We start from the raw sequence: 67500 nt of genomic DNA, 5'->3' as shown, positions 1-67500 counted from the left end.
CCCGCCTTCCCATCCCGCCTTCCCATCCCGCCTTCCCATCCCGCCTTCCCATCCCGCCCTCACAAATGGGGGTAGTTAAGGGTTAAATCCCCGATCCTATGTTTGTTATTGACATATAAGTAACATGTGACCAAGTGTAATGTTAATATCTTTAGCTGTTTGGACGTGATGCTGGAACATACATATATACATACACACGTACATACATATGTGGTGTCCCGGTACCGTATCCTATCCGGTACCTGTGTATATAGGTCCCCTTAGCCAGTGTCCCTAGGACGTCGGGGTCCTTATTGTTTAGTTCACCCCTAGTCACCTCTCATCCAGATAGTAGTTATCCAGTAACCATTTAGGATTTATATATATAGGATTGTATAAATGTAAATAGTTAATTACCTGTCCATAGCGTAGCAGGACCTGCGGGTCACGTGATCAGGTAAACTCTATGGTTTTGTGCTTCAGGACCTTTGGAGGTCCCTATGACGTATACCTCCCATCACTCCTTGTAACGGTGAGTGACAGTTAATTGGACCAGTAAAAGCGGCCCTGGCCATACAAGGGAGCGGCGGCCATTGCTCTTTCTCTTTGCTCCTGCGCTCCTGATGAGGAGGACCTGTACAGCGATCTCCCGCAGTGAGTTAGGCCCGAGCCTTGAGGCAACGGCTGATCGATTCGAAATTGAGACTGTATCAATCCCTAAGCACTCTGCAAGATCACCGGACCTTATCCATCCCCTAAATCCGGACAGATCTGCAAAATTACCCTAAATTCAGAGACTATATCTAAAGTCAAGTTCCGACAGCTGTCAGTTGTTGCACTATATAGAGACTGTATTCTTGAGACTGTTATTGTGCATTGGATGTGCCGCAAGCCTTTCAGTAAAGTTATTCAAGTTCAAGTACCTTGTGGACCTTCAGTCATTTTATACATGCACCTATCGTTACTGGGAAGAATTGCCTCATTATACTGGCCCTCAGCCTGGCGTCACGAACTATAGGGTTAACATTAACCCCTCATCTATCACAACACCCCAACTACTATACACCCCCCAAGGCCCACCACAGTGTCTTTTAAAGTTTGCCACAAGCCACCTGGGCGACACACCAAACATGTGGAAGAACGCCTTATGTTTGGCGTAAAAGCAACACAGCTCATCCCCCTGAACACACCATCCCCCACTGTCAAACATGGTGGGGGCAGCATCATGGTTTGGGCTTTTCTTCAGCAGGGAAGATGGTTAAAATTGATGGGAAGATGGATGGAGCCAAATACAGGACCTTTCTTTATGTTTGAAGCTTGAAATATGGCAAAAGGTCAAAGTTCAAGGGGGCGGAATACTTTTCCTATGCACTGTATTATTAGGTCAACTAATATATATACAGTATATACAGTCCTGGGTATAAATAGATCATGGAGAGATCTCTATACTGTCCTGATATATTATATATATATTAGATCACCTCCTTGTTATATATACAGTCCTGGGTATAAATAGATCATGGAGAGATCTCTATACTGTCCTGATATATTATATATATATTAGATCACCTCCTTGTTATATATACAGTCCTGGGTATAAATAGATCATGGAGAGATCTCTATACTGTCCTGATATATTATATATATATTAGATCACCTCCTTGTTATATATACAGTCCTGGGTATAAATAGATCATGGAGAGATCTCTGTACTGTTCTGATATATTATATATTATTAGGTCACCTCCTTGTTATATATACAGTCCTGAGTATAAATAGATCATGGAGAGATCTCTGTACTGTCCTGATATATTATATATATTATTAGGTCACCTCCTTGTTATATATACAGTCCTGGGTATGAATAGATCATGGAGAGATCTCTGTACTGTCCTGATATATTATATATATTATTAGGTCACCTCCTTGTTATATATACAGTCCTGGGTATAAATCGATCATGGAGAGATCTCTGTACTGTCCTGATATATTACATATATATATATATATTATTAGGTCACCTCCTTGTTATATATACAGTCCTGGGTATAAATAGGTCATGGAGAGATCTCTGTACTGTCCTGATATATTATATATATTATTTGGTCACCTCCTTATTATATATACAATCCTGGGTATAAATAGATCATGGAGAGATCTCTGTACTGTCCCCTGATATATTTATACATAGTTATTAGGTCGCCCCTAATCCTTCTTTTTTCTAAACTAAATAACCCTAATTCTGATCATCTTTCTGGGTACTGTAGTCCTCCCATTCCCTGTATTACTCTGGTTCCCGTCTTTGAACCCCCTCCAGCTCCACTACATCTTTCTTGTACACTGGTGCCCAGTACTGTGCACAGTATTCTATGTGTGGTCTGACCAGTACTGTACACAGTATTCTATGTGTGGTCTGACCAGTACTGTACACAGTATTCTATGTGTGGTCTGACCAGTACTGTACACAGTATTCTATGTGTGGTCTGACCAGTACTGTACACGGTATTCTATGTGTGGTCTGACCAGTACTGTACACAGTATTCTATGTGTGGTCTGACCAGTACTGTACACAGTATTCTATGTGTGGTCTGACCAGTACTGTACACAGTATTCTATGTGTGGTCTGACCAGTACTCTACACAGTATTCTATGTGTGGTCTGACCAGTACTGTACACAGAATTCTATGTGGGGTCTGACCAGTACTGTACACAGTATTCTATGTGGGGTCTGACCAGTACTGTACACAGTATTCTATGTGTGGTCTGACCAGTACTGTACACAGTATTCTATGTGTGGTCTGACCAGTACTGTACACAGTATTCTATGTGTGGTCTGACCAGTACTGTATACAGTATTCTATGTGTGGTCTGACTAGTACTGTACACAGTATTCTATGTGTGATCTGACTAGTACTGTACACAGTATTCTATGTATGGTCTGACCAGTACTGTACACAGTATTCTATGTGTGGTCTGACTAGTACTGTACACAGTATTCTATGTGTGGTCTGACTAGTGATTTGTACAGCGGTAGAATTATTTCCTTGTCGTGGGCATCTATGCCCCTATTGATGCACCCCATGATTTTATCTGCCTTGGCGGCAGCTGCCCGTCACTGGTCACTACAGCTAAATTTACTGTTAACTAAGACTCCTAAGTTCTTTTCCATGTCAGTCGTCCCAAGTGTTCGCTCATTTAATACATAACCCCAGCCCAGATTTTTCCTCCCCATGTGCATTACCTTACATTTATCAGTATTGAACCTCATTTGCCACTTCCCAGCCCAAACCTCCAACCTATCCAGATCCATTTGTAACAGTGCACTGTCCTCTATAGTGTTTACCGCTTTACGGAGTTTAGTATCATCTGCAAAGATTGCTACTTTACTATTCAACCCCTCTACAAGGTCATTAATAAATATATTAAATAGAACAGGACCCAAGACTGACCCCTGTGGTTCCCACTAGTAACAGTCACCCAATCAGAATAAGTACCATTAATAACCACCCTATGTTTCCTATCACTGAGCCAGTTACTTACTCACTCACACACATTCTCCCCCAGCCCAATCCTCATTTTATGCACCAATCTTTTATGAGGCACCGTATCAAATGCTTTGGAAAAATCCGGATATACGACATCCAGCGATTGCCCCTGGTCCAGTCTGGAGCTCACCTCCTCATAAAAGCTGATCAGGTGACAGGACCGATCCCTCATAAATCCATGCTGATATGGGGTCATATGTTTATTTTTATTAAGATATTCCAGAATTGCATCTCTTAGAAAACCCTCAAACAATTTACATACAACGGAGGTTAAACTAACAGGCCTATAATTCCCTGGGTCACCTTTTGTTCCCTTTTTAAATATTGGTACCACATTTGCTATGCGCCAGTCCTGGGGAACAGTCCCTGTTACTATAGAGTCCCGGAATATTAAAAATAGGGGTCTGTCTATAACATTACTTAATTCCTTTAGAATATGGGGGTGAATGCCATCTGGACCTGGTGATTTGTCTGTTTTGATCTTTTGTAGGCGGCACTGTACTTCTTCCTGGGTTAGACAGGGGACCTGTACTTCTTCCTGGGTTAGACAGGTGACCTGTACTTCTTCCTGGGTTAGACAGGTGACCTGTACTGGGGAGTTTACCTTATCACACTGCATTTCATTTTCCTCGGTGAATACAGTGGAGAAGAATTAGTTTAGTATATTTGCTTTTTCCTGATCCCTGTTTATAATTTCTTCTTCATCATTTGTTTAAGGGGCCAACACTTTCATTATTGACCTTTTTGCTATTTATATAGTTAAAGAACATTTTGGGGTTAGTTTTACTCTTTGGCAATGAGTCTCTGTCTCTATTTTTGAGGCTTTTATCTGTTTTTTACATATTTAACTTTTTTCTCTATTGCTTTTTAATGCTTCCTCACTGCCGTCCTGTTTTTAGTTTTTTAAATGCTTTATTTTTGTCCTTTATTGCCCCTTTAATGTTTTTATTCATCCATATTGGTTTTCTTTTATTTCTGACCCTTTTATTCCGATAAGGTATATATTTATTACAGTGAGAATTTAAGATATCTTTAAAAGTCTCCCATTTAGTGTCAGTATTGTTGTTTTTGAGGACATGATCCCATTTTATATTGTTATTATCTCTGAGTTGATCAGACTTTGCCTTCCTAAAGTTCATTGTTTTTGTGGCCCCTCGAGAGATTCCCTAATTGAAGAACAAGTTATAATGTATTATATTATGGTCACTATTTCCTAGGTGTCCTTCTACCTGCACATTAGTTACTCTGTCAGGTCTGTTGGTTAATATTAAGTCTAGTAGGGCGCCCCCTCTGGTCAGGTCTGTTGGGTAATATTAAGTCTAGTAGGATGCCCCCTCTGGTCAGGTCTGTTGGGTAATATTAAGTCTAGTAGGGCACCCCCTCTGGTCAGGTCTGTTGGGTAATATTAAGTCTAGTAGGGCGCCCCCTCTGGTCAGGTCTATTGGATAATATTAAGTCTAGTAGGGCACCCCCTCTGGTCAGGTCTGATAATATTAAGTCTAGTAGGGCGCCCCCTCTGGTCAGGTCTGTTGGATAATATTAAGTCTAGTAGGGCGCCCCCTCTGGTCAGGTCTATTGGATAATATTAATCTAGTAGGACGCCCCCTCTGGTCAGGTCTGTTAATATTAAGTCTAGTAGGGCGCCCCCTCTGGTCAGGTCTGTTGGATAATATTAAGTCTAGTAGGGCGCCCCCTCTGGTCAGGTCTGTTGGATAATATTAAGTCTAGTAGGGCGCCCCCTCTGGTCAGGTCTGTTAATATTAAGTCTAGTAGGGCGCCCCCTCTGGTCAGGTCTGTTCATATTAAGTCTAGTAGGGCGCCCCCTCTGGTCAGGTCTGTTGGGTAATATTAAGTCTAGTAGGGCGCCCCCTCTGGTCAGGTCTGTTGGATAATATTAAGTCTAGTAGGGCGCCCCCTCTGGTCAGGTCTGTTAATATTAAGTCTAGTAGGGCGCCCCCTCTGGTCAGGTCTGTTGGATAATATTAAGTCTAGTAGGGCGCCCCCTCTGGTCAGGTCTGTTAATATTAAGTCTAGTAGGGCGCCCCCTCTGGTCAGGTCTGTTGGGTAATATTAAGTCTAGTAGGGCGCCCCCTCTGGTCAGGTCTGTTGGGTAATATTAAGTCTAGTAGGGCGCCCCCTCTGGTCAGGTCTGTTGGGTAATATTAAGTCTAGTAGGGCGCCCCCTCTGGTCAGGTCTGTTGGGTAATATTAAGTCTAGTAGGGCGCCCCCTCTGGTCAGGTCTGATAATATTAAGTCTAGTAGGGCGCCCCCTCTGGTCAGGTCTGATAATATTAAGTCTAGTAGGGCGCCCCCTCTGGTCAGGTCTGATAATATTAAGTCTAGTAGGGCGCCCCCTCTGGTCAGGTCTGTTAATATTAAGTCTAGTAGGGCGCCCCCTCTGGTCAGGTCTGTTCATATTAAGTCTAGTAGGGCGCCCCCTCTGGTCAGGTCTGTTGGGTAATATTAAGTCTAGTAGGGCGCCCCCTCTGGTCAGGTCTGTTGGATAATATTAAGTCTAGTAGGGCGCCCCCTCTGGTCAGGTCTGTTAATATTAAGTCTAGTAGGGCGCCCCCTCTGGTCAGGTCTGTTGGATAATATTAAGTCTAGTAGGGCGCCCCCTCTGGTCAGGTCTGTTAATATTAAGTCTAGTAGGGCGCCCCCTCTGGTCAGGTCTGTTGGGTAATATTAAGTCTAGTAGGGCGCCCCCTCTGGTCAGGTCTGTTAATATTAAGTCTAGTAGGGCGCCCCCTCTGGTCAGGTCTGTTGGGTAATATTAAGTCTAGTAGGGCGCCCCCTCTGGTCTGGTCTGATAATATTAAGTCTAGTAGGGCGCCCCCTCTGGTCAGGTCTGATAATATTAAGTCTAGTAGGGCGCCCCCTCTGGTCAGGTCTGATAATATTAAGTCTAGTAGGGCGCCCCCTCTGGTCAGGTCTGTTGGGTAATATTAAGTCTAGTAGGGCGCCCCCTCTGGTCAGGTCTGTTGGGTAATATTAAGTCTAGTAGGGCGCCCCCTCTGGTCAGGTCTGTTGGGTAATATTAAGTCTAGTAGGGCGCCCCCTCTGGTCAGGTCTGTTGGGTAATATTAAGTCTAGTAGGACGCCCCCTCTGGTCAGGTCTGATAATATTAAGTCTAGTAGGGCGCCCCCTCTGGTCAGGTCTGTTGGGTAATATTAAGTCTAGTAGGGCGCCCCCTCTGGTCAGGTCTGTTGGGTAATATTAAGTCTAGTAGGGCGCCCCCTCTGGTCAGGTCTGTTGGGTAATATTAAGTCTAGTAGGGCGCCCCCTCTGGTCAGGTCTGATAATATTAAGTCTAGTAGGGCGCCCCCTCTGGTCAGATCTGTTGGATAATATTAAGTCTAGTAGGGCGCCCCCTCTGGTCAGGTCTGTTGGGTAATATTAAGTCTAGTAGGGCGCCCCCTCTGGTCAGGTCTGTTGGATAATATTAAGTCTAGTAGGGCGCCCCCTCTGGTCAGGTCTGTTGGTTAATATTAAGTCTAGTAGGGCGCCCCCTCTGGTCAGGTCTGATAATATTAAGTCTAGTAGGACGCCCCCTCTGGTCAGGTCTGTTGGGTAATATTAAGTCTAGTAGGGCGCCCCCTCTGGTCAGGTCTGTTGGGTAATATTAAGTCTAGTAGGACGCCCCCTCTGGTCAGGTCTGATAATAATAAGTCTAGTAGGGCGCCCCCTCTGGTCAGGTCTGTTCATATTAAGTCTAGTAGGGCGCCCCCTCTGGTCAGGTCTGATAATATTAAGTCTAGTAGGGCGCCCCCTCTGGTCAGGTCTGTTCATATTAAGTCTAGTAGGGCGCCCCCTCTGGTCAGGTCTGATAACATTAAGTCTAGTAGGGCGCCCCCTCTGGTCAGGTCTGATAATATTAAGTCTAGTAGGGCGCCCCCTCTGGTCCCCATTATTATCCCCTCGTTCTGATGATTATTTCCTCAGTAATTGATCTTCTGTCTCTTCCATTATGTTCGGAGGTTTATAGGTTATAACCCGATCAGGATTTATTATTATTATCTCCAAATATTTCTCCCCATAATGACTCCACATTACCGTCTCCTCCTGTATATCCTCCCGCAGTGCAGCCTCCACATTATCCTCTCCTCCTGTATATCCTCCCGCAGTGCGGCCTCCATATTATCGTCTCCTCCTGTATATCCTCCCGCAGTGCGGCCTCCACATTATCGTCTCCTCCTGTATATCCTCCCGCAGTGCGGCCTCCACATTATCCTCTCCTCCTGTATATCCTCCCACAGTGCGGCCTCCACATTATCGTCTCCTCCTGTATATCCTCCCGCAGTGCGGCCTCCACATTATCGTCTCCTCCTGTATATCCTCCCACAGTGCGGTCTCCACATTATCGTCTCCTCCTGTATATCCTCCCGCAGTGCGGCCTCCACATTATCGTCTCCTCCTGTATATCCTCCCGCAGTGCAGCCTCCACATTATCCTCTCCTCCCGTATATCCTCCCGCAGTGCGGCCTCCACATTATCCTCTCCTCCTGTATATCCTCCCGCAGTGCGGCCTCCACATTATCGTCTCCTCCTGTATATCCTCCCGCAGTGCGGCCTCCACATTATCCTCTCCTCCCGTATATCCTCCCGCAGTGCGGTCTCCACATTATCGTCTCCTCCTGTATATCCTCCCGCAGTACGGCCTCCACATTATCGTCTCCTCCTGTATATCCTCCCGCAGTGCGGCCTCCACATTATCGTCTCCTCCCGTATATCCTCCCGCAGTGCGGCCTTCACATTATCCTCTCCTCCTGTATATCCTCCCGCAGTGCGGCCTCCACATTATCGTCTCCTCCCGTATATCCTCCCGCAGTGCGGCCTCCACATTATCGTCTCCTCCTGTATATCCTCCCGCAGTGCGGCCTCCACATTGTCGTCTCCTCCCGTATATCCTCCCGCAGTGCGGCCTCCACATTATCGTCTCCTCCTGTATATCCTCCCACAGTGCGGCCTCCACATTATCGTCTCCTCCTGTATATCCTCCCGCAGTGCGGCCTCCACATTATCCTCTCCTCCTGTATATCCTCCCGCAGTGCGGCCTCCACATTATCCTCTCCTCCTGTATATCCTCCCGCAGTGCGGCCTCCACATTATCGTCTCCTCCTGTATATCCTCCCGCAGTGCGGCCTCCACATTATCGTCTCCTTCTGTATATCCTCCCGCAGTGCGGCCTCCACATTATCGTCTCCTCCTGTATATCCTCCCGCAGTGCGGCCTCCACATTATCGTCTCCTCCTGTATATCCTCCCGCAGTGCGGCCTCCACATTATCGTCTCCTCCTGTATATCCTCCCGCAGTGCGGCGTCCACATTATCGTCTCCTCCTGTATATCCTCCCGCAGTGCGGCCTCCACATTATCGTCTCCTCTTGTATATCCTCCCGCAGTGCGGCCTCCACATTATCGTCTCCTCCTGTATATCCTCCCGCAGTGCGGCCTCCACATTATCCTCTCCTCCTGTATATCCTCCCGCAGTGCGGCCTCCACATTATCGTCTCCTCCTGTATATCCTCCCGCAGTGCGGCCTCCACATTATCGTCTCCTCCTGTATATCCTCCCGCAGTGCGGCCTCCACATTATCGTCTCCTCCCGTATATCCTCCCGCAGTGCGGCCTCCACATTATCGTCTCCTCCTGTATATCCTCCCGCAGTGCGGCCTCCACATTATCCTCTCCTCCTGTATATCCTCCCGCAGTGCGGCCTCCACATTATCGTCTCCTCCTGTATATCCTCCCGCAGTGCGGCCTCCACATTATCCTCTCCTCCTGTATATCCTCCCGCAGTGCGGCCTCCACATTATCGTCTCCTTCTGTATATCCTCCCGCAGTGCGGCCTCCACATTATCGTCTCCTCCTGTATATCCTCCCGCAGTGCGGCCTCCACATTATCGTCTCCTCCTGTATATCCTCCCGCAGTGCGGCCTCCACATTATCGTCTCCTCCTGTATATCCTCCCGCAGTGCGGCGTCCACATTATCGTCTCCTCCTGTATATCCTCCCGCAGTGCGGCCTCCACATTATCGTCTCCTCTTGTATATCCTCCCGCAGTGCGGCCTCCACATTATCGTCTCCTCCTGTATATCCTCCCGCAGTGCGGCCTCCACATTATCCTCTCCTCCTGTATATCCTCCCGCAGTGCGGCCTCCACATTATCGTCTCCTCCTGTATATCCTCCCGCAGTGCGGCCTCCACATTATCGTCTCCTCTTATATATCCTCCCGCAGTGCGGCCTCCACATTATCGTCTCCTCCTGTATATCCTCCCGCAGTGCGGCCTCCACATTATCGTCTCCTCCCGTATATCCTCCCGCAGTGCGGCCTCCACATTATCCTCTCCTCCTGTATATCCTCCCGCAGTGCGGCCTCCACATTATCGTCTCCTCCCGTATATCCTCCCGCAGTGCGGCCTCCACATTATCGTCTCCTCCTGTATATCCTCCCGCAGTGCGGCCTCCACATTATCCTCTCCTCCTGTATATCCTCCCGCAGTGCGGCCTCCACATTATCCTCTCCTCCTGTATATCCTCCCGCAGTGCGGCCTCCACATTATCGTCTCCTCCTGTATATCCTCCCGCAGTGCGGCCTCCACATTATCGTCTCCTCTTGTATATCCTCCCGCAGTGCGGCCTCCACATTATCGTCTCCTCCTGTATATCCTCCCGCAGTGCGGCCTCCACATTATCGTCTCCTCCCGTATATCCTCCCGCAGTGCGGCCTCCACATTATCGTCTCCTCCTGTATATCCTCCCGCAGTGCGGCCTCCACATTATCGTCTCCTCCCGTATATCCTCCCGCAGTGCGGCCTCCACATTATCGTCTCCTCCTGTATATCCTCCCGCAGTGCGGCCTCCACATTATCCTCTCCTCCCGTATATCCTCCCGCAGTGCGGCCTCCACATTATCCTCTCCTCCTGTATATCCTCCCGCAGTGCGGCCTCCACATTATCGTCTCCTCCTGTATATCCTCCCGCAGTGCGGCCTCCACATTATCGTTTCCTCCTGTATATCCTCCCGCAGTGCGGCCCCCACATTATCCTCTCCTCCTGTATATCCTCCCGCAGTGCGGCCTCCACATTATCGTCTCCTCCTGTATATCCTCCCGCAGTGCGGCCTCCACATTATCGTCTCCTCCTGTATATCCTCCCGCAGTGCGGCCTCCACATTATCGTCTCCTCCTGTATATCCTCCCGCAGTGCGGCCTCCACATTATCCTCTCCTCCTGTATATCCTCCCGCAGTGCGGCCTCCACATTATCGTCTCCTCCCGTATATCCTCCCGCAGTGCGGCCTCCACATTATCCTCTCCTCCTGTATATCCTCCCGCAGTGCGGCCTCCACATTATCCTCTCCTCCTGTATATCCTCCCGCAGTGCGGCCTCCACATTATCGTCTCCTCCTGTAGTGCGGCCTCCACATTATCGTCTCCTCCCGTATATCCTCCTGTAGTGCGGCCTCCACATTATCGTCTCCTCCCGTATATCCTCCCGCAGTGCGGCCTCCACATTATGGTCTCCTCCCGTATATCCTCCCGCAGTGCGGCCTCCATATTATCGTCTCCTCCTGTATATCCTCCCGCAGTGCGGCCTCCACATTATCGTCTCCTCCCGTATATCCTCCCGCAGTGCGGCCTCCATATTATCGTCTCCTCCTGTATATCCTCCCGCAGTGCGGCCTCCACATTATCCTCTCCTCCTGTATATCCTCCCGCAGTGTGGCCTCCACATTATCGTCTCCTCCTGTATATCCTCCCGCAGTGCGGCCTCCACATTATCGTCTCCTCCCGTATATCCTCCCGCAGTGCGGCCTCCACATTATCCTCTCCTCCTGTATATCCTCCCGCAGTGCGGCCTCCACATTATCGTCTCCTCCTGTATATCCTCCCGCAGTGCGGCCTCCACATTATCGTCTCCTCCCGTATATCCTCCCGCAGTGCGGCCTCCACATTATCGTCTCCTCCTGTATATCCTCCCGCAGTGCGGCCTCCACATTATCCTCTCCTCCTGTATATCCTCCCGCAGTGCGGCCTCCACATTATCCTCTCCTCCTGTATATCCTCCCGCAGTGCGGCCTCCACATTATCCTCTCCTCCTGTATATCCTCCCGCAGTGCGGCCTCCACATTGTCTCCACCTGTATATCCTCCCGCAGTGCGGCCTCCACATTATTGTCTCCTCCCGGATATCCTCCCGCAGTGCGGCCTCCACATTATCGTCTCCTCCTGTATATCCTCCCGCAGTGCGGCCTCCACATTATCGTCTCCTCCTGTATAACCTCCCGCAGTGCGGCCTCCACATTATCGTCTCCTCCTGTATATCCTCCCGCAGTGCGGCCTCCACATTATCGTCTCCTCCCGTATATCCTCCCGCAGTGCGGCCTCCACATTATCGTCTCCTCCCGTATATCCTCCCGCAGTGCGGCCTCCACATTATCGTCTCCTCCCGTATATCCTCCCGCAGTGCGGCCTCCACATTATCCTCTCCTCCTGTATATCCTCCCGCAGTGCGGCCTCCACATTATCGTCTCCTCCCGTATATCCTCCCGCAGTGCGGCCTCCACATTATAGTCTCCTCCTGTATATCCTCCCGCAGTGCGGCCTCCACATTATCGTCTCCTCCTGTAGTGCGGCCTCCACATTATCGTCTCCTCCTGTATATCCTCCCGCAGTGCGGCCTCCACATTATCGTCTCCTCCTGTATATCCTCCCGCAGTGCGGCCTCCACATTATCGTCTCCTCCAGTATATCCTCCCGCAGTGCGGCCTCCACATTATCCTCTCCTCCTGTATATCCTCCCGCAGTGCGGCTCCCACATTATCCTCTCCCCCTGTATATCCTCCCGCAGTGCGGCCTCCACATTATCGTCTCCTCCTGTATATCCTCCCGCAGTGCGGCCTCCACATTATCCTCTCCTCCTCTATATCCTCCCGCAGTGCGGCTCCCACATTATCATCTCCTCCTGTATATCCTCCCGCAGTGCGGCCTCCACATTATCGTCTCCTCCCGTATATCCTCCTGTAGTGCGGCCTCCACATTATCGTCTCCTCCCGTATATCCTCCCGCAGTGCGGCCTCCACATTATCGTCTCCTCCCGTATATCCTCCCCCAGTGCGGCCTCCACATTATCGTCTCCTCCTGTATATCCTCCCGCAGTGCGGCCTCCACATTATCTTCTCCTCCCGTATATCCTCCCGCAGTGCGGCCTCCACATTATCGTCTCCTCTGTATATCCTCCTGCAGTGCGGCCTCCACTTTATCCTCTCCTCCTGTATATCCTCCCGCAGTGCGGCCTCCACATTATCGTCTCCTCCTGTATATCCTCCCGCAGTGCGGCCTCCACAATATCGTCTCCTCCCGTATATCCTCCTGCAGTGCGGCCTCCACATTATCCTCTCCTCCTGTATATCCTCCCGCAGTGCGGCCTCCACATTATTGTCTCCTCCTGTATATCCTCCCGCAGTGCGGCCTCCACATTATCGTCTCCTCCTGTATATCCTCCCGCAGTGCGGCCTCCACATTATCCTCTCCTCCCGTATATCCTCCCGCAGTGCGGCCTCCACATTATCGTCTCCTCCTGTATAACCTCCCGCAGTGCGGCCTCCACATTATCGTCTCCTCCTGTATATCCTCTAGCAGTGCGGCCTCCACATTATCGTCTCCTCCCGTATATCCTCCCGCAGTGCGGCCTCCATATTATCGTCTCCTCCTGTATATCCTCCCGCAGTGCGGCCTCCACATTATCGTCTCCTCCCGTATATCCTCCCGCAGTGCGGCCTCCACATTATCGTCTCCTCCTGTATATCCTCCCGCAGTGCGGCCTCCACATTATCGTCTCCTCCCGTATATCCTCCCGCAGTGCGGCCTCCACATTATCGTCTCCTCCCGTATATCCTCCCGCAGTGCGGCCTCCACATTATCATCTCCTCCTGTATATCCTCCTGTAGTGCGGCCTCCACATTATCGTCTCCTCCCGTATATCCTCCCGCAGTGCGGCCTCCACATTATCCTCTCCTCCCGTATATCCTCCCGCAGTGCGGCCTCCACATTATCGTCTCCTCCCGTATATCCTCCCGCAGTGCGGCCTCCACATTATCGTCTCCTCCCGTATATCCTCCCGCAGTGCGGCCTCCACATTGTCTCCACCTGTATATCCTCCCGCAGTGCGGCCTCCACATTATCGTCTCCTCCCGTATATCCTCCCGCAGTGCGGCCTCCACATTATCGTCTCCTCCCGTATATCCTCCCGCAGTGCGGCCTCCACATTATCGTCTCCTCCTGTATATCCTCCCGCAGTGCGGCCTCCACATTATCGTCTCCTCTGTATATCCTCCCGCAGTGCGGCCTCCACATTATCGTCTCCTCCTGTATATCCTCCCGCAGTGCGGCCTTCACATTATCCTCTCCTCCTGTATATCCTCCCGCAGTGCGGCCTCCACATTATCCTCTCCTCCTGTATATCCTCCCGCAGTGCGGCCTCCACATTATCGTCTCCTCCTGTATATCCTCCCGCAGTGCGGCCTCCACATTATCGTCTCCTCTGTATATCCTCCCGCAGTGCGGCCTCCACATTGTCTCCTCCTGTATATCCTCCCGCAGTGCGGCCTCCACATTATCGTCTCCTCTGTATATCCTCCCGCAGTGCGGCCTTCAGATTTGATTTCACATACAGACAGACTCCTCCCCCTTTCTGTTTTGTCCGATCCTTCCTGAATAGACTATAACCCTGTATGTTACCGCCCAGTCACAGGTATCGTCCAACCACGTCTCTGTTATACCCGCGATGTCATAATTTTCCTCAGACATCAACCGCTCCAGTTCGTCAGTTTTATTGGTCAGATTTCTGGCATTAGTCATCATGCACTTCACTGGTGTATGTTTTTTCTTCCTATCACTATTATCTATTCTAACCCCCTCCCCCTCCGCTCCACCCCCAGGTACATTACTAAGTCCCCCCTCTCTATCTACACTGTCTTCCCCCTCTATGTTATAGGTTCCCTCCCCCCCAGTCCCTAGTTTAAACACTCCTCCACCTTTCTTGCCATCTTCTCCCTGAGCACAGCTGCATACAGGTAATAGACAGGAGGCCCTGACTGTATACAGGTAATAGACAGGAGGCCCTGACTGTATACAGGTAATAGACAGGAGGCCCTGACTGTATACAGGTAATAGACAGGAGGCCCTGACTGTATACAGGTAATAGACAGGAGGCCCTGACTGTATACAGGTAATAGACAGGAGGCCCTGACTGTATACAGGTAATAGACAGGAGGCCCTGACTGTATACAGGTAATAGACAGGAGGCCCTGACTGTATACATGTAATAGACTGGAGGCCCTGACTGTATACAGATAATAGACTGAAGGCTCTGACTGTATACAGGTAAAAGACAGGAGGCCCTGACTGTATACAGGTAATAGACAGGAAGCCCTGACTGTATACAGATAATAGACTGGAGGCCCTGACTGTATACATGTAATAGACTGGAGGCCCTGACTGTATACATATAATAGACAGGAGGCCCTGACTGTATACAGATAATAGACAGGAGGCCCTGACTGTATACAGATAATAGACTGGAGGCAGATATTGTGTGAGAATCATTTATTCGGATTGGTACAGATTGGGTTTTCTTTTATTTCTCGCTCCGCGATATTTCCTGCCTCCATTCTTGGCCTCTGTTCACACACACTGCTTCTCATCGCCCTCAGGATAGAGTGGAGGCCCTGACTGTATACAGATAATAGACAGGAGGCCCTGACTGTATACATATAATAGACTGGAGGCCCTGACTGTATACAGATAATAGACAGGAGGCCCTGACTGTATACAGATAATAGACAGGAGGCCCTGACTGTATACAGATAATAGACAGGAGGCCCTGACTGTATACAGATAATAGACTGGAGGCCCTGACTGTATACCGATAATAGACTGGAGGCCCTGACTGTATACAGATAATAGACTGGAGGCCCTGACTGTATACATATAATAGACAGGAGGCCCTGACTGTATACAGATAATAGACAGGAAGCCCTGACTGTATACAGATAATAGACAGGAGGCCCTGACTGTATACATATAATAGACAGGAGGCCCTGACTGTATACAGATAATAGACTGGAGGCCCTGACTGTATACAGATAATAGACAGGAGGCCCTGACTGTATACAGATAATAGACTGGAGGCAGATATTGTGTGAGAATCATTTATTCGGATTGGTACAGATTGGGTTTTCTTTTATTTCTCGCTCCGCGATATTTCCTGCCTCCATTCTTGGCCTCTGTTCACACACACTGCTTCTCATCGCCCTCAGGATAGAGTGGAGGCCCTGACTGTATACAGATAATAGACAGGAGGCCCTGACTGTATACAGATAATAGACTGGAGGCCCTGACTGTATACAGATAATAGACTGGAGGCCCTGACTGTATACAGATAATAGACTGGAGGCCCTGACTGTATACAGATAATAGACAGGAGGCCCTGACTGTATACAGATAATAGACAGGAGGCCCTGACTGTATACAGATAATAGACAGGAGGCCCTGACTGTATACATATAATAGACAGGAGGCCCTGACTGTATACAGATAATAGACAGGAGGCCCTGACTGTATACAGATAATAGACTGGAGGCAGATATTGTGTGAGAATCATTTATTCGGATTGGTACAGATTGGGTTTTCTTTTATTTCTCGCTCCGCGATATTTCCTGCCTCCATTCTTGGCCTCTGTTCACACACACTGCTTCTCATCGCCCTCAGGATAGAGTGGAGGCCCTGACTGTATACAGATAATAGACTGGAGGCCCTGACTGTATACAGGTAATAGACTGGAGGCCCTGACTGTATACAGATAATAGACAGGAGGCCCTGACTGTATACATATAATAGACAGGAGGCCCTGACTGTATACAGATAATAGACAGGAGGCCCTGACTGTATACAGATAATAGACAGGAGGCCCTGACTGTATACAGATAATAGACAGGAGGCCCTGACTGTATACATATAATAGACAGGAGGCCCTGACTGTATACAGATAATAGACAGGAGGCCCTGACTGTATACAGATAATAGACTGGAGGCAGATATTGTGTGAGAATCATTTATTCGGATTGGTACAGATTGGGTTTTCTTTTATTTCTTGCTCCGCGATATTTCCTGCCTCCATTCTTGGCCTCTGTTCACACACACTGCTTCTCATCGCCCTCAGGATAGAGTGGAGGCCCTGACTGTATACAGATAATAGACAGGAGGCCCTGACTGTATACATATAATAGACAGGAGGCCCTGACTGTATACAGATAATAGATTGGAGGCCCTGACTGTATACATATAATAGACAGGAGGCCCTGACTGTATACAGATAATAGACAGGAGGCCCTGACTGTATACAGATAATAGACAGGAGGCCCTGACTGTATACAGATAATAGACTGGAGGCCCCGACTGTATACAGATAATAGACTGGAGGCCCTGACTGTATACAGATAATAGACTGGAGGCCCTGACTGTATACAGATAATAGACAGGAGGCCCTGACTGTATACAGATAATAGACTGGAGGCAGATATTGTGTGAGAATCATTTATTCGGATTGGTACAGATTGGGTTTTCTTTTATTTCTCGCTCCGCGATATTTCCTGCCTCCATTCTTGGCCTCTGTTCACACACACTGCTTCTCATCGCCCTCAGGATAGAGTGGAGGCCCTGACTGTATACAGATAATAGACAGGAGGCCCTGACTGTATACATATAATAGACTGGAGGCCCTGACTGTATACAGATAATAGACAGGAGGCCCTGACTGTATACAGATAATAGACAGGAGGCCCTGACTGTATACAGATAATAGACAGGAGGCCCTGACTGTATACAGATAATAGACTGGAGGCCCTGACTGTATACAGATAATAGACTGGAGGCCCTGACTGTATACAGATAATAGACTGGAGGCCCTGACTGTATACATATAATAGACAGGAGGCCCTGACTGTATACAGATAATAGACTGGAGGCCCTGACTGTATACATATAATAGACTGGAGGCAGATATTGTGTGAGAATCATTTATTCGGATTGGTACAGATTGGGTTTTCTTTTATTTCTCGCTCCGCGATATTTCCTGCCTCCACTCTTGGCCTCTGTTCACACACACTGCTTCTCATCGCCCTCAGGATAGAGTGGAGGCCCTGACTGTATACAGATAATAGACTGGAGGCCCTGACTGTATACAGGTAATAGACAGGAGGCCCTGACTGTATACATATAATAGACTGGAGGCCCTGACTGTATACAGATAATAGACAGGAGGCCCTGACTGTATACAGATAATAGACAGGAGGCCCTGACTGTATACAGATAATAGACTGGAGGCAGATATTGTGTGAGAATCATTTATTCGGATTGGTACAGATTGGGTTTTCTTTTATTTCTCGCTCCGCGATATTTCCTGCCTCCATTCTTGGCCTCTGTTCACACACACTGCTTCTCATCGCCCTCAGGATAGAGTGGAGGCCCTGACTGTATACAGATAATAGACAGGAGGCCCTGACTGTATACAGATAATAGACTGGAGGCCCTGACTGTATACAGATAATAGACTGGAGGCCCTGACTGTATACAGATAATAGACTGGAGGCCCTGACTGTATACAGATAATAGACAGGAGGCCCTGACTGTATACAGATAATAGACAGGAGGCCCTGACTGTATACAGATAATAGACAGGAGGCCCTGACTGTATACATATAATAGACAGGAGGCCCTGACTGTATACAGATAATAGACAGGAGGCCCTGACTGTATACAGATAATAGACTGGAGGCAGATATTGTGTGAGAATCATTTATTCGGATTGGTACAGATTGGGTTTTCTTTTATTTCTCGCTCCGCGATATTTCCTGCCTCCATTCTTGGCCTCTGTTCACACACACTGCTTCTCATCGCCCTCAGGATAGAGTGGAGGCCCTGACTGTATACAGATAATAGACTGGAGGCCCTGACTGTATACAGGTAATAGACTGGAGGCCCTGACTGTATACAGATAATAGACAGGAGGCCCTGACTGTATACATATAATAGACAGGAGGCCCTGACTGTATACAGATAATAGACAGGAGGCCCTGACTGTATACAGATAATAGACAGGAGGCCCTGACTGTATACAGATAATAGACAGGAGGCCCTGACTGTATACAGATAATAGACAGGAGGCCCTGACTGTATACAGATAATAGACTGGAGGCCCTGACTGTATACAGATAATAGACTGGAGGCCCTGACTGTATACAGATAATAGACTGGAGGCAGATATTGTGTGAGAATCATTTATTCGGATTGGTACAGATTGGGTTTTCTTTTATTTCTTGCTCCGCAATATTTCCTGCCTCCATTCTTGGCCTCTGTTCACACACACTGCTTCTCATCGCCCTCAGGATAGAGTGGAGGCCCTGACTGTATACAGATAATAGACAGGAGGCTCTGACTGTATACAGATAATAGACTGGAGGCCCTGACTGTATACAGATAATAGACAGGAGGCCCTGACTGTATACAGATAATAGACAGGAGGCCCTGACTGTATACAGATAATAGACTGGAGGCCCTGACTGTATACAGATAATAGACTGGAGGCCCTGACTGTATACAGGTAATAGACAGGAGGCCCTGACTGTATACAGATAATAGACTGGAGGCCCTGACTGTATACATATAATAGACAGGAGGCCCTGACTGTATACAGATAATAGACTGGAGGCCCTGACTGTATACAGATGATAGACAGGAGGCCCTGACTGTATACATATAATAGACTGGAGGCCCTGACTGTATACAGATAATAGACAGGAGGCCCTGACTGTATACAGATAATAGACAGGAGGCCCTGACTGTATACAGATAATAGACTGGAGGCAGATATTGTGTGAGAATCATTTATTCGGATTGGTACAGATTGGGTTTTCTTTTATTTCTTGCTCCGCGATATTTCCTGCCTCCATTCTTGGCCTCTGTTCACACACACTGCTTCTCATCGCCCTCAGGATAGAGTGGAGGCCCTGACTGTATACAGATAATAGACAGGAGGCCCTGACTGTATACATATAATAGACTGGAGGCCCTGACTGTATACAGATAATAGACTGGAGGCCCTGACTGTATACAGATAATAGACTGGAGGCCCTGACTGTATACAGATAATAGACTGGAGGCCCTGACTGTATACAGATAATAGACTGGAGGCCCTGACTGTATACATATAATAGACAGGAGGCCCTGACTGTATACAGATAATAGACTGGAGGCAGATATTGTGTGAGAATCATTTATTCGGATTGGTACAGATTGGGTTTTCTTTTATTTCTTGCTCCGCGATATTTCCTGCCTCCATTCTTGGCCTCTGTTCACACACACTGCTTCTCATCGCCCTCAGGATAGAGTGGAGGCCCTGACTGTATACAGATAATAGACAGGAGGCCCTGACTGTATACATATAATAGACAGGAGGCCCTGACTGTATACAGGTAATAGACAGGAGGCCCTGACTGTATACATATAATAGACAGGAGGCCCTGACTGTATACAGATAATAGACAGGAGGCCCTGACTGTATACAGATAATAGACTGGAGGCAGATATTGTGTGAGAATCATTTATTCGGATTGGTACAGATTGGGTTTTCTTTTATTTCTCGCTCCGCGATATTTCCTGCCTCCATTCTTGGCCTCTGTTCACACACACTGCTTCTCATCGCCCTCAGGATAGAGTGGAGGCCCTGACTGTATACAGGTAATAGACAGGAGGCCCTGACTGTATACAGATAATAGACTGGAGGCCCTGACTGTATACAGATAACAGACTGGAGGCCCTGACTGTATACAGGTAATAGACAGGAGGCCCTGACTGTATACAGATAATAGACTGGAGGCCCTGACTGTATACAGATAATAGACAGGAGGCCCTGACTGTATACAGATAATAGACAGGAGGCCCTGACTGTATACAGGTAATAGACAGGAGGCCCTGACTGTATACAGATAATAGACTGGAGGCAGATATTGTGTGAGAATCATTTATTCGGATTGGTACAGATTGGGTTTTCTTTTATTTCTCGCTCCGCGATATTTCCTGCCTCCATTCTTGGCCTCTGTTCACACACACTGCTTCTCATCGCCCTCAGGATAGAGTGGAGGCCCTGACTGTATACAGATAATAGACAGGAGGCCCTGACTGTATACATATAATAGACTGGAGGCCCTGACTGTATACAGGTAATAGACAGGAGGCCCTGACTGTATACAGATAATAGACTGGAGACCCTGACTGTATACAGGTAATAGACAGGAGGCCCTGACTGTATACAGGTAATAGACAGGAGGCCCTGACTGTATACAGGTAATAGACAGGAGGCCCTGACTGTATACAGATAATAGACTGGAGGCCCTGACTGTATACAGGTAATAGACAGGAGGCCCTGACTGTATACAGATAATAGACTGGAGGCCCTGACTGTATACAGGTAATAGACAGGAGGCCCTGTCTGTATACAGATAATAGACTGGAGGCAGATATTGTGTGAGAATCATTTATTCGGATTGGTACAGATTGGGTTTTCTTTTATTTCTTGCTCCGCGATATTTCCTGCCTCCATTCTTGGCCTCTGTTCACACACACTGCTTCTCATCGCCCTCAGGATAGAGTGGAGGCCCTGACTGTATACAGATAATAGACTGGAGTCCCTGACTGTATACAGGTAATAGACAGGAGGCCCTGACTGTATACAGATAATAGACTGGAGACCCTGACTGTATACAGGTAATAGACAGGAGGCTCTGACTGTATACAGGTAATAGACAGGAGGCCCTGACTGTATACAGGTAATAGACAGGAGGCCCTGACTGTATACAGATAATAGACTGGAGGCCCTGACTGTATACAGGTAATAGACAGGAGGCCCTGACTGTATACAGATAATAGACTGGAGGCCCTGACTGTATACAGGTAATAGACAGGAGGCCCTGACTGTATACAGATAATAGACTGGAGGCAGATATTGTGTGAGAATCATTTATTCGGATTGGTACAGATTGGGTTTTCTTTTATTTCTTGCTCCGCGATATTTCCTGCCTCCATTCTTGGCCTCTGTTCACACACACTGCTTCTCATCGCCCTCAGGATAGAGTGGAGGCCCTGACTGTATACAGATAATAGACTGGAGGCCCTGACTGTATACAGGTAATAGACTGGAGGCCCTGACTGTATACAGATAATAGACAGGAGGCCCTGACTGTATACATATAATAGACTGGAGGCCCTGACTGTATACAGATAATAGACAGGAGGCCCTGACTGTATACAGATAATAGACTGGAGGCAGATATTGTGTGAGAATCATTTATTCGGATTGGTACAGTTTGGGTTTTCTTTTATTTCTTGCTCCGCGATATTTCCTGCCTCCATTCTTGGCCTCTGTTCACACACACTGCTTCTCATCGCCCTCAGGATAGAGTGGAGGCCCTGACTGTATACAGATAATAGACAGGAGGCCCTGACTGTATACATATAATAGACAGGAGGCCCTGACTGTATACAGGTAATAGACAGGAGGCCCTGACTGTATACATATAATAGACAGGAGGCCCTGACTGTATACAGATAATAGACAGGAGGCCCTGACTGTATACAGATAATAGACTGGAGGCAGATATTGTGTGAGAATCATTTATTCGGATTGGTACAGATTGGGTTTTCTTTTATTTCTCGCTCCGCGATATTTCCTGCCTCCATTCTTGGCCTCTGTTCACACACACTGCTTCTCATCGCCCTCAGGATAGAGTGGAGGCCCTGACTGTATACAGGTAATAGACAGGAGGCCCTGACTGTATACAGATAATAGACTGGAGGCCCTGACTGTATACAGATAATAGACTGGAGGCCCTGACTGTATACAGGTAATAGACAGGAGGCCCTGACTGTATACAGATAATAGACTGGAGGCCCTGACTGTATACAGATAATAGACAGGAGGCCCTGACTGTATACAGATAATAGACAGGAGGCCCTGACTGTATACAGGTAATAGACAGGAGGCCCTGACTGTATACAGATAATAGACTGGAGGCAGATATTGTGTGAGAATCATTTATTCGGATTGGTACAGATTGGGTTTTCTTTTATTTCTCGCTCCGCGATATTTCCTGCCTCCATTCTTGGCCTCTGTTCACACACACTGCTTCTCATCGCCCTCAGGATAGAGTGGAGGCCCTGACTGTATACAGATAATAGACAGGAGGCCCTGACTGTATACATATAATAGACTGGAGGCCCTGACTGTATACAGGTAATAGACAGGAGGCCCTGACTGTATACAGATAATAGACTGGAGACCCTGACTGTATACAGGTAATAGACAGGAGGCCCTGACTGTATACAGGTAATAGACAGGAGGCCCTGACTGTATACAGGTAATAGACAGGAGGCCCTGACTGTATACAGATAATAGACTGGAGGCCCTGACTGTATACAGGTAATAGACAGGAGGCCCTGACTGTATACAGATAATAGACTGGAGGCCCTGACTGTATACAGGTAATAGACAGGAGGCCCTGTCTGTATACAGATAATAGACTGGAGGCAGATATTGTGTGAGAATCATTTATTCGGATTGGTACAGATTGGGTTTTCTTTTATTTCTTGCTCCGCGATATTTCCTGCCTCCATTCTTGGCCTCTGTTCACACACACTGCTTCTCATCGCCCTCAGGATAGAGTGGAGGCCCTGACTGTATACAGATAATAGACTGGAGGCCCTGACTGTATACAGGTAATAGACAGGAGGCCCTGACTGTATACAGATAATAGACTGGAGACCCTGACTGTATACAGGTAATAGACAGGAGGCTCTGACTGTATACAGGTAATAGACAGGAGGCCCTGACTGTATACAGGTAATAGACAGGAGGCCCTGACTGTATACAGATAATAGACTGGAGGCCCTGACTGTATACAGGTAATAGACAGGAGGCCCTGACTGTATACAGATAATAGACAGGAGGCCCTGACTGTATACAGGTAATAGACAGGAGGCCCTGACTGTATACAGATAATAGACTGGAGGCAGATATTGTGTGAGAATCATTTATTCGGATTGGTACAGATTGGGTCTTCTTTTATTTCTCGCTCCGCGATATTTCCTGCCTCCATTCTTGGCCTCTGTTCACACACACTGCTTCTCATCGCCCTCAGGATAGAGTGGAGGCCCTGACTGTATACAGATAATAGACAGGAGGCCCTGACTGTATACATATAATAGACTGGAGGCCCTGACTGTATACAGGTAATAGACAGGAGGCCCTGACTGTATACAGATAATAGACTGGAGACCCTGACTGTATACAGGTAATAGACAGGAGGCCCTGACTGTATACAGGTAATAGACAGGAGGCCCTGACTGTATACAGGTAATAGACAGGAGGCCCTGACTGTATACAGATAATAGACTGGAGGCCCTGACTGTATACAGGTAATAGACAGGAGGCCCTGACTGTATACAGATAATAGACTGGAGGCCCTGACTGTATACAGGTAATAGACAGGAGGCCCTGTCTGTATACAGATAATAGACTGGAGGCAGATATTGTGTGAGAATCATTTATTCGGATTGGTACAGATTGGGTTTTCTTTTATTTCTTGCTCCGCGATATTTCCTGCCTCCATTCTTGGCCTCTGTTCACACACACTGCTTCTCATCGCCCTCAGGATAGAGTGGAGGCCCTGACTGTATACAGATAATAGACTGGAGGCCCTGACTGTATACAGGTAATAGACAGGAGGCCCTGACTGTATACAGATAATAGACTGGAGACCCTGACTGTATACAGGTAATAGACAGGAGGCTCTGACTGTATACAGGTAATAGACAGGAGGCCCTGACTGTATACAGGTAATAGACAGGAGGCCCTGACTGTATACAGATAATAGACTGGAGGCCCTGACTGTATACAGATAATAGACTGGAGGCCCTGACTGTATACAGATAATAGACTGGAGGCCCTGACTGTATACAGATAATAGACTGGAGGCCCTGACTGTATACAGATAATAGACTGGAGGCCCTGACTGTATACATATAATAGACAGGAGGCCCTGACTGTATACAGATAATAGACTGGAGGCAGATATTGTGTGAGAATCATTTATTCGGATTGGTACAGATTGGGTTTTCTTTTATTTCTTGCTCCGCGATATTTCCTGCCTCCATTCTTGGCCTCTGTTCACACACACTGCTTCTCATCGCCCTCAGGATAGAGTGGAGGCCCTGACTGTATACAGATAATAGACAGGAGGCCCTGACTGTATACATATAATAGACAGGAGGCCCTGACTGTATACAGGTAATAGACAGGAGGCCCTGACTGTATACATATAATAGACAGGAGGCCCTGACTGTATACAGATAATAGACAGGAGGCCCTGACTGTATACAGATAATAGACTGGAGGCAGATATTGTGTGAGAATCATTTATTCGGATTGGTACAGATTGGGTTTTCTTTTATTTCTCGCTCCGCGATATTTCCTGCCTCCATTCTTGGCCTCTGTTCACACACACTGCTTCTCATCGCCCTCAGGATAGAGTGGAGGCCCTGACTGTATACAGGTAATAGACAGGAGGCCCTGACTGTATACAGATAATAGACTGGAGGCCCTGACTGTATACAGATAATAGACTGGAGGCCCTGACTGTATACAGGTAATAGACAGGAGGCCCTGACTGTATACAGATAATAGACTGGAGGCCCTGACTGTATACAGATAATAGACAGGAGGCCCTGACTGTATACAGATAATAGACAGGAGGCCCTGACTGTATACAGGTAATAGACAGGAGGCCCTGACTGTATACAGATAATAGACTGGAGGCAGATATTGTGTGAGAATCATTTATTCGGATTGGTACAGATTGGGTTTTCTTTTATTTCTCGCTCCGCGATATTTCCTGCCTCCATTCTTGGCCTCTGTTCACACACACTGCTTCTCATCGCCCTCAGGATAGAGTGGAGGCCCTGACTGTATACAGATAATAGACAGGAGGCCCTGACTGTATACAGATAATAGACTGGAGGCAGATATTGTGTGAGAATCATTTATTCGGATTGGTACAGATTGGGTTTTCTTTTATTTCTTGCTCCGCGATATTTCCTGCCTCCATTCTTGGCCTCTGTTCACACACACTGCTTCTCATCGCCCTCAGGATAGAGTGGAGGCCCTGACTGTATACAGATAATAGACAGGAGGCCCTGACTGTATACATATAATAGACAGGAGGCCCTGACTGTATACAGGTAATAGACAGGAGGCCCTGACTGTATACATATAATAGACAGGAGGCCCTGACTGTATACAGATAATAGACAGGAGGCCCTGACTGTATACAGATAATAGACTGGAGGCAGATATTGTGTGAGAATCATTTATTCGGATTGGTACAGATTGGGTTTTCTTTTATTTCTCGCTCCGCGATATTTCCTGCCTCCATTCTTGGCCTCTGTTCACACACACTGCTTCTCATCGCCCTCAGGATAGAGTGGAGGCCCTGACTGTATACAGGTAATAGACAGGAGGCCCTGACTGTATACATATAATAGACTGGAGGCCCTGACTGTATACAGGTAATAGACAGGAGGCCCTGACTGTATACAGATAATAGACTGGAGACCCTGACTGTATACAGGTAATAGACAGGAGGCCCTGACTGTATACAGGTAATAGACAGGAGGCCCTGACTGTATACAGGTAATAGACAGGAGGCCCTGACTGTATACAGATAATAGACTGGAGGCCCTGACTGTATACAGGTAATAGACAGGAGGCCCTGACTGTATACAGATAATAGACTGGAGGCCCTGACTGTATACAGGTAATAGACAGGAGGCCCTGTCTGTATACAGATAATAGACTGGAGGCAGATATTGTGTGAGAATCATTTATTCGGATTGGTACAGATTGGGTTTTCTTTTATTTCTTGCTCCGCGATATTTCCTGCCTCCATTCTTGGCCTCTGTTCACACACACTGCTTCTCATCGCCCTCAGGATAGAGTGGAGGCCCTGACTGTATACAGATAATAGACTGGAGGCCCTGACTGTATACAGGTAATAGACAGGAGGCCCTGACTGTATACAGATAATAGACTGGAGACCCTGACTGTATACAGGTAATAGACAGGAGGCTCTGACTGTATACAGGTAATAGACAGGAGGCCCTGACTGTATACAGGTAATAGACAGGAGGCCCTGACTGTATACAGATAATAGACTGGAGGCCCTGACTGTATACAGGTAATAGACAGGAGGCCCTGACTGTATACAGATAATAGACTGGAGGCCCTGACTGTATACAGGTAATAGACAGGAGGCCCTGACTGTATACAGATAATAGACTGGAGGCAGATATTGTGTGAGAATCATTTATTCGGATTGGTACAGATTGGGTTTTCTTTTATTTCTCGCTCCGCGATATTTCCTGCCTCCATTCTTGGCCTCTGTTCACACACACTGCTTCTCATCGCCCTCAGGATAGAGTGGAGGCCCTGACTGTATACAGATAATAGACAGGAGGCCCTGACTGTATACAGATAATAGACTGGAGGCAGATATTGTGTGAGAATCATTTATTCGGATTGGTACAGATTGGGTTTTCTTTTATTTCTTGCTCCGCGATATTTCCTGCCTCCATTCTTGGCCTCTGTTCACACACACTGCTTCTCATCGCCCTCAGGATAGAGTGGAGGCCCTGACTGTATACAGATAATAGACAGGAGGCCCTGACTGTATACATATAATAGACAGGAGGCCCTGACTGTATACAGGTAATAGACAGGAGGCCCTGACTGTATACATATAATAGACAGGAGGCCCTGACTGTATACAGATAATAGACAGGAGGCCCTGACTGTATACAGATAATAGACTGGAGGCAGATATTGTGTGAGAATCATTTATTCGGATTGGTACAGATTGGGTTTTCTTTTATTTCTCGCTCCGCGATATTTCCTGCCTCCATTCTTGGCCTCTGTTCACACACACTGCTTCTCATCGCCCTCAGGATAGAGTGGAGGCCCTGACTGTATACAGGTAATAGACAGGAGGCCCTGACTGTATACATATAATAGACTGGAGGCCCTGACTGTATACAGGTAATAGACAGGAGGCCCTGACTGTATACAGATAATAGACTGGAGACCCTGACTGTATACAGGTAATAGACAGGAGGCCCTGACTGTATACAGGTAATAGACAGGAGGCCCTGACTGTATACAGGTAATAGACAGGAGGCCCTGACTGTATACAGATAATAGACTGGAGGCCCTGACTGTATACAGGTAATAGACAGGAGGCCCTGACTGTATACAGATAATAGACTGGAGGCCCTGACTGTATACAGGTAATAGACAGGAGGCCCTGTCTGTATACAGATAATAGACTGGAGGCAGATATTGTGTGAGAATCATTTATTCGGATTGGTACAGATTGGGTTTTCTTTTATTTCTTGCTCCGCGATATTTCCTGCCTCCATTCTTGGCCTCTGTTCACACACACTGCTTCTCATCGCCCTCAGGATAGAGTGGAGGCCCTGACTGTATACAGATAATAGACTGGAGGCCCTGACTGTATACAGGTAATAGACAGGAGGCCCTGACTGTATACAGATAATAGACTGGAGACCCTGACTGTATACAGGTAATAGACAGGAGGCTCTGACTGTATACAGGTAATAGACAGGAGGCCCTGACTGTATACAGGTAATAGACAGGAGGCCCTGACTGTATACAGATAATAGACTGGAGGCCCTGACTGTATACAGGTAATAGACAGGAGGCCCTGACTGTATACAGATAATAGACTGGAGGCCCTGACTGTATACAGGTAATAGACAGGAGGCCCTGACTGTATACAGATAATAGACTGGAGGCAGATATTGTGTGAGAATCATTTATTCGGATTGGTACAGATTGGGTTTTCTTTTATTTCTTGCTCCGCGATATTTCCTGCCTCCATTCTTGGCCTCTGTTCACACACACTGCTTCTCATCGCCCTCAGGATAGAGTGGAGGCCCTGACTGTATACAGATAATAGACTGGAGGCCCTGACTGTATACAGGTAATAGACTGGAGGCCCTGACTGTATACAGATAATAGACAGGAGGCCCTGACTGTATACATATAATAGACTGGAGGCCCTGACTGTGTACAGATAATAGACAGGAGGCCCTGACTGTATACAGATAATAGACTGGAGGCAGATATTGTGTGAGAATCATTTATTCGGATTGGTACAGATTGGGTTTTCTTTTATTTCTCGCTCCGCGATATTTCCTGCCTCCATTCTTGGCCTCTGTTCACACACACTGCTTCTCATCGCCCTCAGGATAGAGTGGAGGCCCTGACTGTATACAGATAATAGACAGGAGGCCCTGACTGTATACAGATAATAGACTGGAGGCCCTGACTGTATACAGATAATAGACTGGAGGCCCTGACTGTATACAGGTAATAGACAGGAGGCCCTGACTGTATACAGATAATAGACTGGAGGCCCTGACTGTATACAGATAATAGACAGGAGGCCCTGACTGTATACAGATAATAGACAGGAGGCCCTGACTGTATACAGGTAATAGACAGGAGGCCCTGACTGTATACAGATAATAGACAGGAGGCCCTGACTGTATACAGATAATAGACAGGAGGCCCTGACTGTATACAGATAATAGACTGGAGGCAGATATTGTGTGAGAATCATTTATTCGGATTGGTACAGATTGGGTTTTCTTTTATTTCTCGCTCCGCGATATTTCCTGCCTCCATTCTTGGCCTCTGTTCACACACACTGCTTCTCATCGCCCTCAGGATAGAGTGGAGGTCCTGACTGTATACAGATAATAGACTGGAGGCCCTGACTGTATACAGGTAATAGACAGGAGGCCCTGACTGTATACAGATAATAGACTGGAGGCCCTGACTGTATACATATAATAGACAGGAGGCCCTGACTGTATACAGATAATAGACTGGAGGCCCTGACTGTATACAGATAATAGACAGGAGGCCCTGACTGTATACAGATAATAGACTGGAGGCCCTGACTGTATACAGATGATAGACAGGAGGCCCTGACTGTATACAGATAATAGACTGGAGGCCCTGACTGTATACAGATAATAGACTGGAGGCCCTGACTGTATACAGATAATAGACTGGAGGCCCTGACTGTATACAGATAATAGACTGGAGGCAGATATTGTGTGAGAATCATTTATTCGGATTGGTACAGATTGGGTTTTCTTTTATTTCTCGCTCCGCGATATTTCCTGCCTCCATTCTTGGCCTCTGTTCACACACACTGCTTCTCATCGCCCTCAGGATAGAGTGGAGGCCCTGACTGTATACAGATAATAGACTGGAGGCCCTGACTGTATACAGGTAATAGACTGGAGGCCCTGACTGTATACAGATAATAGACAGGAGGCCCTGACTGTATACATATAATAGACAGGAGGCCCTGACTGTATACAGATAATAGACAGGAGGCCCTGACTGTATACAGATAATAGACAGGAGGCCCTGACTGTATACATATAATAGACTGGAGGCCCTGACTGTATACAGATAATAGACTGGAGGCCCTGACTGTATACAGATAATAGACTGGAGGCCCTGACTGTATACAGATAATAGACTGGAGGCCCTGACTGTATACAGATAATAGACTGGAGGCCCTGACTGTATACATATAATAGACAGGAGGCCCTGACTGTATACAGATAATAGACTGGAGGCAGATATTGTGTGAGAATCATTTATTCGGATTGGTACAGATTGGGTTTTCTTTTATTTCTTGCTCCGCGATATTTCCTGCCTCCATTCTTGGCCTCTGTTCACACACACTGCTTCTCATCGCCCTCAGGATAGAGTGGAGGCCCTGACTGTATACAGATAATAGACAGGAGGCCCTGACTGTATACATATAATAGACAGGAGGCCCTGACTGTATACAGGTAATAGACAGGAGGCCCTGACTGTATACATATAATAGACAGGAGGCCCTGACTGTATACAGATAATAGACAGGAGGCCCTGACTGTATACAGATAATAGACTGGAGGCAGATATTGTGTGAGAATCATTTATTCGGATTGGTACAGATTGGGTTTTCTTTTATTTCTCGCTCCGCGATATTTCCTGCCTCCATTCTTGGCCTCTGTTCACACACACTGCTTCTCATCGCCCTCAGGATAGAGTGGAGGCCCTGACTGTATACAGGTAATAGACAGGAGGCCCTGACTGTATACAGATAATAGACTGGAGGCCCTGACTGTATACAGATAATAGACTGGAGGCCCTGACTGTATACAGGTAATAGACAGGAGGCCCTGACTGTATACAGATAATAGACTGGAGGCCCTGACTGTATACAGATAATAGACAGGAGGCCCTGACTGTATACAGATAATAGACAGGAGGCCCTGACTGTATACAGGTAATAGACAGGAGGCCCTGACTGTATACAGATAATAGACTGGAGGCAGATATTGTGTGAGAATCATTTATTCGGATTGGTACAGATTGGGTTTTCTTTTATTTCTCGCTCCGCGATATTTCCTGCCTCCATTCTTGGCCTCTGTTCACACACACTGCTTCTCATCGCCCTCAGGATAGAGTGGAGGCCCTGACTGTATACAGATAATAGACAGGAGGCCCTGACTGTATACATATAATAGACTGGAGGCCCTGACTGTATACAGGTAATAGACAGGAGGCCCTGACTGTATACAGATAATAGACTGGAGACCCTGACTGTATACAGGTAATAGACAGGAGGCCCTGACTGTATACAGGTAATAGACAGGAGGCCCTGACTGTATACAGGTAATAGACAGGAGGCCCTGACTGTATACAGATAATAGACTGGAGGCCCTGACTGTATACAGGTAATAGACAGGAGGCCCTGACTGTATACAGATAATAGACTGGAGGCCCTGACTGTATACAGGTAATAGACAGGAGGCCCTGTCTGTATACAGATAATAGACTGGAGGCAGATATTGTGTGAGAATCATTTATTCGGATTGGTACAGATTGGGTTTTCTTTTATTTCTTGCTCCGCGATATTTCCTGCCTCCATTCTTGGCCTCTGTTCACACACACTGCTTCTCATCGCCCTCAGGATAGAGTGGAGGCCCTGACTGTATACAGATAATAGACTGGAGGCCCTGACTGTATACAGGTAATAGACAGGAGGCCCTGACTGTATACAGATAATAGACTGGAGACCCTGACTGTATACAGGTAATAGACAGGAGGCTCTGACTGTATACAGGTAATAGACAGGAGGCCCTGACTGTATACAGGTAATAGACAGGAGGCCCTGACTGTATACAGATAATAGACTGGAGGCCCTGACTGTATACAGGTAATAGACAGGAGGCCCTGACTGTATACAGATAATAGACTGGAGGCCCTGACTGTATACAGGTAATAGACAGGAGGCCCTGACTGTATACAGATAATAGACTGGAGGCAGATATTGTGTGAGAATCATTTATTCGGATTGGTACAGATTGGGTTTTCTTTTATTTCTTGCTCCGCGATATTTCCTGCCTCCATTCTTGGCCTCTGTTCACACACACTGCTTCTCATCGCCCTCAGGATAGAGTGGAGGCCCTGACTGTATACAGATAATAGACTGGAGGCCCTGACTGTATACAGGTAATAGACTGGAGGCCCTGACTGTATACAGATAATAGACAGGAGGCCCTGACTGTATACATATAATAGACTGGAGGCCCTGACTGTATACAGATAATAGACAGGAGGCCCTGACTGTATACAGATAATAGACTGGAGGCAGATATTGTGTGAGAATCATTTATTCGGATTGGTACAGATTGGGTTTTCTTTTATTTCTCGCTCCGCGATATTTCCTGCCTCCATTCTTGGCCTCTGTTCACACACACTGCTTCTCATCGCCCTCAGGATAGAGTGGAGGCCCTGACTGTATACAGATAATAGACAGGAGGCCCTGACTGTATACAGATAATAGACTGGAGGCCCTGACTGTATACAGATAATAGACTGGAGGCCCTGACTGTATACAGGTAATAGACAGGAGGCCCTGACTGTATACAGATAATAGACTGGAGGCCCTGACTGTATACAGATAATAGACAGGAGGCCCTGACTGTATACAGATAATAGACAGGAGGCCCTGACTGTATACAGGTAATAGACAGGAGGCCCTGACTGTATACAGATAATAGACAGGAGGCCCTGACTGTATACAGATAATAGACAGGAGGCCCTGACTGTATACAGATAATAGACTGGAGGCAGATATTGTGTGAGAATCATTTATTCGGATTGGTACAGATTGGGTTTTCTTTTATTTCTCGCTCCGCGATATTTCCTGCCTCCATTCTTGGCCTCTGTTCACACACACTGCTTCTCATCGCCCTCAGGATAGAGTGGAGGCCCTGACTGTATACAGGTAATAGACAGGAGGCCCTGACTGTATACAGATAATAGACAGGAGGCCCTGACTGTATACATATAATAGACTGGAGGCCCTGACTGTATACAGATAATAGACTGGAGGCCCTGACTGTATACAGATAATAGACTGGAGGCCCTGACTGTATACAGGTAATAGACAGGAGGCCCTGACTGTATACAGATAATAGACTGGAGGCCCTGACTGTATACATATAATAGACAGGAGGCCCTGACTGTATACAGATAATAGACTGGAGGCCCTGACTGTATACAGATAATAGACAGGAGGCCCTGACTGTATACAGATAATAGACTGGAGGCCCTGACTGTATACAGATGATAGACAGGAGGCCCTGACTGTATACAGATAATAGACTGGAGGCCCTGACTGTATACAGATAATAGACTGGAGGCCCTGACTGTATACAGATAATAGACTGGAGGCCCTGACTGTATACAGATAATAGACTGGAGGCAGATATTGTGTGAGAATCATTTATTCGGATTGGTACAGATTGGGTTTTCTTTTATTTCTCGCTCCGCGATATTTCCTGCCTCCATTCTTGGCCTCTGTTCACACACACTGCTTCTCATCGCCCTCAGGATAGACTGGAGGCCCTGACTGTATACAGATAATAGACTGGAGGCCCTGACTGTATACAGATAATAGACTGGAGGCCCTGACTGTATACAGATAATAGACTGGAGGCAGATATTGTGTGAGAATCATTTATTCGGATTGGTACAGATTGGGTTTTCTTTTATTTCTTGCTCCGCGATATTTCCTGCCTCCATTCTTGGCCTCTGTTCACACACACTGCTTCTCATCGCCCTCAGGATAGAGTGGAGGCCCTGACTGTATACATATAATAGACAGGAGGCCCTGACTGTATACAGAGAATAGACAGGAGGCCCTGACTGTATACAGATAATAGACTGGAGGCCCTGACTGTATACAGATAATAGACTGGAGGCCCTGACTGTATACAGATAATAGACTGGAGGCAGATATTGTGTGAGAATCATTTATTCGGATTGGTACAGATTGGGTTTTCTTTTATTTCTTGCTCCGCGATATTTCCTGCCTCCATTCTTGGCCTCTGTTCACACACACTGCTTCTCATCGCCCTCAGGATAAATCTCCACTTCACAAAGGTTGAGAATCTCTTCGCGGTCAGGAATCACAATGCTGACGTATCGTCCCACCATTCCTGCACAACACAATCTGGTGACCAGTCCCGGTTCTGCCTCCGTGATGGCGCCGCACCTGAGGGCAGAGACAACGGTCAGTCCACAGAGACGTATACTTACACTACATGTCCTGATGTATATACTTACACTACATGTCCTGATGTATATACTCACACTACATGTCCTGATGTATATACTTACACTACATGTCCTGATGTATATACTTACACTACTTGTCCTGATGTATATACTTACACTACATGTCCTGATGTATATACTTACACTACATGTCCCGATGTATATACTTACACTACATGTCCTGATGTATATACTTACACTACATGTCCTGATGTATATACTTACACTACATGTCCTGATGTATATACTCACACTACATGTCCTGATGTATATACTCACACTACATGTCCTGATGTATATACTTACACTACATGTCCTGATGTATATACTTACACTACATGTCCTGATGTATATACTCACACTACATGTCCCGATGTATATACTTACACTACATGTCCCGATGTATATACTTACACTACATGTCCTGATGTATATACTTACACTACATGTCCCGATGTATATACTTACACTACATGTCCCGATGTATATAGTTACACTACATGTCCTGATGTATATACTTACACTACATGTCCTGATGTATATACTTACACTACATGTCCTGATGTATATACTTACACTACATGTCCTGATGTATATACTCACACTACATGTCCCGATGTATATACTCACACTACATGTCCCGATGTATATACTTACACTACATGTCCTGATGTATATACTTACACTACATGTCCCGATGTATATACTTACACTACATGTCCTGATGTATATACTTACACTACATGTCCTGATGTATATACTTACACTACATGTCCTGATGTATATACTTACACTACATGTCCTGATGTATATACTAACACTACATGTCCTGATGTATATACTAACACTACATGTCCCGATGTATATACTAACACTACATGTCCCGATGTATATACTAACACTACATGTCCCGATGTATATACTTACACTACATGTCCCGATGTATATACTTACACTACATGTCCCGATGTATATACTTACACTACATGTCCCGATGTATATACTTACACTACATGTCCCGATGTATATACTTACACTACATGTCCCGATGTATATACTTACACTACATGTCCCGATGTATATACTTACACTACATGTCCCGATGTATATACTCACACTACATGTCCCGATGTATATACTCACACTACATGTCCTGATGTATATACTTACACTACATGTCCTGATGTATATACTTACACTACATGTCCTGATGTATATACTCACACTACATGTCCTGATGTATATACTCACACTACATGTCCTGATGTATATACTTACACTACATGTCCTGATGTATATACTTACACTACATGTCCTGATGTATATACTTACACTACATGTCCCGATGTATATACTCACACTACATGTCCCGATGTATATACTCACACTACATGTCCCGATGTATATACTTACACTACATGTCCTCCTCCTGCCATCAGTCATGTATATACTTACACTACATGTCCTCCTCCTGCCATCAGTCATGTATATACTTACACTACATGTCCTCCTCCTGCCATCAGTCATGTATATACTTACACTACATGTCCTCCTCCTGCCATCAGTCATGTATATACTTACACTACATGTCCTCCTCCTGCCATCAGTCATGTATATACTTACACTACATGCCCCGGTCATCAGGTAATATTTCTGCCTTCTACCCGTAGACATTGCTTTACTCACACTGGATTTTCATTCCTCGTGGCATTTCCAACACGGACTTGCGCCCCCTTCAGACGATCCCAGCAGCAGTCTTTCCTGTTCACTACGACCACTGCTCCGATCTTCCGGGGCTCATGAAGATCCAATCTCCACCAGGGAGAAACATCACTTTTGGTTAAGATACAAGATTTCATGCGGTAAACTCCTTCCCGATTCCCATCAATGGCATTCATAGGCATCCCATTGACATGGTACACGGAGATCTGACTGGGCTTCCCCTCAGGGGCAATATTCTTACCTACAAGACCAGAACAAAGAGCCCATGTAAAGATTAATAAGAAGTACCCAACCCCTAATGCCAATACTTGTTACGAAGGATGAGTAATACTGGACTCTATGGATGGTACAGATTAGGGGGAGGATGGATTTAGTGGATGTTACAGATTAGGGGGGAGGATGGATTTAGTGGATGTTACAGATTAGGGGGGAGGATGGATTCAGTAGATGTTATAGATTGGGGGGAGGATGGATTCAGTAGATATTACAGATTAGGGGAGGATGGATTCAGTAGATATTACAGATTAGGGGGGGATGGATTCAGGGGATGTTACAGATTATAGGGAGGATGGATTCAGTAGATATTACAGATTAGGGGAGGATGGATTCAGGGGATTTTACAGATTAGGGGGAGGATGGATTCAGTGGATTTTACAGATTATAGGGAGGATGGATTCAGTGGATTTTACAGATTATAGGGAGGATGGATTCAGTAGATATTACAGATTATAGGGAGGATGGATTCAATAGATATTACACATTAGGGGAGGATGGATTCAGTGGATTTTACAGATTATAGGGAGGATGGATTCAGTAGATATTACAGATTATAGGGAGGATGGATTCATTAGATATTACAGATTAGGGGGTGGTGGATTCAGTAGATATTACAGATTATAGGGAGGATGGATTCATTAGATATTACAGATTAGGGGGTGGTGGATTCAGTAGATATTACAGATTAGGGGAGGATGGATTCAGTAGATATTACAGATTAGGGGGAGGATGGATTCAGTAGATATTACAGATTAGGGGAGGATGGATTCAGTAGATATTACAGATTAGGGGGAGGATGGATTCAGGGGATGTTACAGATTATAGGGAGGATGGATTCAGTAGATATTACAGATTAGGGGGAGGAAGGATTCAATGGATGTTACAGATTATAGGGAGGATGGATTCAGTAGATATTACAGATTAGGGGAGGATGGATTCAGTAGATATTACAGATTAGGGGGGGATGGATTCAGTAGATTTTACAAATTAGGGGAGGATGGATTCAGTAGATATTACAGATTAGGTAGAGGATGGATTCAGTAGATATTACAGATTATAGGGAGGATGGATTCAGTAGATATTACAGATTAGGGGGAGGATGGATTCAGTGGATTTTACAGATTAGGGGAGGATGGATTCAGTAGATATTACAGATTATAGGGAGGATGGATTCAGTAGATATTACAGATTAGGGGGAGGATGGATTCAGTGGATTTTACAGATTATAGGGAGGATGGATTCAGTAGATATTACAGATTATAGGGAGGATGGATTCATTAGATATTACAGATTAGGGGGTGGTGGATTCAGTAGATATTACAGATTATAGGGAGGATGGATTCATTAGATATTACAGATTAGGGGGTGGTGGATTCAGTAGATATTACAGATTAGGGGAGGATGGATTCAATAGATATTACAGATTAGGGGGAGGATGGATTCAATAGATATTACAGATTAGGGGAGGATGGATTCAGTGGATGTTACAGATTATAGGAAGATTAAATTCAGTAGATATTACAGATTAGGGGAGGATGGATTCAGTAGATATTACAGATTAGGGGAGGATGGATTCAGTAGATATTACAGATTAGGGGAGGATGGATTCAGTAGATATTACAGATCAGGGGAGGATGGATTCAGTAGATATTACAGATTAGGGGAGGTTGGATTCAGTAGATATTACAGATTAAGGGAGAATGGATTCAGTAGATATTACAGATTAGGGGAGGATGGATTCATTAGATATTACAGATTAGGGGGAGGATGGATTCAGTAGATATTACAGATTAGGGGGAGGATGGATTCAGTAGATATTACAGATTAGGTAGAGGATGGATTCAGTAGATATTACAGATTAGGGGAGGATGGATTCAGTAGATATTACAGATTAGGGGAGGATGGATTCAGTGGATGTTAAAGATTAGGGATTTCATGGTGGCCTATAGAAACGCAAGAGGAGAAGACTACAATGGCGTGCACACAAACCATCTTTCATCTGCTTCCTGATGACCCCGGAGAAGGGAATCGCGTTGAGATTAAATGTTTTTATTGTTGCAGAAACATAAATATCCACCCTAACTTGTATTCCCCTTATTCTGTACCTTGTAGTATTTTATGTTCATGCACTATAGTGGATGTATTTATTAGTACTATGTTCATGCACTATAGTGGACGTATTTATTAGTACTATGTTCATGCACTATAGTGGACGTATTTATTAGTACTATGTTCATGCACTATAGTGGACGTATTTATTAGTACTATGTTCATGCACTATAGTGGATGTATTTATTAGTACTGTGTTCATGCACTATAGTGGACGTATTTATTAGTACTATGTTCATGCACTATAGTGGATGTATTTATTAGTACTATGTTCATGCACTATAGTGGACGTATTTATTAGTACTATGTTCATGCACTATAGTGGACATATTTATTAGTACTATGTTCATGCACTATAGTGGATGTATTTATTAGTACTATGTTCATGCACTATAGTGGACATATTTATTAGTACTATGTTCATGCACTATAGTGGATGTATTTATTAGTACTATGTTCATGCACTATAGTGGATGTATTTATTAGTACTATGTTCATGCACTATAGTGGACATATTTATGAGTACTATGTTAATGCACTATAGTGGATGTATTTATTAGTACTATGTTCATGCACTATAGTGGATGTATTTATTAGTACTATGTTCATGCACTATAGTGGATGTATTTATTAGTACTATGTTCATGCACTATAGTGGATGTATTTATTAGTACTATGTTCATGCACTATAGTGGACGTATTAGTGCTATATTCATGCACTATAGTGGATGTATTTATTAGTACTATGTTAATGCACTATAGTGGATGTATTTATTAGTACTATGTTCATGCACTATAGTGGATGTATTTATTAGTACTATGTTCATGCACTATAGTGGATGTATTTATTAGTACTATGTTCATGCACTATAGTGGATGTATTTATTAGTACTATGTTCATGCACTATAGTGGACGTATTTATTAGTACTATGTTCATGCACTATAGTGGACGTATTTATTAGTACTATATTCATGCACTATAGTGGACGTATTTATTAGTACTATATTCATGCACTATAGTGGACGTATTTATTAGTACTATGTTCATGCACTATAGTGGATGTATTTATTAGTACTATGTTCATGCACTATAGTGGACGTATTTATTAGTACTATGTTCATGCACTATAGTGGACGTATTTATTAGTACTATGTTCATGCACTATAGTGGATGTATTTATTAGTACTATGTTCATGCACTATAGTGGACGTATTTATTAGTACTATATTCATGCGCTATAGTGGACGTATTTATTAGTACTATGTTCATGCACTATAGTGGACGTATTTATTAGTACTATGTTCATGCACTATAGTGGATGTATTTATTAGTACTATGTTCATGCACTATAGTGGACATATTTATGAGTACTATGTTAATGCACTATAGTGGATGTATTTATTAGTACTATGTTCATGCACTATAGTGGATGTATTTATTAGTACTATGTTCATGCACTATAGTGGATGTATTTATTAGTACTATGTTCATGCACTATAGTGGATGTATTTATTAGTACTATGTTCATGCACTATAGTGGACGTATTTATTAGTACTATGTTCATGCACTATAGTGGACGTATTTATTAGTACTATATTCATGCACTATAGTGGACGTATTTATTAGTACTATATTCATGCACTATAGTGGACGTATTTATTAGTACTATGTTCATGCACTATAGTGGATGTATTTATTAGTACTATGTTCATGCACTATAGTGGACGTATTTATTAGTACTATGTTCATGCACTATAGTGGACGTATTTATTAGTACTATGTTCATGCACTATAGTGGATGTATTTATTAGTACTATGTTCATGCACTATAGTGGACGTATTTATTAGTACTATATTCATGCACTATAGTGGACGTATTTATTAGTACTATGTTCATGCACTATAGTGGACGTATTTATTAGTACTATGTTCATGCACTATAGTGGATGTATTTATTAGTACTATGTTAATGCACTATAGTGGACGTATTTATTAGTACTATGTTCATGCACTATAGTGGACATATTTATGAGTACTATGTTAATGCACTATAGTGGATGTATTTATTAGTACTATGTTCATGCACTATAGTGGACGTATTTATTAGTACTGTGTTCATGCACTATAGTGGATGTATTTATTAGTACTGTGTTCATGCACTATAGTGGACGTATTTATTAGTACTATGTTCATGCACTATAGTGGATGTATTTATTAGTACTATGTTCATGCACTATAGTGGATGTATTTATTAGTACTGTGTTCATGCACTATAGTGGACGTATTTATTAGTACTATGTTCATGCACTATAGTGGACGTATTTATTAGTACTATGTTCATGCACTATATTGGATGTATTTATTAGTACTATGTTCATGCACTATAGTGGACGTATTAGTGCTATATTCATGCACTATAGTGGATGTATTTATTAGTACTATGTTCATGCACTATAGTGGACGTATTTATTAGTACTGTGTTCATGCACTATAGTGGATGTATTTATTAGTACTGTGTTCATGCACTATAGTGGATGTATTTATTAGTACTATGTTCATGCACTATAGTGGATGTATTTATTAGTACTATGTTCATGCACTATAGTGGATGTATTTATTAGTACTATGTTCATGCACTATAGTGGATGTATTTATTAGTACTATGTTCATGCACTATAGTGGATGTATTTATTAGTACTATGTTCATGCACTATAGTGGATGTATTTATTAGTACTGTGTTCATGCACTATAGTGGATGTATTTATTAGCACTATGTTCATGCACTATAGTGGACGTATTTATTAGTACTATGTTCATGCACTATAGTGGATGTATTTATTAGTACTGTGTTCATGCACTATAGTGGATGTATTTATTAGTACTGTGTTCATGCACTATAGTGGATGTATTTATTAGTACTGTGTTCATGCACTATAGTGGATGTATTTATTAGTACTATGTTAATGCACTATAGTGGATGTATTTATTAGTACTATGTTCATGCACTATAGTGGATGTATTTATTAGTGCTATATTCATGCACTATAGTGGACGTATTTATTAGTACTATGTTAATGCACTATAGTGGATGTATTTATTAGTACTATGTTCATGCACTATAGTGGACGTATTAGTGCTATATTCATGCACTATAGTGGATGTATTTATTAGTGCTATATTCATGCACTATAGTGGACGTATTTATTAGTACTATGTTAATGCACTATAGTGGACGTATTAGTGCTATGTTCATGCACTATAGTGGACGTATTTATTAGTGCTATATTCATGCACTATAGTGGATGTATTTATTAGTACTATGTTCATGCACTATAGTGGACGTATTTATTAGTACTATGTTCATGCACTATAGTGGATGTATTTATTAGTACTATGTTCATGCACTATAGTGGATGTATTTATTAGTACTATGTTCATGCACTATAGTGGATGTATTTATTAGTACTATGTTCATGCACTATAGTGGACGTATTAGTGCTATATTCATGCACTATAGTGGACGTATTTATTAGTACTATGTTCATGCACTATAGTGGATGTATTTATTAGTACTATGTTCATGCACTATAGTGGATGTATTTATTAGTACTATGTTCATGCACTATAGTGGATGTATTTATTAGTACTATGTTAATGCACTATAGTGGATGTATTTATTAGTACTATGTTCATGCACTATAGTGGACGTATTTATTAGTACAATGTTCATGCACTATAGTGGACGTATTTATTAGTACAATGTTCATGCACTATAGTGGATGTATTTATTAGTACTATGTTCATGGACTATAGTGGATCTATTTATTAGTACTATGTTAATGCACTATAGTGGATGTATTTATTAGTACTGTGTTCATGCACTATAGTGGACGTATTTATTAGTACTATGTTCATGCACTATAGTGGACGTATTTATTAGTACTGTGTTCATGCACTATAGTGGATGTATTTATTAGTACTGTGTTCATGCACTATAGTGGATGTATTTATTAGTACTATGTTCATGCACTATAGTGGATGTATTTATTAGTACTATGTTCATGCACTATAGTGGATGTATTTATTAGTACTATGTTCATGCACTATAGTGGACGTATTTATTAGTACTATGTTCATGCACTATAGTGGATGTATTTATTAGTACTATGTTCATGCACTATAGTGGACGTATTTATTAGTACTGTGTTCATGCACTATAGTGGATGTATTTATTAGTACTGTGTTCATGCACTATAGTGGACGTATTTATTAGTACTATGTTCATGCACTATAGTGGATGTATTTATTAGTACTATGTTCATGCACTATAGTGGATGTATTTATTAGTACTATGTTCATGCACTATAGTGGACGTATTTATTAGTACTATGTTCATGCACTATAGTGGACGTATTATGTATATAATGTATTATATACATGATGGTTCTATAATGGATTACTTGCTGATGACATAACTGGGAGTATAATACACTAATAGGGGGAGTGAGTTTATATTTTTCTTTTTACATTGCCACAACTGGTACCATATAACAATATATCTGGCACATATGTGACATTAGGTTCTCACATCTTATTTTAGGGTTGTATCTCTAGAGCAGTGGTACCCCTTGCAGTCAATTTCTAAAAATTGTACCCCCATGTTGTTAGAGGCCCCTACACTTCCCCCAAATATTAGTAGGCCCCTACACTGCCACCATATAGTTGTAGGCCCCAGTACTGCCTGCGTCGGTGCTCCTCTTCTCCTCCGGTCCAGATTCTTACTGCTAGACCTCTGGTCCGGAGAGACAACGAAGAACCAAAGTTGATGTGATATAAACCATCCACAGCATCCCGGTGCCCACACTTTTCCTCTGCCGCCCTCTTCCTCCTCTACTCGGGCCAGCGACATCAGCTTGTACCAGCAGCCACTGCTCATTTCTCATATAGTGACCTTCTACCATGTTAAGAGGAGGCAGCATGAGCCCCAAGGAGAACTGCTAAGAACCCCTAGGAGTACTCGTACCCCATATTGGGAGTCAATGCTCTAGAGGATGTGAGGAGTCCGGCCCATGAAGATAGATAGGATTAGCCATGTGGTAGAGTCACCTAGTGAAAAGAGGGCAGGTTCTGGTGCAGGGTCCTCCTTATTAGTCACAGGACCTATACTCAGCATGGGGTTAAGGCCTAGCCTAGGGGACAGTGTATGGGCTTATAGGTCCCCCAACTGCCCTCCCAGTTGTCCTTTCCCGAGTCATCAGGTAAAGGGAACCAGATATTGTAGGCAGATACATACGGTTTATCAATACTTCTTTTTACTTGCATTTAATATGGTCAATAGTAAATCAGTTCTGGTGGGATATCTGCTGTGGAGGTATTTAATATTTGTTGCCTGTGGCATAGCAATTGAATAGTAAAAAATAAATATACAAATATATAGTATATAATATACTCTAACACAAAAAAAGTATTTAGTCAGCCCCCAATTGTACCCGTTCTCCCCCTTATAAAGATGAGGCTGTAATTTCCATCATAGGTTATAACCTCAACTATGAGACAGAATGAGAAAAATCCATAAATCACATTGTCTGATTTTTAACCCCTTAAGGACTCAGGGTTTTTCCGTTTTTGCACTTTCGCTTTTTCCTCCTTATCTTTTAAAAATCATAACCCTTTAAATTTTCCACCTAAAAATCCATATTATGGCTTATTTTTTGCGTCGCCAATTCTACTTTGCAGTGACATTAGTCATTTTACCCAAAAATGCATGGCGAAACGGAAAAAAAATCAATGTGCGACAAAATCGAAGAAAAAACGCCATTTTGTAATTTTGGGGGCTTCCGTTTCTACGCAGTGCATATTTCTGTAAAAATTACCCCTTATCATTATTCTGTAGGTCCATACGGTTAAAATGATCCCCGACTTATATAGGTTTGATTTTGTCGCACTTCTGGAAAAAATCATAACTACATGCAGGAAAATTTATACGTTTAAAAATGTCATCTTCTGACCCCTATAACTTTTTTATTTTTCCGCGTACAGGGCGGTATGAGGACTCATTTTTTGCGCCGTGATCTGAAGTTTTTATCGGTATGATTTTTGTTTTGATCGGACTTTTTGATCACTTTTTATTCATTTTTTAATGGTATAAAAAGTGACCAAAATACGCTTTTTTGGACTTTGGAATTTTTTGGCGCGTACGCCATTGACCATGCAGTTTAATTAATGATATATTTTTAACATATGTTTATTTTTTTTTTTTTTTACTGTTTTATTTTTTTTTATGGGAAAAGGGGGGTGATTCAAACTTTTATTAGGGAAGGGGTTAAATTACCTTTATTAACACTTTTTTGTTACTTTTTTTTTTTGCATTGTTATAGGTCCCATAGGGACCTATAACACTGCACACACTGATCTCTTACACTGATCATTATTATCCCATAGGGACCTATAACACTGCACACACTGATCTTTTACACAGATCACAGGCGTGTATTAACACGCCTGTGATCAGTGTTATCGGCGCTTGACTGCTCCTGCCTGGATCTCAGGCACGGAGCAGTCATTCGTCGATCGGACACCGAGGAGGCAGGTAAGGGCCCTCCCGGTGTCCGGTCAGCTGTTCGGGACGCCGCGATTTCATCGCGTCGGTCCTGAACAGCCCGACTGAGCAGCCGGGTCACTTTCGCTTTAGAAGCGGCGCTTCTAAAGGGTTAATACTGCACATCGCCGCGATGGGCGATGTGTGGTATTAGCCGTGGGTCCTGGCCGTTGATGAGAGTCGGGACCGACGCGATATGATGCTGGATCGCGGCGCGATCCCGCTTCATATTGCGGGAGCCGGCGCAGGACGTAAATATACGTCCTGCGTCGTTAAGGCGTTAAAGAATTTATTAGCAAATTATGGAGGAAAATAAGTATTTAGTCAATAAGAAAAGTTCATCCCAATACTTTGTTATATCCCCTTTGTTGGCAATGACAGAGGTCACATGTTTTTGGTCTTCACGAGGTTTCCACACACTGTTGCTGGTATTTTGGCCCATTCCTCCATGCAGATCTCCTCTAGAGCAGTGATGTTTTGGGGCTGTCACTGGGCAACACCGGGCGGTGTGTTTGGGATAATTGTCATGCTGAAAGACCCAGCCACGTTTCATCTTCAATGCCCTTACTGATGGAAGGAGGTTTTCACTCAAAATCTCACGATACATGGCCCCATTCATTCTTTCCTTTACACGGATCAGTCGTCCAGGTTCCTTTGCTGAAAAACAGCCCCAAATAATGATGTCTCCACCCCCATGCTTCACAGTAGGTATGGTGTCTCCGCCCCCATGCTTCACAGTAGGTATGGTGTTCCCGCCCCCATGCTTCACAGTAGGTATGGTGTTTCCGCCCCCATGCTTCACAGTAGGTATGGTGTCTCCGCCCCCATGCTTCACAGTAGGTATGGTGTTCCCGCCACCATGCTTCACAGTAGGTATGGTGTTTCCGCCCCCATGCTTCACAGTAGGTATGGTGTTTCCGCCCCCATGCTTCACAGTAGGTATGGTGTTCCCGCCCCCATGCTTCACAGTAGGTATGGTGTTCCCGCCCCCATGCTTCACAGTAGGTATGGTGTTCCCGCCCCCATGCTTCACAGTAGGTATGGTGTCTCCGCCCCCATGCTTCACAGTAGGTATGGTGTTCCCGCCACCATGCTTCACAGTAGGTATGGTGTTCTTCTTTGGATGCGACTATGCATTTTTTCTCCTCCAAACATGACGAGTTGAGTTTTTATCAAAAAGTTCTACTTTGGTTTCATCTGACCATATGACATTCTCTCAATCCTCTTCTGGATCATCCAAATGCTCTCTGGCAAACTTCAGATGGGCCCGGACATGTACTGGCTTAAGCAGGGGGACACGTCTGGCACTGCATGATTTGAGTCCCCTGTTATTGATGCTAGCCTTTGTTACTTTGGTCCCAGCTCCCTGCAGGTCATTCACTAGGTCCCCCCGTGTGGTTCTGGGATTTTTGCTCACCGTTCTTGTGATCATTTTGACACCACGGGGTGAGATCTTGCGTGGTGCCCCAGATGGAGGGAGATTATCAGTGGTCTTGTATGTCTTCCATTTTCTAATAATTGCTCCCACAGTTGATTTCTTCACACCAAGCTGCTTGCCTATTGCAGATTCAGTCTTCCCAGCCTGGTGCAGGTCTACAATGTTGTTTCTGGTGTCCTTCGCCAGCTCTTTGGTCTTGACCATAGTGGAGTTTGGAGTGTGACTGTTTGAGGTTGTGGACAGGTGTCTTTTATACTGATAACAAGTTCACACAGGAGCCATTAATACAGGTAACGAGTGGAGGACAGAGGAGACTCTTACAGAAGAAGTTACAGGTCTGTGAGAGACAGAAATCTTACTTGTTTGTAGGTGACCAAATACTTATTTTCGGGGTAGACTAACCGACAGCTCACCTTCGCCACCTGCACCTGTGCACGGGCCTGATCAGCAGCGTCCCTGACCACGTGTAAGCAGCAAACAAAGAAGGACGGTCCAGCCCAAGGTAGCAGGTAAAAGCAGTGTTTTCTTTATTGGGTAGTATTCAGACAGAACATCAGCCGACGCGTTTCGGACCTACACCGGTCCTTAGTCATGGCATGTACAAACATTAAAACATATTCATTTTATATAAAACTAAATGGTCATGTGATCTTACATCAGCCTGCATGAAAAGAGACTTGGAAAACATGGTAGGGATGAATGATTTCTATAAAACATGGTTTGGATTCATTGGTTACAAGCTGCTAGTGCAAAAAAATCAGAACATCTCAAATTAACAGGTAGGAAACTAAACCAGAGAAGTATAAGGATATATGACCTGCATAACATATTCAATATTTAATGCAGAAATACGTCACTCTCAAAAATGTCGTGGGTGCTGAAGTTAGGAATCCCAATCCTTACGTACATATAAAAGAAAAAACTTCGCACACCACTTCTCACGGTGAAGTAGATTTAGATTTTATTAGCAATCCAATAGTTAAACAGTATGACGTTTCGGTCCTACCTGGACCTTCATCAGATCTATAAATTATACAAACAAGAGGTGTCAAAAAAAGGGGGAAAAAAGGTAAACAGAATACCTAGTAACATAATGGTTAAGGAAAAGAAAGGAAAACATAATCGTACAGTAATATCCAAGTGCAGGCCGACTCGAATCCAATCAATCTCAGTAGTAACTACTGGAATCATTAATTTGCAACGAACTGGTACCTAATGATACAGTGACAAGTCTCCTAAAATGTTACTTAAAACATGACAAAGTTGTGGATAGGCATCAGCTGATGCCTCCAGCGACCATAGGTCGCACTTCAGACTACCTCCACACACGGCTATACGCCGGCTCTTTACTCTGACCTCCACAGCAATCCGGGTAAGTCTCCATAAGAACCCTAAGGTTATATCCGCTCTACATGGCATATTCTATACCATGTTATACCCATATACATATGATAACATACCTTGCAGACTGTATACTGATGTTATATCCCGATTACGGTTTTTCACCCACATGCTTTGTACATTGTTATACTCGTTTGTATATATTACATAGGATCTTGTAAACTTTATACCTATGACATACCCTGTTTATGTTGCTTCATTCACCTTTAGGACGGATACTTGATCCTATCCACAACTTTGTCATGTTTTAAGTAACATTTTAGGAGACTTGTCACTGTATCATTAGGTACCAGTTCGTTGCAAATTAATGATTCCAGTAGTTACTACTGAGATTGATTGGATTCGAGTCGGCCTGCACTTGGATATTACTGTACGATTATGTTTTCCTTTCTTTTCCTTAACCATTATGTTACTAGGTATTCTGTTTACCTTTTTTCCCCCTTTTTTTGACACCTCTTGTTTGTATAATTTATAGATCTGATGAAGGTCCAGGTAGGACCGAAACGTCATACTGTTTAACTATTGGATTGCTAATAAAATCTAAATCTACTTCACCGTGAGAAGTGGTGTGCGAAGTTTTTTCTTTTATATTCAATATTTAGATATGCATCAAAACAGATTAGAATAATTAGCGGTTGGCTGCAAGCAAGAGGTATATATATATATATATATACACAAAAAGTAACGGCCAAGCGACCAAGACGTGTGAGCTTCTCGGATATTGATACCTCACGAGATGCCACATCTGATGCGGAGGAAGCTGCAGGCCAACTGATAGCGAATATAAAAAATCCGAGGTCCCCAAAGGACATACTAGAAGGGGAGGACGAAAGCACAAGGTATCCGCTTCGATCCCAAACACCTCGCAAGTAAGCAACTCTGTTATCAATCTTTCCAGTTACATTATTACAAGTACACAAATTGCATTATTGATCCGTGGTTTGAACCATGTCCCGACATGTGACCTTAGACTCTTTTCCACAATATTGGATGTTAATCGTTGGGCCCGCAAGGTTACATTAAAGAGACATTTTTCCCTATGTGAAAACAATGAGAACGTATCTGTACCTCTCTTGCAGGATCAAGCTCTTGTGACCCCTATGGTCACACCTGGTGAACTGATTTTCGTGATCAATGTAATACAATTATTTTGCATGCACTAAATATGGAGTCTCAGACTGTTTGTGAGGATGGTCAGAGTAATTTTAGGGTGTCCAATCCTGGTTTCTATCCAGTGGCATCCAGACCGGGTGCCTTGGACCGATACCAGGAATTGGTGGAAAAGGATTTAGTCCAATTGAACCACAAGATAAAAGGTACTGACTCTCCATCTAATCTCTCCCAGTCTGAAAAAAAGGCATTGGCAGCGCTCTGGGACAACCCCGATTTAATTATCAGAAATGCAGATAAGGGGGGTTCCATTGTGCTGCTCAATGCCGGGTTATATAGGACTTTAAATGAAAATATCTTGACTGATGAAAGTACCTATAAGAAACTCAGTGGGGACCCCACGACTTCATGTTTGCACGAATTGAATGAATTACTTGACACAGGTGTTGGCATGGCGGTACTGAATAAAAGAACCAGGGACTACATATATGTGAGCGAACCAGTCAACCCAGTCTTCCACTCTCTCCCCAAGGTACATAAGGGGGTTTCCCCCCCCCCCCTATGCGTCCGATAGTGGCAGGTATCGGAGCCTTGGGACAGAGACTGGGAGACTGGGTGGACAGCCATCTACAACCCCTGGTTGGGATCACGCCCACTTATTTAAGGGACACCAAACATGTCCTTGAGATAATGCACCAGATGGAGTGGCAGGAGGGGTACAGCTGGGCCACATGTGACGTGGTCTCGCTGTATCCCTCCATCCCTAATCGTGAAGGTATGAAGGCATTGGCCCGACATTTGGACTTATACAGTAACTATCCCACGGATCTGAAGCGTTTTATTTTAATGTCAACAGAATTTCTTCTCTATAATAATTTTTTCATGTTTGACGAACAGTTTTACCTTCAGATCCGTGGAGCCCCTATGGGAGCCAAGTACTCCCCTTCGTATGCCAACATTTACATGATACATTGGGAGGAGGTGTATGTTTTTTCTCCTAGCAACCCCTTTCATAGTGACATCAAGTGGATAGGTCGATACATCGACGATTTGGTGTTAATATGGAGGGGAGATGCCGACAGGTTCAATAGTTTCGTTCATTATATTAACATGAACGATTTGATCCTTATATTTACGGCATCTATCTCAAGGGATGATATCCCCTTTCTTGATGTGGTGTTAAGAGGCAGTGGTAACAAAGTGGAAATTCTTCCATTTCACAAAGAGGTCGCTGGCAATACTATATTGCAGGCAACTTCGTGCCACCCTCACCATGTGCTACATAACATACCATATGGTGAGTGGGTACGTTTGCGACGAAATTGCACCAATCTAAACACCTTTGAGGAGGAATCAGATAAACTACATGTTAGACTGTTAGAAAGGGGATATAATGACTCAGTCCTGCGAGAGGCCCGACAAAAAGCCAAGTTGTTAAACAGAGAAGAGTTAATCAAACCCAAGAAAAACAGATATCCTGTAAGCAATCAGAGGGAAACCAGAGAACCATTACCTAGGTTTATTACATCTTATAGCAAGCAGTTTTATGCGATTAAAAACATCAGGAAAAAATACCTACCTATCCTGGAACAAGATTCAGTCTTAAGGAAGTTCGAGACATGTTCCTTCCAGGCCGTAGCTAAGCGGGGACCCTCCTTGGGCTCTCGCTTATCTCCGAGTCTGTTTGTGGACCCCAATAAAAATAAAAGTAAACCAACATGGTTGAACTTCAGGGGTAATTGGAAGTGTGGCCATAAACAATGTATCACATGCAAATATATGCGGGTCGCTAACACCTTTTCATCATGCAGTACCAATAGAATGTATAATATTAGAACATACATCAATTGTAACACCTCACACGTCGTATATCTAGCGACGTGTGAACAGTGCCGCATTCAATATGTGGGGTGCACCGTGAATGACCTGAAGTGCCGGATTAGGAGACACATTTCGGATGCGAAAGGTATAGGATTTAATGTGTCCTCCTTGTCTAGGCACTTCAGGGACATTCACGGTGGCAATGTTAGCTCTTTGCAAATTATAGGTATAGAAAAGGTTTTCAGACATACGAGAGGTGGAGACCATCGGAGGGCACTCCTGAACCGGGAGTCCTTCTGGATGTTCCAGCTAGATACACGTCAGCCTTTGGGGATGAATCTTAGACCGGATTTGATTTTGTCCTGCTAAGATCACCTTAAAACATAAGTACATCCATCCGTTACTTTTTGTGTATATATATATATATATACCTCTTGCTTGCAGCCAACCGCTAATTATTATAATCTGTTTTGATGCATATCTAAATATTGAATTTGTTATGCAGGTCATATATCCTTATACTTCTCTGGTTTAGTTCCCTACCTGTTAATTTGAGATAAAACGAAATTATTGTCCAGCACCAGGATGTGGATAAAAACGGGTTTCTTTATTCAATGAAGACAGCTACGTACATGAAATCTCTGACGCGTTTCACGCTTTCGCGCTTAGTCATAGAGTGGCATACAACATATAAGAACACCTATATATACTAAAACTCCTTCTCACCAATTGGTGATAAAACAGATGGAAAATATGAAACGGATTCGGTATATACAAAAAACATGTACTGGATTCACCAGAACTATGCATTGTGTTGTGGATAACATTCAAGGCACAAGCGAAGACTGCGACAAATATATAGATCTATCAGAATGAATATATATAATATGTAAAAAGAGAGGTTTTCTCTTTTATATATAAAAAGAGTTGAAAAAAAACTATATATATATATTGCGCAAACAGCAGGAAAAAATCGCATGTGTCTGAATATATGTCACAATGTCCAATACCATATATAAGCAGGGACCATTATCAAAATAAGTGATTGATAATATGGATAACGACACATTACTTTTTATATATCAAACACCCAAATGGGAAGTAGAAATTAATATGTCATAATCCAATCTATGATTTAGACCAGTTGGGTGTCTGGTATTCAGAACAAATATCCAGTAAGTCTCCCTATTTAGTAGTTTTCTACGGAGATCTCCTCCCCTAATGTTATATTTGACCTTTTCGATGCCCATAACTACAAGAGATGTAACATCCCCTTTATGAATATCTCTAAAATGTTCGCTCAACGCTGAGATATTGAATTTATCAGTACGGGCGTCGGAAATGTGTCTCCTAATTCTCTCTTTTAAATGGTAGCTAGTAAAACCGACATATTGTTGGCGGCAGACTGTACATGCTGCCAGATAAACCACCGATGATGTATTGCAGTTCACAAAGGTTTTTATTATATATTTTCTACTTGTAGCATATGATTCAAACTCCTTGCTAACCTTCATATGTGAACAAGTAACACATCTCCGGTGGCCACATCTCCAGTTTCCCGTACTGGCTGCCGCACTGTCTGTATTACTACTAAAGAGACTGGGTGATACTTTAGATCCTAAGGACGGACCTCTTCTGGACACTATATTAACACCCCCAGATACTGAATTTCTCAAAAATGGATCCATTTCAAGTAATGGTAAATATTTATTGATAATGTGTCTAATACCTGCAAACTGTCTACTATAAGCAGTAATGAAGGTTGGTTTGCGTTTCTCCTGTTTTTTCCACCCATCTCTGTTATCTCTCCTACTTTCTCCAATTAAATCTCTTCTATCTATTTTCTCCACTTTATTTTTAGCAATCTCTATATCCTTTTTCCCATACCCTCTTTCAACAAACTTTTGTAGAAAAGAAACGGCAACAAATTCTGTGTTACTTGCCACATCCCACCCACGACATGTTGTAAAAAATATTCCTTTCGGGGAATTATGTTGAATTAAACGCAACTGTTCTGATCCAGAAAAATACGAAAAAGAAAAAAAGAGTTGGGAACAAAAATTTGTTGAAAGAGGGTATGGGAAAAAGGATATAGAGATTGCTAAAAATAAAGTGGAGAAAATAGATAGAAGAGATTTAATTGGAGAAAGTAGGAGAGATAACAGAGATGGGTGGAAAAAACAGGAGAAACGCAAACCAACCTTCATTACTGCTTATAGTAGACAGTTTGCAGGTATTAGACACATTATCAATAAATATTTACCATTACTTGAAATGGATCCATTTTTGAGAAATTCAGTATCTGGGGGTGTTAATATAGTGTCCAGAAGAGGTCCGTCCTTAGGATCTAAAGTATCACCCAGTCTCTTTAGTAGTAATACAGACAGTGCGGCAGCCAGTACGGGAAACTGGAGATGTGGCCACCGGAGATGTGTTACTTGTTCACATATGAAGGTTAGCAAGGAGTTTGAATCATATGCTACAAGTAGAAAATATATAATAAAAACCTTTGTGAACTGTAATACATCATCGGTGGTTTATCTGGCAGCATGTACAGTCTGCCGCCAACAATATGTCGGTTTTACTAGCGACCATTTAAAAGAGAGAATTAGGAGACACATTTCCGACGCCCGTACTGATAAATTCAATATCTCAGCGTTGAGCGAACATTTTAGAGATATTCATAAAGGGGATGTTACATCTCTTGTAGTTATGGGCATCGAAAAGGTCAAATATAACATTAGGGGAGGAGATCTCCGTAGAAAACTACTAAATAGGGAGACTTACTGGATATTTGTTCTGAATACCAGACACCCAACTGGTCGAAATCATAGATTGGATTATGACATATTAATTTCTACTTCCCATTTGGGTGTTTGATATATAAAAAGTAATGTGTCGTTATCCATATTATCAATCACTTATTTTGATAATGGTCCCTGCTTATATATGGTATTGGACACTGTGACATATATTCAGACACATGCGATTTTTTCCTGCTGTTTGCGCAATATATATATATAGTTTTTTTTCAACTCTTTTTATATATAAAGGAGAAAACCTCTCTTTTTACATATTATATATATTCATTCTGATAGATCTATATATTTGTCGCAGTCTTCGCTTGTGCCTTGAATGTTATCCACAACACAATGCATAGTTCTGGTGAATCCAGTACATGTTTTTTGTATATACCGAATCCGCGCACAGAAGGTGTGTGATTCCTGGGTGAGCGGTCAATGCTTTCTCCTCTCTCTCTGTTAATTTGAGATGTTCTGATTTTTTTGCACTAGCAGCTTGTAACCAATGAATCCAAACCATGTTTTATAGAAATCATTCATCCCTACCATGTTTTCCAAGTCTCTTTTCATCCAGGCTGATGTAAGATCACATGACCATTTAGTTTTATATAAAAGGAATATGTTTTAATGTTTGTACATGCCATGACTAAGGACCGGTGTAGGTCCGAAACGCGTCGGCTGATGTTCTGTCTGAATACTACCCAATAAAGAAAACACTGCTTTTACCTGCTACCTTGGGCTGGACCGTCCTTCTTTGTTTGCTAAATACTTATTTTCCACCATAATTTGTAAATAAATTCTTTAATAATCAGACAATGGGATTTATGGATTTTTCTCATTCTGTCTCATAGTTGCGGTTATAACCTATAATAATAATTACAGCCTCATCTTTATAAGGGGGAGAACGAGTACAATTGGGGGCTGACTAAATACTTTTTTTACCCACTGTAATATATCACCATCCTTGATCTCTAACCGAATACACACACTGCACAAAACAATAAAGGTAACACACAACACAATGTAACAACACAATGTGACTCCAAGTCACTGACACTTGTGTGAAATCCCACTGTCCACTCAGGAAGAACACTGATTGACAATCAATTCCACATGGAACAGACAACACGTAGATATTATAGGCAATTACCAAGACACCCCCAATAAAGGAGTGGTCCTGCAGGTGATGACCACAGACCACTTCTCAGTTCCTATGCTTCCTGGCTGATGTTTTGGTCACTTTTGAATGCTGGCGGTGCTTTCACTCTAGTGGTAGCAAGAGACGGAGTCTACAACCCACACAAGTGGCTCAGGTAGTGCAGCTCATCCAGGATGGCGCATCAATGCGAGCTGTGACAAGAAGGTTTGCTGTGTCTGTCAGCGTAGTGTCCAGAGCATGGAGGGGCTACCAGGAGACAGGTCAGTACATCAAGAGACGTGGAGGAGGAGGGTAACAACCCAGCAGCAGGACCGCTACCGCCACCATTGTGCAAAGAGGAGCAGGAGGAGCACAGCCAGAGCCCTGCAAAATGACCTCCAGCAGGTCACAAATGTGCATGTGTCCCCTCAAACGGTCAGAAACAGACTCCATAATGGTGGTATGAGGGCCCGACGTCCACAGGTGGGGGTTGTATGAGGGCCCGACGTCCACAGGTGGGGGTTGTATGAGGGCCCGACGTCCACAGGTGGGGGTTGTATGAGGGCCCAACGTCCACAGGTGGGGGTTGTGCTTACAGACCAACACCGTGCAGGACGTTTGTCATTTGCCAGAGAACACCAAGATTGGCAAATTCACCACTAGTGGCCTGTGCTCTTCACAGATGAAAGCAGGTTCACACTGAGCACACGTGACAGAGTCTGGAGACGCTGTGGAGAACGTTCTGCTGCCTGCAACATCCTCCAGCATGACCGGTTTGACGGTGGGTTAGTAATGGTGTGGGGTGGCATTTCTTTGGGGGGGCCGCACAGCCCTCCATGTACTTGCCAGAGGTAGCCTGACTGCCATTAGGTACCGAGATGAGATCCTCAGACCCCTTGTGAGACCATATGCTGGTGCGGTTGTCCTTGGGTTCCTCCTAATACAAGACAATGCTAGACCTCATGTGGCTGCAGTGTGTCAGCAGTTCCTACAAGAGGAAGGCATTGATGCTATGGACTGGCCGCCCGTTCCCCTGAATCCGATTGAGCACATCTGGGACGTCTCGCTCCATCCACCACAGACTGTCCAGGAGTTGGCGGATGCTTTAGTCCAGGTCTGGGAGGACATCCCTCAGGAGACCATCCTCCACCTCATCAGGAGCATGCCCAGGCGGGGAGGTCATACAGGCACGTGGAGGCCACACACACTACTCAGCCTGTAGAGGGGTTTTCCTCTGTGATTTTGAGGGTGACTCCATATCCAGACCTCCAGGGGTTGATACATTTCATTTCCATTGATAATTTTTGGTGATTTTGTTGTCAGCGCATTCAACTATGTAAAGACGAAAGGATTTCATGCGATAACATCCTAGATCTGAATGAATGAACTTATCGCAGAGTTCACTTTAGGTTTTTGAGCAGTGTATACTATATCACAGTCCTCGATGTCTAACCCTAATATATTATCACAGTCCTCGATCTCTAACCCTAATATATTATAACAGTCCTCGATCTCTAACCCTAATATATTATAATAGTCCTCGATCTCTAACCCTAATATATTATAACAGTCCTCGATCTCTAACCCTAATATATTATAACAGTCCTCGATCTCTAACCCTAATATATTATCACAGTCCTCGATCTCTAACCCTAATATATTATAACAGTCCTCGATCTCTAACCCTAATATATTATAACAGTCCTCGATCTCTAATCCTAATATATTATAACAGTCCTCGATCTCTAACCCTAATATATTATAACAGTCCTCGATCTCTAACCCTAATATATTATAACAGTCCGTGATCACTAACCCTAATATATTATAACAGTCCGTGATCTCTAACCCTAATATATTATAACAGTCCTCGATCTCTAACCCTAATATATTATAACAGTCCGTGATCTCTAACCCTAATATATTATAACAGTCCTCGATCTCTAATCCTAATATATTATAACAGTCCGTGATCTCTAACCCTAATATATTATAACAGTCCTCGATCTCTAACCCTAATATATTATCACAGTCCGTGATCTCTAACCCTAATATATTATAACAGTCCTCGATCTCTAACCCTAATATATTATAACAGTCCTCGATCTCTAACCCTAATATATTATAACAGTCCTCGATCTCTAACCCTAATATATTATAACAGTCCTCGATCTCTAACCCTAATATATTATCACAGTCCTCGATCTCTAACCCTAATATATTATAACAGTCCTCGATCTCTAACCCTAATATATTATAACAGTCCTCGATCTCTAACCCTAATATATTATAACAGTCCGTGATCTCTAATCCTAATATATTATAACAGTCCTCGATCTCTAACCCTAATATATTATAACAGTCCTCGATCTCTAACCCTAATATATTATAACAGTCCGTGATCACTAACCCTAATATATTATAACAGTCCTCGATCTCTAATCCTAATATATTATAACAGTCCTCGATCTCTAACCCTAATATATTATAACAGTCCTCGATCTCTAACCCTAATATATTATAACAGTCCTCGATCTCTAACCCTAATATATTATAACAGTCCTCGATCTCTAATCCTAATATATTATAACAGTCCTCGATCTCTAACCCTAATATATTATAACAGTCCTCGATCTCTAACCCTAATATATTATAACAGTCCGTGATCTCTAACCCTAATATATTATAACAGTCCTCGATCTCTAACCCTAATATATTATAACAGTCCTCGATCTCTAATCCTAATATATTATAACAGTCCTCGATCTCTAACCCTAATATATTATAACAGTCCTCGATCTCTAACCCTAATATATTATAACAGTCCTCGATCTCTAACCCTAATATATTATAACAGTCCTCGATCTCTAATCCTAATATATTATAACAGTCTGTGATCTCTAATCCTAATATATTATAACAGTCCTCGATCTCTAACCCTTATATATTATAACAGTCCTCGATCACTAACCCTAATATATTATAACAGTCTGTGATCTCTAATCCTAATATATTATAACAGTCCTCGATCTCTAACCCTAATATATTATAACAGTCCTCGATCTCTAACCCTTATATATTATAACAGTCCTCGATCACTAACCCTAATATATTATAACAGTCTGTGATCTCTAATCCTAATATATTATAACAGTCCTCGATCTCTAACCCTAATATATTATAACAGTCCTCGATCTCTAACCCTAATATATTATCACAGTCCTCGATCTCTAATCCTAATATATTATAACAGTCCTCGATCTCTAACCCTAATATATTATAACAGTCCTCGATCTCTAACCCTAATATATTATAACAGTCCTCGATCTCTAACCCTAATATATTATAACAGTCCTCGATCTCTAATCCTAATATATTATAACAGTCCTCGATCTCTAACCCTAATATATTATAACAGTCTGTGATCTCTAATCCTAATATATTATAACAGTCCTCGATCTCTAACCCTAATATATTATAACAGTCCTCGATCTCTAACCCTAATATATTATAACAGTCCTCGATCTCTAACCCTAATATATTATAACAGTCCTCGATCTCTAACCCTAATATATTATAACAGTCCGTGATCTCTAACCCTAATATATTATAACAGTCCGTGATCACTAACCCTAATATATTATAACAGTCCGTGATCTCTAACCCTAATATATTATAACAGTCCTCGATCTCTAACCCTAATATATTATAACAGTCCTCGATCTCTAACCCTAATATATTATCACAGTCCTCGATCTCTAACCCTAATATATTATAACAGTCCTCGATCTCTAACCCTAATATATTATAACAGTCCTCGATCTCTAACCCTAATATATTATAACAGTCCTCGATCTCTAACCCTAATATATTATCACAGTCCTCGATCTCTAACCCTAATATATTATCACAGTCCGTGATCTCTAATCCTAATATATTATAACAGTCCGTGATCTCTAACCCTAATATATTATAACAGTCCTCGATCTCTAATCCTAATATATTATAACAGTCCTCGATCTCTAACCCTAATATATTATAACAGTCCTCGATCTCCAACCCTAATATATTATAACAGTCCTCGATCTCTAACCCTAATATATTATAACAGTCTGTGATCTCTAACCCTAATATATTATCACAGTCCTCGATCTCTAACCCTAATATATTATAACAGTCCTCGATCTCTAACCCTAATATATTATAACAGTCCTCGATCTCTAACCCTAATATATTATAACAGTCCTCGATCTCTAACCCTAATATATTATAACAGTCCTCGATCTCTAACCCTAATATATTATAACAGTCTGTGATCTCTAACCCTAATATATTATAACAGTCCTCGATCTCTAACCCTAATATATTATAACAGTCCTCGATCTCTAATCCTAATATAATATAACAGTCCTCGATCTCTAATCCTAATATATTATAACAGTCTGTGATCTCTAACCCTAATATATTATAACAGTCCTCGATCTCTAACCCTAATATAATATAACAGTCCTCGATCTCTAATCCTAATATATTATAACAGTCTGTGATCTCTAACCCTAATATATTATAACAGTCCTCGATCTCTAACCCTAATATATTATAACAGTCCTCGATCTCTAACCCTAATATATTATAACAGTCCTCGATCTCTAACCCTAATATATTATAACAGTCTGTGATCTCTAACCCTAATATATTATAACAGTCCTCGATCTCTAACCCTAATATATTATAACAGTCCTCGATCTCTAATCCTAATATATTATAACAGTCCTCGATCTCTAACCCTAATATAACAGTCCGTGATCTCTAACCCTAATATATTATAACAGTCCTCGATCTCTAATCCTAATATATTATAACAGTCCTCGATCTCTAACCCTAATATATTATAACAGTCCTCGATCTCTAATCCTAATATATTATAACAGTCCGTGATCTCTAACCCTAATATATTATAACAGTCCGTGATCTCTAACCCTAATATATTATAACAGTCCGTGATCTCTAACCCTAATATATTATAACAGTCCTCGATCTCTAACCCTAATATATTATAACAGTCCTCGATCTCTAACCCTAATATATTATAACAGTCCTCGATCTCTAACCCTAATATATTATAACAGTCCTCGATCTCTAATCCTAATATATTATAACAGTCCTCGATCTCTAACCCTAATATATTATAACAGTCCTCGATCTCTAACCCTAATATATTATCACAGTCCTCGATCTCTAACCCTAATATATTATAACAGTCCGTGATCTCTAATCCTTATATATTATAACAGTCCTCGATCTCTAACCCTAATATATTATAACAGTCTGTGATCTCTAATCCTAATATATTATCACAGTCCGTGATCTCTAACCCTAATATATTATAACAGTCCTCGATCTCTAACCCTAATATATTATAACAGTCCTCGATCTCTAACCCTAATATATTATAACAGTCCTCGATCTCTAACCCTAATATATTATAACAGTCCGTGATCTCTAACCCTAATATATTATAACAGTCCTCGATCTCTAACCCTAATATATTATAACAGTCCTCGATCTCTAACCCTAATATATTATCACAGTCCTCGATCTCTAACCCTAATATATTATAACAGTCCGTGATCTCTAACCCTAATATATTATAACAGTCCTCGATCTCTAACCCTAATATATTATAACAGTCCTCGATCTCTAACCCTAATATATTATCACAGTCCTCGATCTCTAACCCTAATATATTATCACAGTCCTCGATCTCTAACCCTAATATATTATCACAGTCCTCGATCTCTAACCCTAATATATTATCACAGTCCTCGATCTCTAACCCTAATATATTATCACAGTCCTCGATCTCTAACCCTAATATATTATCACAGTCCTCGATCTCTAACCCTAATATATTATAACAGTCCTCGATCTCTAACCCTAATATATTATAACAGTCCTCGATCTCTAACCCTAATATATTATAACAGTCCTCGATCTCTAATCCTAATATATTATAACAGTCCGTGATCTCTAAACCTAATATATTATAACAGTCCTCGATCTCTAACCCTAATATATTATAACAGTCCTCGATCTCTAACCCTAATATATTATAACAGTCCTCGATCTCTAACCCTAATATATTATAACAGTCCGTGATCTCTAATCCTAATATATTATAACAGTCCTCGATCTCTAACCCTAATATATTATAACAGTCCTCGATCTCTAACCCTAATATATTATAACAGTCCTCGATCTCTAATCCTAATATATTATAACAGTCCTCGATCTCTAACCCTAATATATTATAACAGTCCGTGATCTCTAATCCTAATATATTATAACAGTCCTCGATCTCTAACCCTAATATATTATAACAGTCCTCGATCTCTAACCCTAATATATTATAACAGTCCGTGATCTCTAACCCTAATATATTATAACAGTCCTCGATCTCTAACCCTAATATATTATAACAGTCCTCGATCTCTAACCCTAATATATTATAACAGTCCGTGATCTCTAATCCTTATATATTATAACAGTCCTCGATCTCTAACCCTAATATATTATAACAGTCCTCGATCTCTAATCCTAATATATTATAACAGTCCTCGATCTCTAACCCTAATATATTATAACAGTCCTCGATCTCTAACCCTAATATATTATAACAGTCCTCGATCTCTAACCCTAATATATTATAACAGTCCGTGATCTCTAACCCTAATATATTATAACAGTCCTCGATCTCTAACCCTAATATAACAGTCCGTGATCTCTAACCCTAATATATTATAACAGTCCTCGATCTCTAATCCTAATATATTATAACAGTCCTCGATCTCTAACCCTAATATATTATAACAGTCCTCGATCTCTAATCCTAATATATTATAACAGTCCGTGATCTCTAACCCTAATATATTATAACAGTCCTCGATCTCTAACCCTAATATATTATAACAGTCCTCGATCTCTAACCCTAATATAACAGTCCGTGATCTCTAACCCTAATATATTATAACAGTCCTCGATCTCTAATCCTAATATATTATAACAGTCCTCGATCTCTAACCCTAATATATTATAACAGTCCTCGATCTCTAATCCTAATATATTATAACAGTCCGTGATCTCTAACCCTAATATATTATAACAGTCCGTGATCTCTAACCCTAATATATTATAACAGTCCTCGATCTCTAACCCTAATATATTATAACAGTCCTCGATCTCTAACCCTAATATATTATAACAGTCTGTGATCTCTAATCCTAATATATTATCACAGTCCTCGATCTCTAACCCTAATATATTATAACAGTCCTCGATCTCTAACCCTAATATATTATAACAGTCCGTGATCTCTAATCCTAATATATTATCACAGTCCTCGATCTCTAACCCTAATATATTATAACAGTCCTCGATCTCTAACCCTAATATATTATAACAGTCCGTGATCTCTAACCCTAATATATTATAACAGTCCGTGATCTCTAACCCTAATATATTATAACAGTCCTCCATCTCTAACCCTAATATATTATAACAGTCCTCGATCTCTAATCCTAATATATTATAACAGTCCGTGATCTCTAACCCTAATATATTATAACAGTCCTCGATCTCTAACCCTAATATATTATAACAGTCTGTGATCTCTAACCCTAATATATTATAACAGTCCGTGATCTCTAACCCTAATATATTATAACAGTCCTCGATCTCTAACCCTAATATATTATAACAGTCCGTGATCTCTAACCCTAATATATTATAACAGTCCTCGATCTCTAACCCTAATATATTATAACAGTCTGTGATCTCTAACCCTAATATATTATAACAGTCCGTGATCTCTAACCCTAATATATTATAACAGTCCTCCATCTCTAACCCTAATATATTATAACAGTCCTCGATCTCTAATCCTAATATATTATAACAGTCCGTGATCTCTAACCCTAATATATTATAACAGTCCTCCATCTCTAACCCTAATATATTATAACAGTCCGTGATCTCTAACCCTAATATATTATAACAGTCCTCGATCTCTAACCCTAATATATTATAACAGTCTGTGATCTCTAACCCTAATATATTATAACAGTCCTCGATCTCTAACCCTAATATATTATAACAGTCCTCGATCTCTAACCCTAATATATTATAACAGTCCGTGATCTCTAACCCTAATATATTATAACAGTCCTCGATCTCTAACCCTAATATATTATAACAGTCCATGATCTCTAACCCTAATATATTATAACAGTCCTCGATCTCTAACCCTAATATATTATAACAGTCCTCGATCTCTAACCCTAATATATTATAACAGTCCTCGATCTCTAATCCTAATATATTATAACAGTCCTCGATCTCTAACCCTAATATATTATAACAGTCCTCGATCTCTAATCCTAATATATTATAACAGTCCGTGATCTCTAACCCTAATATATTATAACAGTCCTCGATCTCTAATCCTAATATATTATAACAGTCCGTGATCTCTAACCCTAATATATTATAACAGTCCTCGATCTCTAATCCTAATATATTATAACAGTCCGTGATCTCTAACCCTAATATATTATAACAGTCCTCGATCTCTAACCCTAATATATTATAACAGTCTGTGATCTCTAATCCTAATATATTATAACAGTCCTCGATCTCTAACCCTAATATATTATAACAGTCCGTGATCTCTAACCCTAATATATTATAACAGTCCGTGATCTCTAACCCTAATATATTATAACAGTCTGTGATCTCTAACCCTAATATATTATAACAGTCCTCGATCTCTAACCCTAATATATTATCACAGTCCTCGATCTCTAACCCTAATATATTATAACAGTCCTCGATCTCTAACCCTAATATATTATAACAGTCCTCGATCTCTAACCCTAATATATTATAACAGTCCGTGATCTCTAACCCTAATATATTATAACAGTCCGTGATCTCTAACCCTAATATATTATAACAGTCCTCGATCTCTAACCCTAATATATTATAACAGTCCTCGATCTCTAACCCTAATATATTATAACAGTCCTCGATCTCTAACCCTAATATATTATAACAGTCCGTGATCTCTAACCCTAATATATTATCACAGTCCTCGATCTCTAACCCTAATATATTATAACAGTCTGTGATCTCTAATCCTAATATATTATAACAGTCCTCGATCTCTAACCCTAATATATTATAACAGTCCTCGATCTCTAACCCTAATATATTATAACAGTCTGTGATCTCTAACCCTAATATATTATAACAGTCCTCGATCTCTAACCCTAATATATTATAACAGTCCGTGATCTCTAACCCTAATATATTATAACAGTCTGTGATCTCTAACCCTAATATATTATAACAGTCCTCGATCTCTAACCCTAATATATTATCACAGTCCTCGATCTCTAACCCTAATATATTATAACAGTCCTCGATCTCTAACCCTAATATATTATAACAGTCCTCGATCTCTAACCCTAATATATTATAACAGTCCGTGATCTCTAACCCAAATACATATAATATCACAGTCTTCTGGTTACCCCTATTAGAAGTAGCATACTTTCCAGGCAGTGCCTTGAAACATGACTGGGGATTATTCGCAAAACCAGGATTTCAGGGGTAGTCAAACCAGGATTGGACAGGGGGTAGCTTCTCTTCTATATTTAAAGGGGTACTCCGGTGGAAAACTTTTATTTTTATTGTTTTTTAAATCAACTGGTGCCAGAAAGTTAAACAGATTAGTAAATTACTTCTATTTAAAAAAAATCTTAATCCTTCCAGTATTTATTAACGGCTTGGAAATGCTTATCTTTTTGGATTTCTCTTGTCACAACCACAGTGCTGTCTGCTGACCTCTGCTGTCCATTTTAGGAACTGCCCAGAGCAGGAGAAAATCCCCATAGCAAACATATACTGCTCTGGACAGTTCCTAAAATGGACAGCAGAGGTCAGCAGAGAGCACTGTGGTTGTGACAGAAGAGAAATCCAAAAAGTAAAGCATTTCCTATGTAGTATACAGCCCCTAAAAAGTACTGGAAGGATTAAGATTTTTTTAATAGAAGTAATTTACAAATCTGTTTAATTTCTTTCCACCGAAGTACCCCTTTAACCCCTCAAGCACCTAGGGTGTATGGATACGCCCTGGCTTACTGATACTTAAGGACCCAGGACATATCCATATGCTGGGCGGGGACCGGACCGGGGTGACTGCTATCGACTATCGATCAGTAGGCACCCCGCGCAAATGCCCGGGGGGGGGGGGGTCATCAAAACCCCCCATGTTGGCGATCGGCGCAAATCGCAAGTGAATTCACACTTGCGATTTGCGGTTATTCCGGGTCATACGGGTCTATGGTGACCCGGAATATAAGGGGTATCGGGGTTGTCTAAGACACCTACGATCCCCCTAAAGGGATAGGAGTGAGGTGGCAGGGGTCCAACCCTCCTATCCCTGCTATTGGTCATCAAAGCGACGACTAATAGCAGATCGAGGACGGGGGGGGGGGGGGTTAACTTTCCTTTTCCCCGTCCTGCCCACCCACAATAGGCGACGCAGGACGGGGAAACTGAAGAGGACCGGTGCCGAACTCCACTTACCCATCCGGAGGCAGCGGGTGACGGTGATCGGCGGCCGGCGATGTCGTGCGGCAGAAGAGGACGGCTCCTGGGATCCTACGGAAGCCGGTAAGTTGCCTAGCAACATCTGGAGGGCTACAGTCTTAGACCCTTATACAGTGGTCTCTATACTGTAGCCCTCCAGATGTTCCAAAACTACAACTCCCAGCATGCGCAGACAGCTGTTTGGGCATGCTGGAATATGTAGTTTTGCAGCAGCTGGAGGGCTACAGTTTGAGACCACTATACAGTGGTCTATAAACTGTAGCCCCCCAGATGTTGTAAAACTGCAAATCCCAGCATGCCCAAACAGCTGTCTTGGCATGCTGGGAGTTGTAGTTGCGTACCTCCAGCTGTTGCATAACTACATGTCCCAGCATGCCCTTTGGTGATCAGTACATGCTGGGAGTTGTAGTTTTGCAACAGCTGGAGGCACACTGGTTGGAAAATACTGAGTTAGGTAACAGAACCTAACTGAAGGTTTTCCAACCAGTGTTCCTCCAGCTGTTGCAAAAGTACAACTCCCAGCATGCACGGTCTGTCAGTACATGCTGGGAGTTGTAATTTTGAAACAGCTGGAGATTTGCTCCTCATGTACAGGATACATTCACAGGGGCAGGTTTACAGTAAGTTTAACCCGCCAGTGCAAATGTACCCTAAAAACACTACATATACACTACACTACACTAACACATAATAAAGGGTAAAACACTACATATACACTACACTACACTAACACATAATAAAGGGTAAAACACTACATATACACTACACTACACTAACACATAATAAAGGGTAAAACACTACATATACACTACACTAACACATAATAAAGGGTAAAACACTACATATACACTACACTACACTAACACATAATAAAGGGTAAAACACTACATATACACTACACTAACACATAATAAAGGGTAAAACACAACATATACACTACACTACACTAACATATAATAAAGGGTAAAACACTACATATACACTACACTACACTACCACATAATAAAGGGTAAAACACTACATATACACTACACTACACTAACACATAATAAAGGGTAAAACACTACATATACACTACACTAACACATAATAAAGGGTAAAACACTACATATACACCACACTACACTAACACATAATAAAGGGTAAAACACTACATATACACTACACTACACTAACACATAATAAAGGGTAAAACACTACATATACACTACACTACACTAACACATAATAAAGGGTAAAACACTACATATACATTACACTACACTAACACATAATAAATGGTAAAACACTACATATACACCTACACTACACTAACACATAATAAAGGGTAAAACATTACATATACATTACACTACACTAACACATAATAAAGGGTAAAACTCTACATATACACTACACTAACACATAATAAAGGGTAAACACTACATATACACTACACTACACTAACACATAATAAAGGGTAAAACACTACATATACACCTACACTACACTAACACATAATAAAGGGTAAAACATTACATATACATTACACTACACTAACACATAATAAAGGGTAAAACTCTACATATACACTACACTAACACATAATAAAGGGTAAACACTACATATACACTACACTACACTAACACATAATAAAGGGTAAAACACTACATATACACCTACACTACACTAACACATAATAAAGGGTAAAACACTACATATACACTACACTACACTAACACATAATAAAGGGTAAAACACTACATATACACTACACTAACACATAATAAAGGGTAAAACACTACATATACACTACACTAACACATAATAAAGGGTAAAACACTACATATACACTACACTACACTAACACATAATAAAGGGTAAAACACTACATATACACTACACTACACTAACACATAATAAAGGGTAAAACACTACATATACACTACACTAACACATAATAAAGGGTAAAACACTACATATACACTACACTAACACATAATAAAGGGTAAAACACTACAT

The 67500-nt window shown here is 42.7% G+C and overlaps 1 protein-coding gene across 1 annotated transcript; it reads right to left on the bottom strand.

Annotated features, from left to right (window-relative positions):
* Positions 1-34102: 34102 nt before the first annotated feature.
* LOC130310221 (fucolectin-1-like) lies at positions 34103-51168 on the bottom strand. Its single transcript, XM_056552391.1, has 4 exons — positions 51141-51168; positions 50648-50748; positions 36097-36373; positions 34103-34348 (listed from the first exon to the last, which is right to left on the bottom strand). The coding sequence occupies exons 3-4, from the start codon at positions 36312-36314 to the stop codon at positions 34186-34188; spliced, it is 381 nt and encodes a 126-aa protein (XP_056408366.1). The 5' UTR covers positions 36315-36373; positions 50648-50748; positions 51141-51168; the 3' UTR covers positions 34103-34185.
* Between the last annotated feature and the right edge of the window lie 16332 nt (positions 51169-67500).

This window comes from Hyla sarda, unplaced genomic scaffold, assembly GCF_029499605.1.
Source record: "Hyla sarda isolate aHylSar1 unplaced genomic scaffold, aHylSar1.hap1 scaffold_1563, whole genome shotgun sequence".
In the NCBI taxonomy this organism is placed as follows: Eukaryota; Metazoa; Chordata; class Amphibia; order Anura; family Hylidae; genus Hyla; species Hyla sarda.
This window is presented reverse-complemented; position numbering and strand designations above follow the sequence as displayed.

Coding starts and splice junctions, on each gene's coding strand:
- LOC130310221 (XM_056552391.1), bottom strand. CDS start 36,314: ATGCCTATGAATGCCATTGATGGGAATCGGGAAGGAGTTTACCGCATG. Junction 34,349..36,096: donor ACGAGGAATGAAAATCCAGT/GTGAGTAAAGCA, acceptor CTCTGCCCTCAG/GTGCGGCGCCATCACGGAGG.